Source organism: Eucalyptus grandis, chromosome 8 (genome assembly GCF_016545825.1).
Source record: "Eucalyptus grandis isolate ANBG69807.140 chromosome 8, ASM1654582v1, whole genome shotgun sequence".
Lineage (NCBI taxonomy): Eukaryota > Viridiplantae > Streptophyta > Magnoliopsida > Myrtales > Myrtaceae > Eucalyptus > Eucalyptus grandis.
Genome location: NC_052619.1, coordinates 32046059 through 32107006, shown reverse-complemented (window position 1 = coordinate 32107006; position 60948 = coordinate 32046059). Strand labels below are relative to the sequence as shown.

General features: G+C 41.1%; 4 protein-coding genes across 6 annotated transcripts; 3 read left to right on the top strand and 1 right to left on the bottom strand.

Annotated features, from left to right (window-relative positions):
• Window positions 1-424: 424 nt before the first annotated feature.
• Window positions 425-2897, top strand: LOC104414084 (COMPASS-like H3K4 histone methylase component WDR5A). The gene is made up of 2 exons (XM_010025099.3): window positions 425-1236; window positions 2323-2897. Exons 1-2 carry the CDS (start codon window positions 556-558, stop codon window positions 2614-2616), a joined length of 975 nt encoding a protein of 324 aa, XP_010023401.2. The 5' UTR covers window positions 425-555; the 3' UTR covers window positions 2617-2897.
• A 5379-nt stretch (window positions 2898-8276) lies between these two features.
• Window positions 8277-12456, top strand: LOC104414083 (transcription factor bHLH25-like). Of its 2 annotated transcripts, XM_039299293.1 has the most exons (5): window positions 8277-8374; window positions 8894-9162; window positions 9279-9457; window positions 11317-11697; window positions 12187-12456. In XM_039299293.1, the coding sequence occupies exons 2-5, from the start codon at window positions 8931-8933 to the stop codon at window positions 12286-12288; spliced, it is 894 nt and encodes a 297-aa protein (XP_039155227.1). In that variant the 5' UTR covers window positions 8277-8374; window positions 8894-8930; the 3' UTR covers window positions 12289-12456. The 2 variants fall into 2 exon arrangements, with proteins under 2 accessions (XP_039155227.1, XP_039155228.1); XM_039299294.1 differs by lacking the exon at window positions 8277-8374 and having other exon boundaries at window positions 8513-9162.
• A 12584-nt stretch (window positions 12457-25040) lies between these two features.
• On the bottom strand, window positions 25041-26534 carry LOC120287162. The gene has a single exon (XM_039299870.1). It carries the CDS (start codon window positions 26532-26534, stop codon window positions 25041-25043), a length of 1494 nt encoding a protein of 497 aa, XP_039155804.1.
• Window positions 26535-45116: 18582 nt separating this feature from the next.
• On the top strand, window positions 45117-49758 carry LOC120286790 (transcription factor bHLH25-like). 2 transcript variants are annotated; one of them, XR_005545502.1, is made up of 6 exons: window positions 45117-45289; window positions 45821-46089; window positions 46203-46378; window positions 48212-48592; window positions 49093-49503; window positions 49595-49758. XR_005545502.1 is itself a non-coding variant. In XM_039299292.1 (5 exons), exons 2-5 carry the CDS (start codon window positions 45843-45845, stop codon window positions 49192-49194), a joined length of 906 nt encoding a protein of 301 aa, XP_039155226.1. In that variant the 5' UTR covers window positions 45117-45289; window positions 45821-45842; the 3' UTR covers window positions 49195-49758. The 2 variants fall into 2 exon arrangements, 1 of the variants encoding a protein (XP_039155226.1); XM_039299292.1 differs by having other exon boundaries at window positions 49093-49758.
• The last annotated feature ends 11190 nt before the right edge of the window (window positions 49759-60948 follow it).

The following is a 60948-nucleotide window of genomic DNA, read 5'->3' as shown; positions in this document are numbered from 1 at the left end:
CGAATTTTCAACAAAAAAAAAAAAAGAAAAGAAAAAATAATACTCATCGAAGCCTCTTGCAAAAGTTTTTTTTACCAAACACACATTCAACTCAAAGTCCATTTGTAATTTTTTACCAAACACAAGCTGCATTTTCCCAAAATAGCTTTGGGCTTTAAAGATTTGCATTGGACTCAAAGCCGTTTGCAAATCTTTGAACCAAACGCACTTAGCGCAGTTTAATGGTAAAAATTAACTAAAATTAATGGAGATAAATTTGAAACGAGTGCATTAATTTAGGATTTTTTGTATTAATAATCCAAAATAATAATAGTGTAATTTTTTCCTTTCTACTTTTTTCGTTAGCCTATTTATTTATTTATCTTGGGTTCTATTTCGCAAGCCTTGCACTTTTTCGGAAACCGAAAAAGGAAAATTCGATACGTACGAGTTTTTTATTGTCGGGGGCTTAAAGGAGGCGTTGTCCTCACCTTCGCCGTCTCCCTCGCAGAAGCACTCGAATCCCAGAAACTCCATCGCGCCGCGCCGCCCCCAAATCGGCCGCCGGAGAACCGAATGGCGCTCCCGCCGCACGCCGCCGCGGACACGGCGGAGGCAACCGACCCCGCCGCCCCCTACACGCCCTACGCCCTGGCCAAGACCCTGGCCGGCCACAAGGCCGCCATCTCCGCCGTCAAGTTCTCGCCGGACGGCAACCTCCTGGCCTCCTCCTCCGCCGACAAGACCCTCCGCGCCTACTCCACCGCCTCCCTCGCCCCGCTCCACGACTTCCACGGCCACTCCCAGGGCGTCTCCGACCTGGCCTTCTCCGGCGATACCCGCCTCCTGGCCTCCGCCTCCGACGACAAGACCCTCCGCCTCTGGGACGTCCCCACGGGGACCCTCCTCAAGACCCTCCACGGCCACACCAACTACGCCTTCTGCGTCAACTTCAACCCCCACTCCAACCTCCTCGTCTCCGGCTCCTTCGACGAGACCGTCCGCGTCTGGGACGTCAAGAGCGGCAAGTGCCTCAAGGTCCTCCCCGCCCACTCCGACCCCGTCACCGCCGTCGACTTCAACCACGGCGGCACCATGATCGTCTCCAGCAGCTACGACGGGCTGTGCCGGATTTGGGACGCCTCCACCGGCCACTGTATGAAGACCCTCATCGACGACGAGAACCCTCCCGTCTCCTTCGTCAAGTTCTCGCCCAACGGCAAGTTCATCCTCGTCGGCACCCTCGATAATACTCTGGTAATGCCTCGATCTTTTGCTGTTGTCCCTCTTTGAATTCGATCGAAAAGCCGAAGATTTTGGGGGTGGGGTTTTAGCGTGGAAGATTATGGGGTTTTACTGTTGGTGATGCGATTAGGGATTATTCTGGTGGTCTGTTTTAGTTGATAGGCTGATGCTGGAACTTTTAGATGCTAAAGTTTGTTCCTTTAGGCTGGTGTTGTGTGATTCTGCTGAGGTTCTTCTAGGAGGTGAAATTTGCTAGTCAGGCTTGAGATGGAGTGTTCTATCTGCAAATGTAATGCCATCGGTAGACTTCGTTCCTTTTATCCTCCTTGTATTTGGTGAGGCGACCTTTGTCATTGAAAGGCAAAAGAATACATCGGTTGTGTCTTTGGAATGGAAATACTGATGATGAAAAACAAAGGAACCATCTGTCTGCCAATGACCTCCTTCAAGTATCATTTCGGGATGTTGGGTTGGTTGAAGGAGCATTGGCATTACCTCTGTACTCAAGAGCTGTTCCGAACTTTATGTGCTAAGCTTTAGTCAGATGTAATTGTTTGCCCGATTGTGTCAATTTGGTTCTTCACTATTATGTTGAAAGCAGCTTTGGAAAACTTTATTTCTGATTGGTTACTCTGTTCTAGCTGTGGTCAAAATTGAGCTCTGTGGCGGACTTGCATCTGCTCGGTTATGCATGGTGTTGAGGGAATTATTTCCCCGTTTCCCCTGCTATTTTGTCTTGAAAACATGTGTATTTTCTTTTGGGCTCTGTTTCTTTTTGTTGCAGAAAATTTGCATTCTTCTTTGTTTCTAGACATGCCTTGATGCCTACAATCTACTGAAAGAACCCCACCAACCAGTGTCCAATGATTAATAGAATACTAGAACTTTAGGGAAATAGTTTTCGGAATTGGTGTAAATCCCTTCAAAGATGAGAGCTTCCCCAAAAGCTCTCAGTCTTATGGGTCAGTTCCTTCCGCTTTCACCTAATGTCATGAGCACAAAAGGAAGGATGATGAAAAGCAAAAACTTTGGGTGTTTTATTTCGTCATTTCGGCCCCTTTCTGGTAGCTAACTTGGATCCTTGTGTTGTGCTTGCAGAGGCTATGGAACATATCCACAGGAAAATTTATCAAGACATATACAGGTCATGATAATTCCAAATTTTGTATTTCTGCTTCCTTCTCGGTGACTAATGGGAAGTATGTTGTGAGTGGTTCGGAGGATAAATGTGTATACCTGTGGGAGCTACAGACGAGGAAGATAGTACAGAAATTGGAAGGTCATACTGATGCAGTTATATCAGTAGCATGTCACCCGACGGAGAATATGATCGCATCAGGGGCGCTAGGTGATGACAAGTGTGTGAAGATCTGGACACAGGAAAAAGACTGATCTCTTTAGGATAACCTTTTTTATGGGGACTAATTGCGCGGTATTAATGTAAATCTTGAATCAGGTTAGATTTTTTTTTCTCTCCCCTCCGAGATGCATCCAAGGATTTTGTTCTTTATGTTCTGGTTCAGTCAGAATGGTTTGTTCCAATATCCTTTTTGAGTATGTAACATTTTTAACTGTTTATGCATTCGAGGGCATCATTAAGTTGTTCAGATGTACTCTTATGAAGTTACTCTTATTTAATTATTCTCCAATGGAAGTAACTAGGTTTGCGCTGAGGCTGAACTGAGGTGTTGACAATGATAAAAACCGAAGCCGATAGTATAAGAAATAGCTGCATAGTATAAGAACTGAAAGGTAAACTGGAAGGTGTTGGGCCTGTGGCTTCTGATGAGTAGTGGGTAAGTCTACTTCTCCAATACGATAGTGTAACAATAAGCATTATAAGAGAAATGATTTTAATATGACAGCTATGGATGTAATAAAAGATGATTTTACTATAACAGTTTTGGATGTCTCTAATGAGGAAAAGTTATAATGTTTGGGGAAGATTATCTTTTTGCTTAATGAATTCAGATGCGCGCCATGATTCCATAATGTATGTAGATGGATTGCGTTAGATTTTGCTTGATTTTGCTGAGTTGGCAGTTTATGATCTGAGATTGTGATTACTGTTCTGTTTTAACAAATCCTTGTTGGCAAATTCTTAGTCTTATCTTGTTTTGAGTAAGATAGTCATGTTTCCAAATGCCTGCACGCTATCCTTCTGCTACTGAAACATGACTCACGGTTGGTTGGGCAGTGGCTGACTGTCTTTATGATGGTTTCGTTATATCAAGAGTTAAGAAATATTTTTCCTCCCTGAGTTCTTCTAGGATTTAGTAGCTTTCTTTACAATCACCATCTAGCTTTATCGGCTGTAATATGCATTGGTTCAACAATACTAACTACCTCTCTAATGGTAGTTGTTTGTTCGATTATCTCATTTTGTTCTCTAGGAAGGTACGGTTGTCATGTTGCTATCCTATCAAGTAATGTATGAAACTGTTTTTCTCCATGTCTTTTCTTGGTTTTGTTGTTGCTGCTGCTGCTGCTAAAAGTGAGTTTTCTTGGGCTTTTAAGCATTTGAGTGATGTCCATGGATGGTCGTCGTCGTAATGTGGACATTCCGATTAAGGCAATGGATTTGCTGTCATCTTCAATTTTCGTACGAATATGATGTCTGTAAGGTTTGGCGACGAATGCTTTTTGTGCTGTTCTTCTGGTGATATGGGTCAGCTTCTTCTGGGTTGTTCTAATTTGACATCAGGTTTAAATGTGGATTATATTGGGGGAAGGACTAGTGCATGGTGCTCCAATAGGGATGCACATTCTAACCGAGATTGAGTTATGCAGACTATGATTATGTTGGTAGTCATCATCGATTTCCAACACTCTCCCTTCGAGAGTTGATTCTGTCATCCACTTTCCAATCCAGCTTTCCAGATATTGTAGTCTTTGCTGCTCAAATTGAAACAAAAGAAACGAACCTCAAGGTTGCGGAAGCCGGACGAAGTGTCCTGGAACCTTTAGTTCACAAAATTGGAAGTCATTTGTTCTTGCAACTGCCTGCAAGTTATTTTGAATCGGGACAATTAGCATAGATTAAAAAAAAAAAAAACCTTGAATTTAATTGATTTGTGGGGATCGTAGGGTATTTTATGAGTTTTTGATAATTGGATTGTTTTACTCAGTATTTTTAGGTAAAAATATAATTTCAAAACTAATGTGTGATACTTGTTAAAATTGGCTTTGTGATTTAAAATCAATTCTTTTAAGTGGGTTATCAGAGACAAAAGCAATTTAAATTATATTCGCAAAAAATGAATAATTGTCTAGAAAATCCTCAAACTATTATATGAGCGGCCGATTCAATTCCAATTCAAAACTATTCAATTTGGCCAATTTAGTCATAAAATTTTTAACGGATATTTAATATTACTTTTCAAGTCAATTTTAGTTGGAAATGGTAGATATTATTCAATTTGGCCAATTTAGTCATAAACATTTTAAATATTATTTAATATAACTTTTTAAGTCAACTTTGGTTGGAAATGATTGACATGGTGATAATCTAGTCAATGCTAGTTATCTACGTGGCAACAACCAATGCTAACGTCGACATTTTTTATAATTCTATTTGAATTTCTTCCTTCTTTTTTTTTTTTTTTTGCCGCCGTTCTTCCTCCTTTGGTCACTAGGCCTTAGCATAGTGGGGGCAATTGTTGATCATTGTTGAGACTGTCCATAGGCGAAATGGAAACCAAAAAAAAAAAAAGGCTCAAAAGGAAGAAGGAAAAAATGAATAGAAAAGGAAAAGAAGATTTAATAAATGGATGCAAAAATTGTTTATGTCAACACCAGTTATTTTACATAAGACATCTAGCGCACACATCGGTAATTTTCAATGGAAATTTGACTGGAAGGATTACATTGAAAAATCATCTTATTAGGATTACATTTGACAAATTAGAAAGTTTAGGATTGAATTAACTAAAATATAATAAATTTAGGATGTTTGGATAATTTTCCCCCACAAATGAATTTCAAGCGTATTAAGTGTGATGCACCTCTTATAGAGTAGGTATGATGATAATCAAAATCCGATGGATGATCTAAACATAAGATTATTAAAAAAAGTTCTTCTCCATGACCATCAACTAAGCATATTGCGAAAAAAGTCAATGGATTTTTTTGTTTGTTTGTTAGAAAAGTCAATTAATTGCAAATTATAAATTTCCCTTACTCAATTTCAGTAAGTACCTTAAAGACATTATAAAATAAAAAGCTATAGCTGGTTAATAGAAAATTTCATTTCTCATTCTTTTGGGAGAATTACTAAAAAGTCTTAAACCTATTATAATTGTGCTAATTCAATCATAAACCTTTTTTTTTAGTCAATTTAGTCATAAACCTTTTACAATTATGCCAATTTAATTTATCTGACCAAAATTAGCCAGCCGTTCGGCGAAAGCTAACATGAAATTTTTTAAATTTTTTATTTTTATTTTCTAATTTTTTTAATATTTTTTGAATTTTTGAATTCTTTTTTTTTTTTTCCACCTTCTCATTCCTCTAGCCGACCGAAGGCAAGGGCCGGCGAGGTTAGCCTTCCCGGCTAGTGGTGAGGCTCGGCCCCCGCCCAAAGCAACAATGTGACCGGCCTGGCCTCGCCTTTGGCCGGCGTTGGGTGGCCGGAGGAAGGAGAAGGTGAAAAAAAAAAGAAAAAAAGAAAAAAAAATTAAAATTTTTAAAAAAATATTTATTAAAAAATTGCAATGTCTGCTTTCGCAGGACGGCCGGTGTCCATATTAGCGCCGATTGACCAATTTTGGCTAGATGGACTAAATTGGCACAATTATAAAAGATTTAGAACTAAATTGATCAAAAAAAGTTTAAGATTGAATTAGCACAATTATAATAGGTTTATGACTTTTTTTTTTTGTAATTCTCCCCATTCTTTTTGGATTCTACTTTCATTGTCTCTCTCTTTACATTCTAAATTTCTCCTCCATCCTTTTCTCTTGGCCCTTGATTTTTTTATCTACTTCCCTTTCTTTTTATTTTTTTTCCCCCAATTCCTCCTCACGCACTAAACATATAGAAATCTGCTCGTGCTCCATGTGATGGGGTTTCGTGGCTCTCACTGAAGCTCCATATCTCTTCTGCATTAGAATAATTAAGCTCTCAAGATCTCAACGAAATCTGGCCGTGCTCCTTGTGTGGGGTAACTAGGAATTTTATATTGGGAGCCCCACTTTCAAAGAAGAACTACTAGAATCAGAAACTACTTTTTGTACGAATTGCTTAGAGACACGTTGCGAAATAGTGCCCATAGAAAGAAGTGTCATCCGTCTCTGTCGCCGATTGATGTCTTCCATTCGATGGGAAGTTTCCCAAATATCCGAAGATCGGTTAGTTTAGAATAGAGTGGCTGTCGGGTCAAAAAAGAGGAAATTTCACCAGATAATTTCTTTAAGTCTTTGTATTCTATGACAGCTCAATAAAAAAATTATGACACAGAGTGATTATTAAATAACTCTTTTTACTCGAGATTATAAATGTCATATAATAATATAATTCTCTTGCCTTTGGGTCGCCATTTAATTCAATCATTTTATTTATTTATTTATTTTGATAAGAAATAAGGGCAAAGCCCTAAAGTTATATCATTACTCTCCTAATAAAATTTGATCTTATATGATCTTCTATCATAAAGAAAATAACCTCTCAATGACTTATATGATATTAACATGTCATTTACATCAGACAACTGAAGTATTTAATTTGCTCATCAATCTGCACATTAATTTCATTCTCTAAAAGTATCTACAATTTTAGGTTATAGGAAATACTCTACATATTCACAATCTAAGAAAGGAGGATGTCCCCAGAATTGAGTGAGGAAGTTTATTTTTGAAGAAGGGAAATGACCGCTTGCAAGTCTACCTTAACAATAAGTTTACAAATGCAAGGCAAGATGTCAATTTTGAGATCTAAATATATTTCAATTCAGTCATTTTATTACTAATGAATTGGAGTCTCTCTTCACATCCCACCCCACTTTCTCCCTGGAAAAAAAAAAGGAAGAAGAAGAAAGAATTGGAGTGTTTCTCTCGGAGGAGTAATCAAAGCGGGGGTTTCTCTATACGCCACACAATCAAACCTAATGGAGTTCACAACAACGCACTGCACCAAGGATCAGCTTGCTCAAGAATGTGGTGGCCATCCAATTAAATGATGAGAAATCTCACTCATTGATTGTATTTTGTAAGTTTCTGTGTATTGCAATTTCTTCATATAGGAGAGGAACGAAGAAATGCACATGATTATAACCGATAACGGTCAAGAAATCGGCTCTTCGATAGACCATAGAAGCCCCCCAAATCCACTGACAGTGAATCTTTTTACTAATACCATCATCTAGACGTGCAGCCACTGCGCTCATTCCTGTATCGGTCACATGATTGATTTAGTGTCGATAGCAAATAGTTTAAATTCTTGCGCCCATAGAAGCTCACTCCCACCAAGGACAAATATCGCCATATGAGATAAACGTATTTCTACATTCGTCAAGTGCAGTCGACTACTTGGTGTAATCCTATATTTAGTGACACATAAATGCGGATTTTGAAAAAGTGCTATATCTTCCCACATTCTTGTTTTGAAGAAAACTCAATTTGGGACAAAAATTACTTGAAAAAGCATATATTAAAGTGGAATCAAGAAAATCGATTGGATATTCATGACAAGGCGATCAACAAGTCTACCTCAGCACTCCATGTTCTCTTCGTGTCAAAAGATATTATTTCATAAACCGATTTATTTAAAGGAAAGGAGAATATAAAAGTATTTGTTAAGTCCAATCCACGAACATAACGGAAAGTGTTCACGTGGAACCCTAAGCGGAATCCGTCAAAATGCGCCAACGAGGCTGAAAAAAAGAGTAAATGGAATTACAAGCCAACGAACGCATGGGAATAAGAATAAGTACAGAAATTATTTTTGGTCCTTGAAAGGTTGGCGAGAGCGTTCCCCTCGTGGTGAGTTTTTTATAGCGGAGAGAGAGAGAGAGAGAGAGAGAGAGAGAGAGAGAGAGAGAGAGATGGTGCGTGCCCTTTAAACAAAACCAAGGTACAGAAAGCTCAGCAACTTCATAAGCTTTCCAAGAAAGTACAAAAACCCTCGCCGACCTCCTCCTTCTCCTCCTTCGTCGGTGAGCTTCGCTCCACTTACAAATGATCCCTTTAAAATCTTTTTGACTCGTAGGCTGTTTACTTGCTGACATTACATTGTGTTGCAATGTTCCTGAGATCCTACAAAAGGAAATGTTCTCTCTCTCTCTCTCTTCCCACTTCTCTTTTTCCCATTCTTTTGCTAGTTTGGGTTGGTAATGGTTTGGATCTATCGATTTTATGTTAGCATTCCTGTTTTTCTTTCTCAAGGAAGAGATCCAGGAAAGAGAAAACAATAGAAGTTCCAACCTTGAAGCTTTTTTGTTGGAACGAGACTTCATAATGGAGTCCATCTCCATTGGTTTGGGATCTCTTTCGTTTTCTTTTGGCCACAGAAACGTGTGGTTTGGATGATGCTATTTTTCCAATAATTAAGTATTTTATGATACATTGAGTTTCTTCAATTTTGCTATGTAGTAGTGCACAGTGTTTTTCTTTTAGCAGAATCTTGAAGTTTTAGGCGGATTGAGTGCTCAAAACATCGTTCGAATTTTTCTCAGGGTGACGGAAAATCTGGCCTTCGTGGATCAATATCAAATGAATCCCTTTGGTTACTCTCCCACCGAGTCTGGCTTTAATCAATTTACTTCATTTTCTTCGGCATCGACCTACTCTTCAAATCAAATCCAAAAGGTTGGCCATTCGCGTGATGTCCCTATCGGAACCGAGCACAAAAACCCCCAAATGAAACCATCTCCACCATCAAATTCTCAAATTATATCCTTTCAGAACTCAGATCTATACCCAAACATGTCTCAGCAATATCCTGGTAAGTGAGGCTTGTGGACTGACAAACTGTTGAAGGCTGAAACAGTTATTTGGTGGCGTGATGGAAATGAAAAATTTCTCTCTTCGCTTTCTGTTATTCTTATATTTGTTTTCTAGGAACCTGTGAGTTGCAAGATGGGGAAAATATGAAGATAAAGAGAAGTGGTGGTGGTGGTGGTCCATTTAGTAGAACAACTTTGCATGGACCAGAACACGTTATTGCAGAGAGGAAGCGCCGGGAGAAGCTGAGCCAGCGGTTCATTGCTCTTTCATCCATCATTCCGGGCCTTACAAAGGTACTCCAAATGAATTATTTTTGTGTGAAAGTTCCTGAAGGAATGGTATCTGTTTCTTTTTTTCCACCTTCATCATATATTTCTATTAGGTGTGTTCGCAATCTTGGTTTCATTTGAGAAATTAACCAAATATTAATAAGTCACATTAAGCTAATACTTGTCTTTTTGATAAACGGGAAAAAAAATTAGGACCCTCTTGACAGGATATGTATCTGCAGTATGCTATGCTAACTATTTGGAGGACTAACAATAATATAGACATTTATCTTCCTCCCTACTGAATAAGAAGGACCTCGTCGCTTAATGCTTGACTTTGCATAATGAGTAATGGAAAAGTTAATTACTTTTTATTTATGGTGAGGAAACACACCTTAGGTAGGTAAACCCCAGGTTTATGAAATACTCTAAGGATTTGTTTATCGAGGGAGCAAACCAATCTCAAGAGTCTACCTAACTTTTAGAATCGCGGATTGGAGATCATATGCAACTCGGATAAAAAAGGTAGACTTTTGAGATTGACATTGGCAAATGGGTACTTGGACAGTGGCCTTACATGCTGTTCGCTAAATTGACAATGGAGGACATACGTGATTGTTTTAGTGTGTGTTTATTGAGGGTAGCATACCAGTTTCCAAAGACTATCTAACTTTTAGATACACGGATTGGCGATAATATGCCAATGCACCTTAGATAAAAAGGTAGAAAGCAGTTGCTGACTTCAAATAACGAGAGAGGAATCCATGAGAGGGCAAGACCAAAGACCGAGATCAGAGAATCATATAGATTAATAATTTGAGGAAAAGAGCTTTTCTGTTCTTGTGATTGGGATTTTTTGTTTTGTTTTTGTATTAATGAATTAAATTAGTTTTGACCATCATATTCATGAGAACATGTGTGTGTTCTCTTAAGGAGTAAAGTTAAACTAACACAATTTGCCCATAAACTAAGAAACTGTAAATCAATGATAGACAATTTAAGTGAATCATGATTATCATTTTAGATTAATACCCAACTACATATGGGCAAAGGGTTGCTCATACTATTACACCGGAATTCATGAAAATCATTCAACCACTTAAGCTCGACGATGATTGAGTTGATTTAGATTGTTTGATACATGTTTGCAACATGTTGGTGATTGGATATTCTTTCTTGTAATAAATTATTACTAGATACTATTCACGCATTTAAAATTTGATAAGATTCTATTTATCTATCGTCAAATGATTTAGATCGGTGTAATCTGCATAAGTCAATATCTTTTACATATCTTAAGATACTGTCTTCTGAACTTGTCTAGAGGTGTGTCCATCTCTTTCTAGTTACTTACCACATTTAGATCCTTAGTTTTGTTGTCATGAATTAAAATCAAACTTGAATTTCGTATTGTACTGCTTAATTTACACTGTCATGACTATCAAAGGACAATCAATCAAATAAGTCATATTTCATGCATAACATTTTGTATATGTTAGTTAGTGATTTGAGATCATTAGAGAGTACTTGTAGCACTCTTTTCATACTATTCATAGTCGTCTCATCAATTAGAAAACTAATCCCTACAAACGATTGAGGAAAACAAAACCCTTTTAAGAGGTAAAATGCTAGACAAACCAACTTAAATTTGACCTCTAGGTAAAATAGTCCGATTTATACAGGTACTTGCTTACGGATTGTTTGGAAATTGAGACTCACCTCTTGTTGAAATAGTCACCATAACAAAGGTTCCACCACCTACAAGGGCCTTTATCAATCGCCAGAAACTTAGGGACCAAATACGTAGCACTGTATTCCAATTCATCACATTATATGCCTTCATTGTTCCCGCAAAAAAATTGATAAATGTTCTGGCCGTGTAGCTGGACAAGGCTTCTGTCCTAGGAGATACGATAAAGTACTTGAAACAACTTGAGGAACGTGAGAAGATCCTCGAGGAAGAGGTGGCCATGAGAACCGTGGAATCCGCGATCTTCGCAAAGAAGCCATCGCTCCAACGTGGTGATGGCGTTATATGTTTTCCATCTGACGAGAAGTCGTATGATTCACCCATCGATCAGCAACTACCTGAGGTCAAAGCCCGGGTGTTGGGGAAGAACGTTTTGATCAAAGTCCAATGTGAGAAGCACGAGGGTTGCATCAAGGAAGTGATGAAACAAATGGAGGACATGAACTTGACAACTCTAAATATTGGCGTCCTAACATTTGGGAGTTCCCTCCTGGATATCACAATTGTGGCCCAGGTAATTATTGCCAATTTCTTCATATTGTTTCCATGAAAATTATTCTCTTAAAACTTCAACTAGTTTCTGATTTCCTACTCCTGCGGACAATTTTGCATTCTGATCCTTTGTGGAGAGCATATTGTCTGTTCAGATATTCTTGGAAACGAACTGTTATCCAGATTTCGGTATTGAAAAGTCCGTAATATGGTTCCTCGATAATTATATGAGCTTTGGCGTCACTTCTCGTCATGCCCCAGAAGCTTTTGGATTTCGTTTTTTACGTCCAAAATAACAATAAACGAGAGAAGATTACTAATTCCACCTGCCAAAGGAAACGACTGTTAAAAATTAAATATCATATGTGCACAAATTCTTAGAGCATGTTCAAACCACTTGTTGTTTGAGATGTTGCTGTATAAATTAATCTCTTCTTATTCAGAGCAGAGTTATGGTATTTCATCTTCGGTTATATAGAAATCATACTTGTTTCGTCTACATTACTTGCAGATAGAAAATGAGAACTGCCCGACAATTGAGGAGATTGTTGAAAAACTACGCGATGCTCTGACCATGTTCGTCGGATCATCTTCAAGACGGTCAGCTTGTTAGGCAAAAATCGGTTTATTGCCATGGTCTGTGTCTTAGAGATGTTCTTGATTACGTGTTAGTGCAAGAGTTGTGGGTAATTGTACTATTATGTGCATTGTAACTTCTTACTGATTGTGGTAATTATCTGTTAGTGCAAGATTTAACCACGCGTTAGTGCAAGAATTGTGGGAAATTGTCACTCGCGTTGCCCTCCTGGCTTTATTTCTCTATTGGTCTCGCTTCTGTTGCCCTTGTCACCTGTTTTGAACTGCTTGGAGGTAGTATGGGGCTATCTTCTTTATCCTTGTTATTGCAGTTTTCTTTGTGGTAGATCTCTCATCTTGCTTGACACGTTAAATCTTTGTTTAAGACTCTGATTTGGTCATCTATTATGATTATTTTCCTGTATCTACAGCGAAGCATTTCATGGGGCTCATGGCAGCAATTTTGTGAGGATTATGATGGAAATGGAACCAAGCAAGAGTCCACTGTAATGAACCAATCCTGCAGAAACCAAGTTTTCCTTCCGTGTAGTTCATTTGCACGGGTCCTCTCACGTGGAAAGAAGAGATGACCTTTATCGAGACACGGACCCAAATTGCGATAAATCTCCCTTGTTACTTTCGTATCTCAGTCTAAAATCTGCTGGTTTTGATTCATCTAACCTGATTCTAAATCATTGCCTCTGAAACTTTTCATGTCTTGTTTTCTTTTGGTCATACCTCCAGAAATATTAGCTCGTTCATGATTGTTTTCTTCTTTTCGTTCCGGCAAGTGCCATGCTTCTGGTAGTTGCATTGCAAAGTTTAGTCTTTCTTTAGTGCAGAGAAATTAGGAGAGAAGACCCAGATCTTCAGAAGGCATGGCGATTTAGATGCTTTTGGCTTTTCAGTTTGCAGGTTGTAGATGCAGTTAGTTGTATAAAGGTGTATACTTGTAATCATCATGTGTTTGTCCCATCTATTAATAAAATCCATTGTTTGGATTAGAGATGGACAGACATACAAATGTAACTCAATTCCATAGATCTCCTCCAGTACATTCTTTGCTGATCTTATGGACAATTTTTTTTTTTTTGGTAAAGGTAAGAGATATATTGAGGAAAGGCCAAATGTACGAAAAATCTTGTCACCAAAAACTTACACTCCAAATGCAGGAACAAAAGGAGTGGAAGGGTGACGAGATGAAAAAGTTGCAAAACGCGGCACAAACACTACAACACCTAGCCAAAAAGAAGCACGGCATGGTCAACCGGCTACAAAAGATGCCACAGGTGAGGAAGAGGTCACCGTTGGAATGAACTACCTATGGGTCCCTAGTGAAAATAATCAGGTTTAGGCTCCAACTTCTTTGCAACTTTCTGTTTCTGAAATTATCTTCGACGTTCCTAAAGGTGATAGCCTTGTCTCGGACCACTTTGAAGAGGTGGTTCTTCATGGCTGGGACTGTCAGGGGTTGGTCTCTAAAAATGATGTTATTCTTGTTTTTCCAAATGATATGACAAATATGTAGTGGCCCAACGGAGGTTCTCCCTCCAAGTTCTGTTACGCCAAGGCAAATTGCATCTGGAAGCCCAAAAGAAAACAATGCCAGTCATGACACAACAATAAAAAAAACAAGTGATCAACAGAGTTGGCCATACTCTTACAAAATGCACAGGCAGCACTTCCAATTCTATCATAGGACAGAAGGAGAGCTTGGGTTGGAAGTCTGCACTTGGCAATGAGCCAAAGATTAAGTTGATAGCGAGGCACTATGGTGTTGTCCCACACAAAGGAGTGCCAATGGACCCGCGATCTCTTCTTCCTGATGGAGTTCCATGCCATTGCCACCGTGAACCGACCTAAAGAGCTTTCTCACCAACAGAAATGATCCGGGTCACCCGACAGGACCGGGAGAGGATGACCCCACGATTCAAGTATCGTCCTGAGAGCTTGGCCAGCATTTGAGAAGAGGTTAGCAACACAGGCTTGCCTAGAGAGCCCTAAGCTATAGATAAGTGAATCTGAGAAGAGCAGGTTCAGGGGCCCCCTAGGGTGCCAATTATCAAACCAAAAAGAGGTTGTTCGACCATTGCCAATTTTCCAGTAGAAGGCCATACAAAAATCACTCCTCAGGTTCAACAAGCTCTTCTAGGCCCAGGAGCAACATGTTGGCTTCCTAGCAACCCAAAAGTTTTTGTTCTTTAAGAAAGTGGAATGAACCCACCTACACCACAACTCTTCCTTGTTAGAGAATAAGAGCCAGATATGCTTCAACATGGCAACTTTATTGCAATCTCGGAGCCTCCTGATACCTAGTCTTCCTTCAACCTTTGGAAGGCAAACTTCATCCCAAGCTACCTTAGCACCACCCTTGCCCAAATCCGGACCTTTCCACATGAATTGTCTGAGAATTTTCTCTATCCGGTTCACCACAGCTATACGTAAAACAAATACACTAGCCCAGTAGGCTTGTATAGCATGAAGAATTGACCTGATAAGCTGAAGCCATCCAGCAAGAGAGGAAATGGTGAGTCCAAGACTAAACCTTTGTAGTGATACGTTTGACAAGGGCACAACAGTCTGCTTTGCTGATCCTTGAAGTGATTACCTAGGTACCGAACCGGCAAGCTTCCTTCTCGAAAACCCAACTTCAAGAGAATACCATTCCTTAAGGAGGGTGCACCACCTGCCAAAAAAATTTCACTCTTGCACGGTGTCGCGACCTACCCTCGGGGGGAGGGAGCAGGTTTAGGGGTATTGCCCAAATGACGGGCCTAAGGCCCATGATTAGGCGCGGGCTCTCCCAAGCCCATACCCGCGTGACGTTAGGATATTTTCATGAATTTTTGCACAAAAGGAGTCGCCACTAGCCTATTGGGGTCGGCTAGAAACCAAGTGGGGCACGGGAGAATGCCACACTTCCTACGCAACCAGAGAATCTAGGGTCGGGGACTTGATTACACTAATTGACCAATTAGTGCCCTTTCGGTACCTAATCTTGTTCATTTTAGCAACATGATTCTTGGCAAGTTGATTTCATGCCCTAATCTTGTTCATTTTAGCAAAATGATTCTTGAGTTCGAGTTGATTTCATGCCTATCCACTAACATATGAGGTGATCATGCGAATGCGTAATCATTAAGTAGCAATCATAACTACCGAGATCCTAATTGTAGTAAAATTGAGCATGTCGCGATTAAACATCCACGAACGTGATCAAATATGCGAATTAAACATGCAATAAAATCAAGGTACAAGAAAAGAAAGGCATAATTACGCTAACAAGGCAAGACAAACAATTCCTAACTAAACCCTAAGCTTTTCCAACTTTCGAATTTTTTGATTTTTTTTTTTTGATTTTTTTTTTTTTAAAATAAAATAAAAATAAAAATAATCTTTTAATTTTTTTAAATTTTTTTAATTAAGGAAAAAAAGCGAATTTTTGAATGCTTCCTGAATTTTTGAATTTTCGGAAATATTTTTGATTTTTTATTATTTTCGATTTTTTTATAATTAATTTTTATAATTTTTTTAAATTTTTTTTTTTAAAGTTATCTTATCACTGCTCTGTCATTTCCTTGCTGCACTTCCCCCTTTTTCAGCAACCCCTAATCCCGAAACTATTTTCTGTCTTTTTTCTTTTTCCTTTCACTACCTTTTTATTTCCTTTTTTTGTCTTTCTTCTAAGCCTTTCTTTTAGGTTATTTCTCTGCATGCTTTCTCCTCCGCTCGAAGCTTCCACAAAACACCCGAAACTCCCTTTGCCATTTCATAGTTTTCTTCTATTATTTATTATTTTGCCTTTTTATATTTCTTTTTCTTTCTTTTTCCTTTTCTCTCTCTTTTGTCCTTTTTCCTATTTTGGTTATTCTACTGCGCCTTCTCCTTCCTAAAGCTAACGCCAGTCCTGCAACTTCTTCACCGAAGCTCCATCCCACCGAATCTCATCCTCACACTAACGACACGGCCCTGAACAATCGGTGACCCTTCCATCGCCCGTCCACTGATAGTCGCTACCCCACGGAAAGATAAACAGGCGCATAAGAACAACAAGAAGACGAGGAAATGGAACACGAACACTAATGAACAGCTGAACCCTTAGATATTAGGGAACTACGTCAAACATCAAGAAATGTTCAGATTCAACCATAACAACAACGAAACCTAAACGAAATCATGCTCAATGATCCATACAAGATTCCTTTTACGCAAGATAAGAGCATACTCATTCCAAATGATCCGAAATTCATGACCCAATCCACGTTAACTTATTTCAAGCGTTTTATCAAACACGTGGTAAGCACTGACTCAAGATGAGGTTATTGACTCCTTTCTTGAACCCGTTCGAGTCTAGACCCAGAGAAATCATCAAGAAACATGCAAAATCGACCGCATCAACTTACTTAAACTCATCATGCATACAGGCTAACAAAAGGAACAAAACTTGGCTTCCAATTAGACCAAAACAAGGTGGAGCAGCGAAGGTTCATGCGGATAAGCATCCCATCACGAAGTTCCCTACCCAACTCGAAGACGGCGGGAAGCGGGTTAACTTGCGACAAATCGAGCTATAGCTCTCGCTTTGGTATCTTCGAGCTGGGATCCTCGGGCAAGAGAGGTTTGAACCAAGTAAAGAAACTCACCAGTGACGCCGAGATTCGGGGTGAAAGATCGTATGCTAGAGGGTATTGGCCAAAGGTCGTCGAAAATGGTTCGAGCGTGGCCGATCTGCTTGCAAAAACTCCTCTTCCTCTCAAGTTTCACTTTCTTTTCCTTAGTCGCTCTCTGTCTCCCCCTCCTCTTTCTCTCATCCCTTCTTTTTCTTTTTTGGGTCCGCCCCGTTTTCCTTCCCTTGTTTTTTTTGGTTGCGTTGGTTCCCCTTTTTTTTTTTGTCCGAAATGTCTTTTGCTAGCCCACAAAGCCAGCTCTCTTTCTTTTCCATCTTCAGCTCTAATTTTCCTCGTCGGTCCAACCTCCTTGCCTCTATGTATGTCTCGCGGGCGGTCGAGTTTTTCTCCTTGGGACCGAGTTCAATCTATTTTCAGCTACAACAATTGCAGGTTTTCTTGGACTTCGTCAGCTGCAGGAGTTGCCACGCTGCAGCCAAGTGTTCATTGCTTCCATTTTTCTGAAATCGCAGTTGTTAATCCTCTGCAGATCCTTCTTCGGCTTTCTCCTATTTGTCTTCTACATTCTGTTTCTTTCTTTTTTGCAGGTCTTCGAAGACCGACACGAGAGGGAAGAAGACCCTCGCTCGTGGGCTGAAAGGGAAAAAGGGGTTGGGTTGTTTTTTCTTTTTCTTTTTTTTTTTTTTTTTATTTCTTGATTTTTTTTATTGACTTTTTGATTGATTGATTTTTTTGTAAAAATAGGTGTCAACAGCTGCCCCTCTTTGAATGTAGCCTCGAAGATGTTGCATTCAAAGACATAAGACACCTAATTTATTTCAATGGTAGAGGGACCCTGAGTGCACAGGCATGTATCAGGTCAACCAAAAGGACTCATAATTATGGATGTGTGTCTTGTCGGTAAGAGGAAGACTCCGGGATACAGAAACTCTCCGAGTCATAAGAAGAGATGAAGACTCTGGGATATAAAACTCTCCGAGTTATAGGAGGAAAGACTCCGGGCTACAAAGCTCTCCGGGCTACAAAAGCTCTCCGGGCTACAAAGCTCTCCGTGTCATAAGAAGAAAGACTCCGGGCTACAAAGCTCTCCGGGCTACAAAAGCTCTCCGGGCTACAAAGCTCACCGTGTCATAAGAAGAAGGACTCCGGGCTACAAAGCTCTCCGGGCTACAAAAGCTCTCCGGGCTACAAAGCTCTCCGTGTCATAAGAAGAAGGAGGACTCCGAGTCATAAGAAGAGATGAAGACTCCGGGATATAAAACTCTTTGAGTCATAGGAAGAAAGATTCTACAAAGCTCCGGGCTACAAAGCTCTCCGTGTCATAAGAAGAAGGACTCCGGGCTACAAAGCTCTCCGGGCTACAAAAGCTCTCCGGGCTACAAAGCTCTCCGTGTCATAAGAAGAAGGACTCGGGATACGAAAGCTCTCCGAGTCATAAGAAAGATGAAGACTCCGGGATATAAAACTCTTTGAGTCATAAGGAAGAAGGACTCCGGGCTACAAAGCTCTCCGGGCTACAAAAGCTCTCCGGGCTACAAAGCTCACCGTGTCATAAGAAGAAGGAGAAGGACTGAAATCTCACCGTGTAACAACGGGTTTCGACCAGGTTGAAAATACATGGTTTGAGGAAAACCCATGAACCTTTGAGGATGACTTGGTTTAAGGTTAACCATACCTTTGGGTTTTAGGGATGCGCCAGCTAACTCCTTGTAACTACATGGCTTCACTGAAGAATCCTGTCAAACTCAACTTGAGCACATGTCATTAGGGACGTCATCAAGAGACATATTGGTAATATTGTAGCATTAATTGAACAAGCTAATCAAGCTAAGTTCGACTGTTTTGAAAAGAAAAAAAAAACATTTGATTTCGATCGGCATCATGTGGCGCAAAATTGTCATATTGCTTGTGTATATATCATTAATCATCAAATTCTCTAGGAGTCAGGTTCTTATCAAGACGATCATGACTTGTGAACAAGGCTCATTAAACATGCCAAACTAGAGCTTCTTAGTCAGAAAGGGCTTCTCACGTACTTTCGATAAAATGGCTGCTTGATCCCATCCGTTCATGTGGGAGATAACTGGTTCTGAGGGTATCTCACATAACCTAGATCAAAGGCTTTCGAAACATTCGCGATGAGCACAATCGATCGATCAAAAGGTCTTTTGAAAGGACCGCAATATAGGCTTGGTTAGGGCTTACACAAAGGAATGATTGCTTTGAGGCCAATAAGGGAACACTTGTTGCTATCTTTGTCGAGTTTACAAGTCGAGAACTTGAAAGATAAGACAAGATATGATTACTTCCACTTCTTCAAGCAATAGTTTCTTTGTGGCATCCTCATTTTCACTCGAACCATCCCAATCAGAAGAGACTTTGGAAGAGGGTTGTAATGTTGGCTCGGGAAAGGCTTGAAAGGCTTAACATTTTCAAAGGGTTTTTAAGAGTCGGTGATCATCATGGCACCGTGACCGGGTCACTCGACCTTTCGAAGGCATTTGGCTTTTGAAACGCTGCACATCTCGAAAGTCCCTTGACTAATCATTTCTACATGGGAGCTTTGCTCTTTTCTCTAATTTCCTTTGCCTTTTGCGATGATGATTTTTTTTTTTTTTTTTTTTCAACGGCACTTGGATTTTGATAATTTTTCTTTTACATAAGATACAACCTTTTGGCTCTTTTTCTTGACGGGCATTGGCATTGCTTTTACCAGGCACTTTTTGCTTTTTCATGCCCCCATAATTTGTCAAACTTTTTGCTTTTTGAACTTTTGTAGCTCTTATGACTTTCGAGATGCTTTCCACATTTCCTTGTGATTGTCAATTACATTTGGTCAATTCTTGTGCCTTGCCCCAGTGAAAGGAGATGATCACCGCTCGGGATTCAGAAATGAATAATCAGGCCCAAATTGGTTAAAACAATGGATATCAGTGTTTGGGTAGAGAAGGAAATGCTCTTCTTCACTTTAGGATGAGTCAAGCTCTAATGATAATTCCTTTGAAACTATCACCAGAAGATTAATGCAAGTGAAAGTAATAGAATCTTTCTTAATCTTTCGTTCACAACATGATCATAACCTCCTATTCTACCCCAATGTAGGGTTGTTCTTGACAATGGTACTTTGAAGTATCATTTTTTTGGCCCAAAGTGATAACATGAGATTAGTGCAATGCTTGGGATTGATGAAGGGGAACGCCTTTATCATTTCGGTCTTTGTGCTCAATGCGAATGAATCATTCGTCCTAAGAGAAGGTCGATTTTCACTCAACTCTCAAAAGTGTACGGAGGATGTGTCTGGAAATGGGCTTGCCTTTCTTCATCCTAAGTACTTTTGTTTGGCATGGTTAACCTTTCACTCTTTTGCCCAAATAAGGTCATTTTTACGAGCCATTTTCTTGAGGGCCGTAGACATGAAGCGTGCATAGTGACATCAAAGAATGGGTCATGCGAATCATGTCATGCATTTTTGTTTTTGTCCTTATTCTTTTGTTTGTTGGTTTTGCCCCCTTTTATCGTCTCAACTTACCTCTCAAAAGAGACATTCAACCTGTTGTGCGAAGACTTGATGGATTCTTGAGTTGGTTCTTTCCCTGCCATTTCCTCGTTAGACGGTAGGATGCCCGAAACACAAATAGATATGCGTGTATGCAACATATGCATGATGTCTACAATGCTATGCATGATACTATGTGACTTGAATTGTGCATGAAGTGGCCCTTCGGCCTTGATTTTATTCATGGAAAATACTTCTTGGCGCATCGAGCGTTTGAGGTCTAGGCAATTCCGCCATCCATTTCAACTAAAATCATGGCACCACCAGGAAGAATCTTCTTAATGACATACGGTCCTTCGTAGTTCGGGGTGAATTTGCCACGAGGATCTAGTATGATCGGAAGCACCTTCCTCAACACTAGGTTGTTGACTTCGAAGTGTCTGGGACGCACCTTTCGGTTGAAGGCTTTTGCGACTCGTCTCTGATAGCACTGACCATGACACATAGCTTGCAATCTCTTCTCATCAATCATGTTTAACTGTTCATGCCTCTGTTGCATCCACTCAGTCTCATCAAGCGTAGATTGAGAAAGGACCCTTAAGGAAGGGACTTCAACTTCAACAGGCAAGACTGCCTCCATCCCGTATACGAGTGAGAAAGGAGTTGCCCCTGTGGAGGTGCGGATAGAAGTTCGGTATGCCATTAGCGCATAAGGGAGCCTATCGTGCCAATCACGATAATTTTCAGCGGTCTTTGATAAGATTTTCTTTATATTCTTGTTCGCGCCTCCTTTGCTCCATTCATCGAGGACGGTACGGTGACGAGTTTAAATGCTTAATCGAAACTCATTGAATAAACCATCTACGACTTTGTTATTCAAATTAGTGCCGTTGTCGGTAATGATCGCCTCCGGCACCCCGTAACGAGCGACAATGTCACGACGAATGAACTTTGCCACATTCTTGGCAGTAACATTAGCATATGAGTTGGCCTCGATCCACTTGGTAAAATAGTCTATCGCCACCAAAATAAAACGATGCCCATTTGAAGCCTTGGGATTAATGGGCCCGATCACGTCAATTCCCCACATTGAAAAGGGCCAGGGTTGAGACATTTGGTGAAGTTCATTTGGAGGGGCATTTATCCTATCTCCATAAATCTGGCACCGGTGACATCGTCGTACGTGCTGAATGCAGTCGGACTCCATAGTTAGCCAATAGTAACCAAGCCGCATGATCTTTCTCGCCAAGAAGTGTCCGTTCATATGGGGGCCGCACTCCCTTCATGTATCTCTTTCATCAAACGGTCGGCTTCTTTAGCATCAACACACCTTAGCAACATTGAGTCAAAGGACCTTTTATAAAGGACATCTCCACTAGCGAAGAATCTTGATGCCAGCTTTATCAAATGTTTTCTGTCTGCCACTTCACTTCCTTCATGGAATTCACCCTTCTGCAGATACTTCAAGATGTCATGATACCAAGGTTGTCCGTCCAGTTCCTCTTCAACCGTCATGCAATAAGCCGGGCGCCTGACGATTTCAATTCTCAACGGTTCGATGTCCAAGCCTCCAGCTACTTGCAACATTGAAGACAAGGTAGCTAGGGCATCGGCGAACTGATTTTGAGACCTTGGTAAGTATTCAAATGATATTTCTTGGAATTCTTTCGTCAACTCTCCAAGGAACTCATGATATGGGATCAATTTAGAATCATGGGTTCGCCATTTGCCTTCAGTCTGTAAGATGATAAGGTTTGAATCACCATAAACTTGCAGCTTCCGAATTTTCATATCAATGGCGGCTTGGAGGCCGAGAATGCATGCTTCGTATTCAGCGATGTTATTCGTACAAGGGAACGTCAATTTAGCAGCGACGGGGTAATGTTGTCCATCCGGGAGATAAGAAGCGCCCCGATTACCCGACCCGGCTAAGTTAACCGCACCATCAAAGTACATCGTCCATTTGTCGGTTGATACAAGTAAAATTCGCTCTTCGCATCATTATCCCCATCGATGCTTTGGACCCTCGGAATTTTCTGCCAACATATCTGCTATGGCTCGACCTTTAACGGACTTACGTCCCGGGCTCGAATGTCAAACTCGGAAATTAAGATTTGCCACTTGGCCAACTTGCCAACCAACGCCGGCTTCTCTAGTAGATGCACGATAGGATCATTTTCGGTCACCAACAAGATTCGGTGATGAAGTGTGTCTTGTCTTGACTGTGCAAGGCCCAAATTAAAGCCACACAAGTTCTCTCAACTTCCGTATAGTTCATCTCGGAAACAGTGAATTTCTTGCTCAAGTAGTATATTGCGCATTCTCTCCCGTCGTTTGGTCTTTTCTGGGCTAGCATAGCTCCTAATGACTCGTCATGTATGGTTAAGTACAAAATCAAAGGAATTTTAGGGAGAGGGGGCACTAAGACTGGTGAATGAGTGAGATAATGTTTTATCTTCTCAAAGGCACCCTGGCACTCGGCATTCCACTCAATCTTTGCATTCTTTTTCATGAGTTTGAAGAATGGTTTTGCCGTTTCAGATAACTGACAAATGAACCTCGCCACATAATTAAGTCGTCCCATCAGACTGCGGACTTCTTTGACGGTATTTGGGGGTCGTAAATCACAAATGGCTTTAACCTTCGATGGATCAATCTCTATGCCCCTACTACTAACCATGAATCCTAATAGTTTCCCAGATTTCGCTCCAAAAACGCATTTTGCGGGGTTGAGGCGCAACTTGAACTTCTGAAGACGTTCGAATAACCTTCGCAAGACTTTAACGTGATCTTCACCACGTCTCGATTTCGCAATCATGTCGTCGACGTATACTTCGATCTCCTTGTGCATCATGTCATGGAATAATGTGACCATGGCTCTCTGATATGTTGCCCCAGCATTCTTTAGACCGAAAGGCATCACTTTGTAACAAAAGGTTCCCCAAGGAGTTATGAATGATGTTTTGCTCCTGTCTTCTTCCTTCATACGGATTTGGTTATATCCAGAAAAACCATCCATGAAGAGAATAACTCAAACCCCGCCGTCTTGTCAACCAAGACATCGATATGTGGGAGTGGAAAGTCGTCTTTAGGACTTGCTCGATTCAAGTCACGATAGTCAACACACACCCCGATTCGTCCATCTTTTTCATTACGGGCACGATATTTGCTACCCAATCGGGATAACGAGTTACTTCAATAAAGTCTACCTTCAATAGTTTCATCACTTCTTCCTCAATCTTTTTGGACAACTCTGGTTTAGTTCTCCTAAGTCTTTGCTTCTTGGGCGGCACATTGGGATCCGTCGGTAAAGCATGTTCCACAATTTCAGGATCCAATCCCGGCATGTCGGCATATGTCCAAGCAAACACATCTTGATACTCTTTCAAAAGGTTAGTCATACTTTCCGCTTCTGACTCTGAGAGACATGCCCCGATTTTTACTTCTCTGACATTCTCTGCATCGCCCAAATTTATGGTGATTGTTTGCTCTTCAGTCAACGGCTTCAATTCTTCGTGTCGATTCCATTCGCGCTCGACCCCCTTCCGATCGTTGTCGTCGATGTCATCGGAACCTGAGGACTTTCTTCATGCACATCCAAGTCACATGCATCCTTATCATGATTATGCATAATGTAATGCCCGAGATGCGATAAGATGAGTTAGAATAATGTCAACAACAAAAACAATGCATGTCATTTTCAAAAGCTTTCAAAGTATTTTTGTAAAAATTTCAAGAACTCGTCCTCATATCCTTGGATTTCCTCGTTCTTGTTTAACAGTCAAATAAGGGAACATGTGGAGGCCTAGGCCTCAGTGACCATCATAGGGCTAGTTTGATGTGCTTCCACATGTCCTTAATAAAACATGTGTCTATTTTATTGAATGAGGAAAGATAAGGCCGTATTTTAACACACACCACCCTCGACCAACGGCTCAAGATCGAGGCTGATTATAGTTCACGTTACAAATGACGAAAACAAGAAATAAATAAAGAAAACTACGAGATCCCCGCGGGGAGAAGACATAAACGAAAGACTAGGCTAAATGAGAACCGCCATACTTTGGAGGGATAGCCATGACTTCGAGAGGACTCGGCTTCCTTGCACGCCGGGATGGTGCATATGACGTCTTCCTTAAATAGCTCGGTCACACCATAGATATCCTCCTCCTCCTCGAACAACATTCTTGGGGGTCCTGGAAACGTCTCCTCCAGCAACGGGGAAAGCGGGCTTTGATAGCGCTCGTACTCTTCAGTATGGGCAACGCGTTCACTCTGGCCTCTATACCCGTCTCGGCCTCCTCGGGCACCTCGGCCTCCATTCCTTCCACGACCTCCTTGGTTGTTATGGCCTCCCCACTTCTCGACATATCCCAAGCCTCTTCGTTTGAAGTTTTACGAGCTTCGATGGGTTTCGCACACCTTGACCGTGTGATCCAAGGCCCTCTCCAGGATTATACCCGCTTGCTAGCATAATCTTTCCCCATGCTATGGCCGGCTTAGACAATTCGGGAACCTTTGTGAAAGACCCTGCAGGCACGTGGACCATGGATACCAGCTCGAAGGTTTGAAAGCTAGATTCCTCGGTACATTCAGGCTCCACATATGGGATGGTTGTCTCATGGTAGATCTTGAAGTCAGATTCTCCATGGACCGTGATAACTGTTATCCACCACAAATCGTACCTTCGATGGAGGCTAGAGGCAACGGCGCTGCCGTGTGGATCCATGGCCTCCCTAGCAAAAAATTAAAAGCGCTTGGTATATCTAACACTTGGAACACGATTTGGAAGAGTACGGGGCCAATCAACAACTCAAGCTCAATTTCCCCTATCACTTCCTTCTTCATCCCGTCAAAGGCCCGTACAGTTGATTTGCCAGTACGGATTCTCCCAAGATCAATGCCCAGACGATGGAGGGTAGCCAACGGGCATATATTAAGTGCCGAACCATTATCAATCAACACTCTACAAACAAGAGTGCTCTCATGCTTCACTGAGATGTGTAGTGCTTTGGTATGATTAGGACCATCGGGAGGGAGATCCTCATCCGTAAAGGAAATCTGGTCTTTCAGTAGAATTGCTCCGACAAACTCTTCCAATTGGACTTCATCAATTGTTTCGGGTACGTGTACCTCGTTGAGGACCTTCAGCAAGATGTCCCTGTGCTTCTCGGAGGATTTCAACAACTCTAGGAGGGAGATTTGGGCTGGCAACTTCCGCAGTTGATCTACCACATTGAACTCGCTAGATTTTACTATGGCCAAGAATTGCTTCGCTTCCTCCTCAGTCACGACCTTTTTTTCTATTCCTTTATCGGGTGCATAACAGCGGCCCGATCGTGTGATAGCGTCTACCTCATTTGTTTGATAATCCCAAGGTGCAGCTTTGGGATCGAATTTAGGAGGACTCTCCAACACTATTACTCCATCTTCCTCCCGTGGTGGCAATTCAATTGTGACTGGCGTTACATTCCCTTCCGTGACTTCGATTGCTAACATTTCCTCGACCATAAGGTCAATCACTGTGGGTTCAGCGATTCCCATCTCGATATCGCCGGCAATCTCCTCATCCGATAGTTCAATCACCATCGGAGTTATCATAGCTATCATCCCTTCCTCGTACAAAGCCGGGGTCTTCGAAATTCCAGGCATAATCTTCTTCGCTCGAGATATACGAGCAATGTTGCAAAAAGATGAGTGGAATGATGACGGGACTATCATGGATACGACATTCTCTTCCTCTTCTCCGCATCGAATTACCCCCATGGCTACCATCCTGCGGACGCGGTTCAGTTTCTCTTCCGGGGTGACATCCTGATGACCTCCATAGTATCCTGCCGACACTAAGGACTCATACAACTTGGAAGCATTCGCAACTAGAGGCTGTTGACTTGCCTGTGTCTCCTCAAAGATTGAGTTCACTCCCTCCGCATGGTCCGGTAGGGGGTTCTGTTGCACATTAGGCTGAGCTTCCTTAAACGTCAAAATGTTTTTGTCCAGTAACTGTTGGACTTTGTACCTTAGCACATTGCAACTATCTACATCATGCCCCCTTTCTCCCATGTGGTACTCGCAGGTCTTGGTCACATCAAACCCGGTGAACCTCGTGGGGTTGTCCCACAGGTACTTCCTTCGCAACCATCCTTTTTCGAGAAGCATAGGCAACAGCTTTGACAATGGTCGTGGCGTGGGGAAAATTCCTTTCGAAAGGGTCTCTTGCCCTTGTCATATGCTCGTGATGAGCTCCCTTGAACAGCCATAGGCCGTGCGAAGGTCTTTGTGGGCGACTTAGGGTAAAATGACTCTTGCACGAGCGCTACCTCAACTGCGGCTTCCTTATCTTTTCTCTTTGGAACTTCTTCGTGCCTCCGGTGGATATCTTCCCTTCAATGAGTGCCCACTCAACTCCTTCACCTACATCTACCAGTTTGTGAAAAGGTTTGGCATCCCGAAAATACTAATCCTTGGAAGTATTCGGGGGTAATGTCTTGAGGAAGAGTTGCTTCATCTCCCTCTCATTCAAAGCTGGCTTCACCTGTGAGGCCATGGTTCTCCACCTTTGCGCAAAGGCTTTAAATGACTCATTTCTTTTCTTCTCAACGCGGGTCAATTCTTCTCTTGTAGGGGCGAGCTCAGTATTAAACCGGTATTGCTGCAAGAACTCGTTGGTCAAATCCTCCCAACTAGTGAATTCTTCAATGTCCGCGCAATGAACCACGTCGGGCAATGCCTTCCAAGCTATCTTGAAACGTGTGTATGAGAAATGGCACGTTGTCGGCGTAACGAGCCATTTTCCTCATGTAATATCGAGGTGGGTCTTAGGACATCCCGTTCCGTCATATTTTCTTGTGAACTCGGGCTCTTGGAAGTTCTCGGGAAGTTAGTCTTGGTGTATGGAGACAGCCTATCAGCTCCTTTCAGCTCGTAACCTTGCAAGGCACACAGTCGCTCCTCCATCTTTGCCAAGCGTTTTTCACTCTCTTCGCTTAGACGGGGTGTTGGGTTTTCCTTTGGAGGAGGATCCAGATTGACGATAATTGGCGTGACAGAAGGAGCCTCCCCAGCAGTTTCTTTCCCGGGGGGATCAGCAACGTGTGTGCCTTCTATTGACACTGGAGTGGATGTTCCCGTAACAGCTACAGCAGGGGGCTCCTTGAGCTTTTGGCTTATTTCAAGCATCATTGTGGTGAGTTGGGCCAGCTGGTCCTCCATCTTGGCCATGCGTACGTTGGTGTCCTCGTTCTCCATTCGACTTTCGCGCGCGTGCGGTGGGGATCTCCGCTTGGCCGTGTCGACGAACAGTAAAAGACAATCGATCGGCTAGTACCTGAAAACGGATAGATAAGCATGTATAAGCATGGAGTAATGATCAGGCGGTCGGTCCATGACAAAGATCTAATCGCCCAAATTTGCTCGTTTCATTGAAAGCAAAGTTGCTACATAACGCATGAAAAGACATGAGGGAGAACCCCTAAACAACGAGGTTAATCATGACTCTTATCTCCCGATAACGCGACTCGAGACAAATTCTTTAACATTGTAACATAGGTGAGCATTGACCCATTACATATCGCACTTGACTCGATCTAACTAATGAGGACAGCTCCCGCTCGTGACTGCTCCTCTAACTCGAGTCAACTTCGAGGCACGCTCCTCGGCTTCTTCGAGCTTCCTTTTGAGGCGCTTGATCTCGGCTCGATGGGTGGTCTTTAATGGCACGACGGGAATCTTCGGGCGTAGGCTCTCTAGGATTTTATGCCTAAGGATGTATTCCGTTGAGGCATAATAAGTCTTCTCTTGCCCTTCCAACTCCTCTTCGGGCCATATTAGCTTCCGGGGATGGCACATATCCCACATCGACTTGACTAATGCAACGGAGTCTTCGTGATCTTGGCATCCATCAGGGAAGTCCATCCTGAGTGGGTCTTCTTGAATCATCGGTGGAAGTTGTTGAACCTCTTGGAATTGACGGGCGACTCGGGTTGGGTAATACTCTGTGACTCCGGTAATTCCCAACAAAGGAACAGGTCCAGTAAGCCCACACACGAATCGCGCTTCTCGAATTCGGAGCCATTTGGCGTGCCATTGGAAATCTTCGGGTCCAGGGTTGGTCATGAAAGCTAACCACTCAGAATAGTGATAGTCGGGGGCAAACGTCTTCCTATCTTTAAATTTCAGGATAGGGTGGCTAGAGTCAGAGATGTCTTTCACGGTCATTAGGCTACCAAATCCTTTAACGTGAGAGAAGAACCAAATTTGCAAGAGTTCAGGAGGAGCGTGGAAAGTTTTGTTTTTGTTTTCTTTGAAACGGGTAAGGGAAAGAAAAGTTTCAGTCAGGATGGCGTTAACAAAACCCTTTCCCATACATGTCTCACGAACTACCCATGCCACGGAAGGGTTAATAGCGTTCCTACAATGTGGGAATAACACAAACCCGAAGAAGGCTAGCGGGAAGATCCTATTCTTTTGAAAAGATGGGGCATTTTGAAAAAGCTCATTTAGGAATGAAAATGGGCAAGTCTTGCGATTAGCTTTCAAAACTTTCCTCACGTCATCCTCCTTAACTCTAAGGAAATCGGATAAGGTTGATGCATGCTCGGTCCCTACGGGTGGGCCAATTAACTCCGACACCAAAGGCTTTCCCATGACAACACTGTATTCTTCCAGGGTTGGAGTGAGCTCGTGGTCACCGAATATGAACGTGCAAGTTTCGGGGCACCACACATGGGCTAACGCTTGTACTACACCAGAATGAGTTTCTATCTCTAATAGGGGAAGTAAACGTCCAACATATGATCGCACCCAATCGCAGCCAGTTGGATCCAAATTATTCCACCACGCGCGAAGCTCGGCTTTCGGGACGGAGATGATGCGAAGATCAGGTACCCCCATTGTGTGATCAACCTAATTTGTCATGGACCGACCAAAATGAAAGCAAATAAGTAAATTGCGAAGAAAAGAATTCAAGAAAAACTTACCCTACTCATTGAGCATCGATGTTAAGGTCATGGACATGCACATGGACAGTGGTTCGAATTCTACTCTAGATGGCCCAAAAATGAAGCCATGGGATCACGGGACTGAACCAACAAGCTCGTGGCTAGGTCGTGTTACCCATGACTCCGGCTTTGTCAAAGGATCGACCCGTGTCGCATGCTCGCGAGACCGGGGTGGGGACCTCGACATCAAGAAAGAAATTTCGGGGTTAAGGTGGGCGACTCGTACTACGTGCTTGTAGTCGGAGTGGTATCCACCTCAACACCATCCTAAATGATCCTATGCAGCCCAGTCCCGGCGGGTAGTGTGTGCTATGGTGTAGTGCAATGCAAGAGACTCATGCATGACAATTTAAAAAAACAATCAGCACTTCAAACATGAATAAACCATTCACTCTTATACCCCCTGCAAAACAAATGTTAGAAATCACCGCCTCTTATAACTCCCATAAACAATCCACATTCGACATGTTATGGATGCACATACTATCTTTGCTGCCAAACAAAAATATTTTGAACAAGATTAATTTTGGCCTAAGTCCTCTAAAGTTTAAAACCAATTCCCAGGCGGAGTCGCCAAGTCAAGTCGCGACCTACCCTCGGGGGGAGGGAACAGGTTTAGGGGTATTGCCCAAAGGACGGACCTAAGGCCCTTGATTGGGCGCAAGCTCTCCCAAGCCCATACCCCGCGTGACGTTGGGATATTTTTCATGAATTTTTGCACAAAAGGAGTCGCCACTAGCCTATTGGGGTCGGCTAGAAACCAAGTGGGGCACGGGAGAATGCCACACTTCCTACGCAACCAGAGAATCTAGGGTCGGGGACTTGATTACACTAATTGACCAATTAGTGCCCTTTCGTACCTAATCTTGTTCATTTTAATTCTTGTTCATTTTAGCCCAAAATCTTGATTCATTTTAGCAAAATGATTCGAGTTGATTTCATGCCTATCCACTAACATATGAGGTGATCATGCGAGTGCGTAATCATTGAGTAGCAATCATAACTACCAAGATCCTAATTGTAGTAAAATTGAGCATGTCGCGATTAAACATCCACGAACGTGATCAAATATGCGAATTAAACATGCAATAAAATCAAGGTACAAGAAAAGAAAGGCATAATTACGCTAACAAGGCAAGACAAAACAATTCCTAACTAAACCCTAAGCTTTTCCAACTTTCGAATTTTTTATTTTTTTTTTTTTTTTTTGATTTTTTTTTTTAAAATAAAATAAAAATAAAAATAATCTTTTAATTTTTTAATTTTTTTAATTTTTTTAATTAAGGAAAAAAAAAAGCGAATTTTTTGAATGCTTCCTGAATTTTTGAATTTTCGGAAATATTTTTGATTTTTATTATTTTCGATTTTTTTATAATTAATTTTTTTATTTTTTAATTTTTTTTTTTTTTTTAAAGTTATCTTATCACTGCTCTGTCATTTCCTTACTGCACTTCCCCCTTTTTCAGCAACCCCTAATCCCGAAACTATCTTCTGTCTTTTTTTCTTTTTCCTTTCACTACCTTTTTTATTTCCTTTTTTTTTTGTCTTTCTCCTAAGCTTTTCTTTTAGGTTATTTCTCTGCATGCTTTCTCCTCCGCTCGAAGCTTCCACAAAACACCCGAAACTCCCTTTGCCATTTCATAGTTTTCTTCTATTATTTATTATTTTGCCTTTTTATATTTCTTTTTCTTTCTTTTTCCTTTTCTCTCTCTTTTTGTCATTTTTCCTATTTTGGTTATTCTACTGCGCCTTCTCCTTCCTAAAGCTAACGCCAGTCCTGCAACTTCTTCACCGAAGCTCCATCCCACCGAATCTCATCCTCACACTAACGACACGGCCCTGAACAATCGGTGACCCTTCCATCGCCCGTCCACTGATAGTCGCTACCCCACGGAAAGATAAACAGGCGCATAAGAACAACAAGAAGACGAGGAAATGGAACACGAACACTAATGAACAGCTGAACTCCTTAGATATTAGGGAACTACGTCAAACATCAAGAAATGTTCAGATTCAACCATAACAACAACGAAACCTAAACGAAATCATGCTCAATGATCCATACAAGATTCCTTTTACGCAAGATAAGAGCATACTCATTCCAAATGATCCGAAATTCATGACCCAATCCACGTTAACTTATTTCAAGCGTTTTATCAAACACGTGGTAAGCACTGACTCAAGATGAGGTTATTGACTCCTTTCTTGAACCCGTTCGAGTCTAGACCCAGAGAAATCATCAAGAAACATGCAAAATCAACCGCATCAACTTACTTAATCTCATCATGCATACAGGCTAACAAAAGGAACAAAACTTGGCTTCCAATTAGACCAAAACAAGGTGGAGCAGCGAAGGTTCATGCGAATAAGCATCCCATCATGAAGTTCCCTACCCAACTCGAAGACGGCAGGAAGCGGGTTAACTTGCGACAAATCGAGCTATAGCTCGCCGCTTTGGTATCTTCGAGCTGGGATCCTCGGGCAAGAGAGGTTTGAACCAAGTAAAGAAACTAACCAGTGACGCCGATATTCGGGGGTGAAAGATCGTATGCTAGAGGGTACTGGCCAAAGGTCGTCGAAAATGGTTCGAGCGTGGCCAATCTGCTAGCAAAAACTCCTCTTTCCTCTCAAGTTTCACTTTCTTTTTCTCTTAGTCGCTCTCTGTCTCCCCCCCCCCTCGGTCTCTTTCTGCTCATCCCTTCTTTTTCTTTTCTTGGGTCCGCCCCCCTTTTATCTGTTCATCCCTTTTTCTTTTTTTGGTTCCCCTTTTTTTGTCCGAAATGTCTTTTGCTAGCCCACAAAGCCAGCTCTCTTTCTTTTCCATCTTCAGCTCTAATTTTCCTCGGTCAGTCCAACCTCCTTGCCTCTATGTATGTCTGCGGTCAGTTTTCTCCTTGGGACCGAGTTCAATCTATTTTCAGCTACAACAATTGCAGGTTTTCTTGGACTTCGTCAACTGCAGGAGCTGCCACGCTGCAGCCAAGTGTTCATTGCTTCCATTTTTCTGAAATCGCAGTTGTTGATCCTCTGCAGATCCTTCTTCGACTTCCTCCTATTCTGTCTTCTGTTCTGTTTCTTTCTTTTTTTTGCAGGTCTTCGAAGACGACACAGAGGGAAGAAGACCCTCGCTCGTGGGCTGAAAGGGAAAAAGAGGGGTTGGGTTGCTGTTTTTTCTTTTTCTTTTTTTGTTCTTTTTTTTAATTTCTTGATTTTTTTATTGACTTTTTGATTGATTGATTTTTTTGTAAAAATAGGTGTCAACACACGGGTTAGGACAAAGGCCACTCCAAGAGGAAAATATATGAAGACCTTCCTTGAGGAGAGCCACCGTAGGAAGGTGAGCTTCACAAAAAAGGAAGACATCATCTGCAAAAACGAAATGTGAAAGACCCGTTGCCTTACACCTCCAGAAGAACTTGAAATTAGGTCTCAAAGAGTACCTAAGAATGATCCCTGAAAGCACCTCCATAACCATAGTGAAAAGGTAGGGAGAGATGGGATCACCTTGGCGGAGACCTTGGCCACTCGCAAATAACCTGTGGAACTCTCCATTCAAAGTAATTGAAAATTTGGGTGTGCGCACACAAGTCATAATAAGTCGCGTGACAGACTGAGGGAAGCCAAATGCCAACAACACATCTTCGAGAAAGTCCCAATCCACAGTATCATAAGTTTTCTTGAAGTCCACCTTTATCGCACATTTAGGGAGATAAGGCTCGAGGTGGAAGCTAGAGAGTAGCTCCTGAGCCAGCAAGATGTTATCCTTGATCCGCTTGCCTTTTACAAAAGTAATTTGATAAGGGCCTATCAAGCTCTTCAAAGCTAGGGCCACCCTATTATCTAGCACCTTTGTAATACACTTGTAAATAGTGTTGCAGCAGGCGATAAACCTATACTCCTCCACGGAAGTGGCGTTGATTACTTTAGGAACCATCACCAAGATGGTATTGTTAATCTCCCTTAAAAGTTTTCCGGAGGTGAAGAAATCCATTACTGCAGTCGTGACTAAGAAACCTACTGTCACAGTTTTCTTTGAAGAACTCCGCTGTGAAACTATCTGGTCTAGGTGCCTTTCCCCTAGGCAAGGAGAAGATAGTGTCCCGGATCTCCAACTTTGTAACCGGCCGAGCAAGGAGTGCAGCTTGATCATCTGAGAGTGGATGCTGGATAACCTCTCTCAGGTCCTCTATCAAGGGTCTAACCATCTCTCCTTGTGGTGCCAAGAGGTCCTCAAAGAACTCTACAAATCAATGCTGCACCAGCCGTGGCTCGGTCACTGGTTCCCCAAAGAGTCGAGAACGGAAAGGACTCTATTTCTCAAATGTCTTTTGTTGACATACTGGTGGAAGAACTTGGTATTGCGATCTCCCTCCTTGAGCCATCTGACCCTAGACTTCTACCTGAAGAAGGTCTCCTCAAAGGCACGCAACTCTACAAAGATACGCCTCTGGTTTTTTTCCACCTTAGTGAGGTCAATAGAAAGGGGTTTTGTTGCAAGCCTGCCTGAATGGTCTCCAACGTCTTCCTCGCATCAAGAGTTCTGGCAGAGATATTAGAGAAAGAATCTCTATTGAGCTGCTTGAGCCGACATTTAAGAGCCTTGACCTTACAAACAAACTTATACATAGAGACTCCAACACCCGAGGCATCCCAAACTTGCGAGACAATCTCGTTGAACTCGGGTGCTTAATCTAGAAGTTGAAAAACTTGAAGGGCTTCCTCCGAGGAGTTGGATTAAGCACATTCACCACCATAGGCGAGTGATCCGAGATTCCTGGCGCCAAGAAGGAGGCTTCCGAGTAAGAGAGATCCATACTCCACTTGGTGTTCACCAGAATCTTGTCGATCTTTCTTGCTTTCCTAGAAGGCCCGAGGACGTAGTCCAAGTGTATCTAAAACCAACAAACCTCAGGTCTTCCAGCTCAGCCTACTCCAAACATTGTCCAAAACAATTTTTTTGACTCCCTTTATTTGTTTTTTTCAAGAATGAAGCTTCATCACATCCTGTCTCTCTCCATTTTTTTCTCTATAAGCATTATTACAGAAATAATTTTAGTATGACAGCTATGGATGTAATAAAATATGATTTTACTATAATAGTTTTGGATGTATCTAATGAGGAAAAGTTATAATATTTGGGGAGGATTATCTTTTTGCTTAATGAATTCAGATGCATGCCATGATTCCGTAACGTATGTAGATGTATTGTGTTAGATTTTGCTTAATTTTGCTGAGTTAGCAGTTTATGATCCGAGATTGTGATTACTATTCTTTTTTAACAAGGCCTAGTCGGCAAATTCTTAGTGTTACCTCGTTCTGAGTAAGGTAATCAAATTTTCAAATAGCGGCACACTATCCTTCTGCTCCTGCAACATGACTTATGGTCTGTTAGGGAGTGGCTGGCTGTCTTTACGATGGTTTCGTTATATCAAGAATAATAAAGTTAAGGACTATTTTTCCTCCGTGAGTTCTTCTAGGATTTAGTAGCTTTCTTTACGATCACCGTCTAGCTTTATTGGCTGTACCGTGCATTGGTTCAACAATAACCAACTACCTCTCTAATGGTAGTTGTTTGTTCGATTATCTCATCTTGTTCTTTAGGAAGGTACGGTTGTCATTTTGCTATCCTATCATGAGATGTATGGAATTGTTTTTCTCCATGTCTTTCCTTGGTTTTTACGAGGTAAAAGAACGCTTCAAGTGTCAAAGTTGGCACAAAATGACATTTAAGTGCCAAAATTTACGAAAGTGGCACTTAAGCTTTGCCGAAAATCCTACATGTCATTTTTTTTTTATTAATTTTTTCGCTTACATGGCTCGCCAAAATGCCGAATTAGCAAAACACACATAAAAACCACAACGTTTTGGCATAATTTGAATTTTAATATAATATATAAATTAATTAAATTACATTTAATAATAATAATAATAATAATAATAATAATAATAATAATAATAAATATTATTATTATTATTATTATTATTATTATTATTAAAAAAAAACATAAGAGGAGAGGAGGAGGAAGGCAATTGACGAGTTGAGGGTGAGCCCTTGCCGCCGCCATCTCCTCGCCGTCGCCGGAAGGTGGGGAAGGTTGGTCGGGGTTGCCGGCCCTCGGCCGAGGGTTGGCGGCCCCACCGACCAACGGCGAGGGCTTGCGTGCCCTTGCCCCGGATGGCGGTGGCCCTTGGGTCGGCCGGGCGAAGGTCGGCAACCCTCGCCGGATTTGGGTGAGGGCCATGACCCTCACCCGGATGCGGGGCAGGGCACACGAGGCTCTCGCAAAAAATTAATTAATTAATTTTTACATTTTAATTAAATTAATTATTATATTAAAATTTGAATTATATCAAAACGATGTCATTTTGATATTGCTTAGCCACATCAGCATACAAAACGACATCGTTTTGCATGTAGCTTGCCGGAAAATTGACACGTTAGCATTTCGGCCGGATTTTCTCGCCGATGACACTTAAGTGATCTATTTTGCTATGAATTTAGTACTTAAATGTCCATTTCGTAACTTTTGGTACTTAAATGTCTATTTATGCCAACTTTTGGCATTTCAGGGTCCGGGTGTTGTTTTTTCGCTAATAGTGAGTTGTCTTGGGCTTTTTAAGCATTTGAGTGATATCCATGGTTATCATGGTAATTTGGACATCCCGATTAAGGCAATGGATTCGCTGTTGTCTTCAATTTTCGTACGTAAATGATTTCCGTTAGGTTTCGTGACGAATGCTTTTCATGCTGTTCTTCCGGCGATTCGGATCAGCTTCTTCTGAGTTGTGCTCATTTGACATCAGGTTTATTAAATGTGGATTACATTGGGCGGACGACTAATGCATGGTGCTACAATAGGGATGTCGGATTCTAACCGAGATTGAGTTATGCAGACTATGAATATCTTGGTAGTCATCATCGATTTCCAATACTCTCCCTTCGGGAGTTGATTCGGTCATTCACCCTCCTATCCAGCTTTCCAGATACTGTAGCCTTTGCTGCTCAAATTTATATAAAAGAAACGAACCTCAAGGTTGCGGAAGCTCGACGAAGCGTCCTGGAACCTTTAGTTCACAAAATTTGAAGTAATTTGTTCTTGCGAACCGTGTGCAAGTTATTTTGAATCAGGACTATTAGCTTAAATAAATAATAAAAATAAAACCATGAAATTAATTGATTTGTCGGGCTTGTAGAGTATTTTGCGAGTTTCTAGATTATTGGATTGTTGTACCAGTATTTTTAGGTAAAAATATAATTTCGAAACTGATGCGAGATACTCGGTAAAACTGACATTGTGATTTAAAATCAATTTTTTTAGGTGGGTTATCAGAGACAAAAACAATTTAAGTTGTATTTATAAAAAATGAATAATTGTCCAAAAAATTCTTAAACCATTGCATGAGCAGCCAATTCAATTCAAAACTATTTAATTTGGCCAATTTAGTTATAAACTTTTAAAGTTTTTTTAATATAGCTTTTCAAGTAAATTTTTACTAGAAACGACTGACATTGTTGTAATCTAGTTAGTGCTAGTTATCTACGCAGCAACAACGTGGACAGTTTTTATAATCTTTTTTAAATTTCTTTTTTTTTTCCCTACCTCCTCCTCTGGTCACTACGCCTTAGCATAGCGGGGGAAATTCTCACTTGTGGCCGGTTGTCTATGATTGTTGAGACTATCCATAGGCAAAATGGAAAAGAAAAGGCTAAGAAGAAGAAGGAAAAAATATATCAAAAAGGAAAAAGAATTGATAAATAGTTGGAAAAATTGTTTACGTCAATACCAATTATGTTACATAAGACATCTAGCGTGCATGTCAGCAATTTTTAGTGAAATTTGACTGTAAAAATATATTGAAAAATCACCTTATTAGGATTAAATTGGGCAAATTAAAAAGTTTATGATTGAATTAACTGACGTATAATTAATTTAGGACTTTTGGACAATTTCCCCCCACAATTGAATTTCAAGCTTATTAAATATCGTCTGCCTCTTATAGAGTAGGTAAGATGCAAATCAAAATTTGGATGGATGACCTAAATATGAGATTATCAAAAAGTTCTTCTCTAAGACCATCAACTAAATATATCGCAAAAAAAGACGGTTGAGTTTTTTGTTAGAAAAGTCAATTAACTGCAAATTATAAATTTCCTTTACGCAATTTCAATAAGTACCTTAAAGACATTATAAAATAGAAAAGATATAGCTGCTTAACAGAAAATTTCATTTCTCATTCTTTTTGGATCTACCGTCAATGTCTCTCCTTCACATTCTACAATTCTCTTCCATCCTTTGTCTCTTTGCCATTGATTTTTTTATCTACTTTCCGTTCTTTTTTATTTTTGCTCAATTCCTCCTCACGCACTTTCGAAGAAAACATATAGAAATCTGCTCGTGCTCCATGTGATGGGGTTTCGTGGCTCTCATTGAAGCTTCATATCTCTTCTGCATTAGAATAATTAAGCTCTCACGATCTAGACGGAATCTGCTCGAGCTCTTTGCGTAGGGTAACTAGGAATTTTATATTGGGAACCCTCCTTTCAAAGAAAAACTACTAGAAACTACTTTTGTACGAATTGATTAGAGACACGTTGTGAAATAGTGCTCATAGAAAGAAAAGTCATCCATCTCTATCACCGACTGATGTCTTCCATTCGATAGGAGGTTTCCCAAATATCCGAAGACCGGTTGTTTTAGAATGGAACGGTTGTCGGATCAAGAGAGCCTTTGTATTCCATGACACTTCAATATAAAAATTATGACACTTTATAGTTGAGGGATCATTGAATATCTCTTTTTACTCAAGATTAAAATGGTGATATAATAATATAATTATCTTGTGGTGGGGTCGCTATTTAATTCAATCATTTTATTTATTTATTTTGGTAAGAAATAAGGGCAAAGCCCTAGAGTTACATCTTTACTCTCCTAATAAAATTTGATCTCGATCAATAAAGGAAGTAATCTATTAGTGACCTATCTAATGTTAGGGTGTAATTTACATTAGATGACTGAAGTAATTAATTTGCTTATCAACCTGCACATGAATTTCCTTCTCTAAAAGTATGTATGATTTTGGCTTATAGGAAATACTCCGATATCTTCACAATCTAAGAAAGGAGGATGTCCCCAGAGAGGGAATTGGATTTTGAAGAAGGGAAATAGTTGCTTGCAAGTCCACATCAACAGTAAATTTTCAAATGCTAGGCAAGATGTCAATTTTGAGATCTAAATATATGCCTTTTAGTCATTTTATTAATAATGAACTGAAGTCTCTCTTTACACCCCCCAACCCCCTCCCAAAAAAAAAAAACAAAAAAACAAAAAAGGAAGAAGAAGAAAGAATTGGAGTATTTCTCTCAGAGAAGCAACCACGGGGGTTTCTCTATACACCACGCAATCGAACCTAATGGAGTTCATGACAACGTGCTACACCAAGGATCGACTACTAAAGAATGTGGTGGCCAGCCAATTAAATGATGAGAAATCTCACTCGTCAATTTTATTCTTTTTAAGTTTTTGTGTATCACAATTTCTTTATAAAGGAAAGTTACGAAGAAATGCACATGATTATAACCGATAACAGTCAAGAGATCAGCTCTTTCATAGACCACAGAATCCAAATCCACTGACATCGAATCTTTTTACTAATGCCATCATTTGGATGTGCAACCATTGCAATCATTCATGTATCGGTCACATGATTGATGTAGTGTCAATAGCAAATAGTTTAACTTCATGCGCACAAAGAAGCTCACTCCCACCAAGGACAAATACTGCCACATGAGATAAACGTATTTCTACATTCGACATGTGCAGTCAATTACTTGGTGTAATCATATATTTGGTGACGCATGAATGCGGATTTTGAAAAAAGCGCTCTATCTTCCCATATTCTTGTTTGAAGAAAACTTAATTTGGGACAAAAATTACTTGAAAAAGTGTATAGTAAGGTGGAATCAAAAGCGTGGAATGGATATTCATGACGAGATGGTCGACAAGTTTTTTCAGCACTCCATGTTCTCTCCGTGTCGAAAGAAGAGATTATTTCTTAGACCGATTATTTAAAGGAAAAGAGAATATGAAAGTATGTGTTAAGTCCAATCCATGAACATAACAGAAAGTGTTCACGTGGAACCCTAAGCGGAATCCAGTCAAAATGCGCCAACGAGGCTGAAAAAAAGAGTAAATGGAATTACATGTTGAGAAGCAAGTGGATGTACAAGTAAAACAATTGCTTTATTTTATATAAACAATATTACAAACTCACCACCAACCATGGCAGCCTGGATGGTAAAGCCTCTGTGATCCTTTCGCCCAGAGGGGAAGGGTTCGAAGCCCTTGCGAAGCAAGGGGGCTGAAGGGCTGTTAAGTGACTTACCCGATGGCATGGAGTGGTGGTTTCACCTGTGCTGCCCGGGCTGTTAGGTGACTTACCCGGTGGCATGGGGTGGTGGTTTCACCTGTGCTGCCCCTAGGTTCTACTCGCTGGCTGTCGGCTTACGGGGTTTCCTGGGACACCCAAAAAAAAAAAAAAAACAATATTACAAACTCTCTACACACACTACTCTCATACACCTCTCACACCTCACACGAACACAATTCTTGCACACACCCTCTCACTCTCTATCACTCTACATTCATGTCACCTACTCCACCCACTCACACACTCATGTACACACTCCACTCACATCACACACTCCTCTCACTTTTCACACACACACACACAAGGGGCAAGAACCCCTATTTATAGGGTGTAAAGTCGGTGAGAAAAATCTGAAGAGAGGGGGAGAGAAAAGTCTGGAGAGGGGGAGAAAATTCTGGTGCAACAGAGAAAGGGAGAGAAATTTGGAAAAATTCAGAGAGAGAGAGAGAGAGAGAGAGAGAGGCGGTGCTCCTTTTTTTTTTTTTTTTTTTCTCCCGACACTCCCCCTCACTGACTACTCTCTCTTAGCATGGACATTGTGATCATACCAAGTTGCCTTCGAAACTCTTCGAATTTTACAGCTCCAAGACCTTTGGTGAAGATATATGCAACTTGATCATCTGTTTTGGCATACTCCATCTTTATCTCGTCTTGTAATACCTTTTCCCGTAGGAAATGATAGTGCACTTCTACATGCTTGGTCCTCGCATGGAAAACGGGATTCTCCGCTAAGCTTATGGCCGACAGATTATCACAATATATTCGTGTAGGTTGATTTATTGGTTGATGGAGATCCTCCATTAGCTGTACCAGCCATGTACTCTCTTGTGCTGCCATTGCTGCTGCTCTATACTCAGCTTCTGTTGTAGCTAGTGACACAGTTGCCTGTCTTTTGCTACACCATGACACTACTGCTGATCCAAGGCTAAACATATATCCAGTAGTTGATCGTCACATGTCACGATCTCTAGCAAAGTCAGCATCGCAATGGCCTACAACTTCACATGATGCTTCTTTCTTATACAGAAGCCCAAAATCAAATGTACCCTTTACATACCTTAGTATGCGCCTGACTGCATCTAAGTGGGGCCTTCGCAGCTTCTCCATGAATCGGCTTGCTACTCCCACTGCAAAGGCAATATCAGGCCGTGTTATGGTTAGGTAAATAAGGGTACCCACCAATTGCCTGTACATAGTTGAGTCTTCCAATTCTCGTCCTTCAATTGCACATAACTTTACATTTCCATCAATTGGAGTAGAAATAGGTTTGCAATCAAGCATCCTGAACTTGTCTAGGAGGTCTCGTGCATACTTTTGCTGACATAGGAATAATCCTTCATTGGTCTTCTCAATCTCGAGTCCCAAGAATTGTTTTAATTCTCCAAGCTCTTTCATCTGAAACCGCACTGAGAGGTTGGTTCTGATTTGGCATATCTCATCTTCATTATCTCCAGCGATGATTAGATCATCCACGTAGATTAATACTATTGCAAGCTTGCCATCTTCTGCCTTTACAAACAAGCTCGAGTTTGCTGGGGCTACAAAGTAGCCACTTTGCACCGGAAATTCAGCAATCTTCCCATACCATGCTCTTGGGGCTTGTTTTAAGCCATAGAGGGCTTTCTTTAACTTACAAACATAATCTGGATGAAACTTACTTTTGAAACCATCTGGTTGCTCCATGTATATATCTCGATCTAGTTCTCCATGTAAAAAGACATTCTTCACATCCATTTGCCATAATTTCCACGACTTGCTTGCTGTAAGTGCTAGTAAGACTCGAACTGTAGTAATCTTTGCCACTAGACTAAAGGTCTCATCATAATCTAAGCCATACTTTTGAGAGAATCCTCGAGTGACTAGTCGTGCCTTATATCTTTCTATCGACCCATCTGGTCGAGTTTTAAGTTTATAGACCCATTTGCAAGATATAGGACGTACCTCTTTAGGTCTCGGTACTAGGTCCCATGTTTCGTTCTTTCTTAGTGCTTGTATCTCTTCCTCCATGGCTTTCCTCCATTCCATGTCTTGCGAAGCTTCCTCATATGTGGACGGCTCGACTACTCCGACATCTTCGGTCAGTGCCACATTTGCATATTTGGGATTTGGTCTTCTTTGTCTTGTTGATCTCCTTAGTTGAGATTCCTCCTCTTCAGGTTCTTCCATCTGACTTGGTCAGAACTCTTCTGTAGTTCTTGGATGTACACTAGTTCACCATGGGCTCTTTGATTTTTCTGGTGATTGTGCTCTGACTTCTTTTCTTCCAATTACATTATCATTTCCTTCTTCAATTGGCTGGCCCTTATTAGTCTTGTCATTTTCTTCCATCCCTTCACGAATCTCTTCAACTTGTTTTGAATTAGGTTGTGATGTCCACCAAGATGATAGTTCGTCGAACACCACATTTCTGGAAGTGTAACACCTCCCTGTTGTAGGGTCACAACACTTCCATGCTTTTCTTTGATCATCGTAGCCCACAAATATGCAGCGAACTGCCTTCTTATTGAACTTGTTACGAAGATGGTCTGGCATAAATGCATAACATACACACCCAAATATTCTAAAGTGACTTACTGTGGGCTTGCGATTCCACAACTTCTCATAAGGTGACATAAAGCCAAGCCTTGCTTGAGGTAGTCTGTTGATCACGTGCGCTGCCATCTTCATACACTCAACCCAAAACTTGGGTGGAACACTCTTCACGTGCAACATACTCCTGCATGTCTTCGCCAAATGCCGATTCTTTCTTTCGACAAATCCATTTTGTTGTGGCATATTTGGGCAAGTAAATTGTCGATGTATCTTCCATTCTTGAAGAAATTTTGTAAAGTCATCTGATTTGTATTCTCCCCATTATCCATGTGAAGGCATAATATTTTCTTGCCTACTTCATATTCTACTTTTGCTTTAAACTCCTTAAATTTGTTTAATGCTTCGGATTTTTCTTTCATGAAGTCGACCCAGACGTACCTGGAGAAATCGTCGATGAATGTTATCATGTACTTTGATCCTCTAACTGACGGTTGCTTCACTGGTCCAAATACATCTAAGTGGACAAGCTCGAGAGGTATCTTAGCTCTAAATTTGGACTCTTCATATGGAAGCTGATGTGCCTTCCCATATTGGCATCCAGCACAAATGACATCTTCTTGGACTTCCAAGTGGGGGAGACCTTTTAGCATACCTTTCTTCATCATCACCTTTAATTTATGGTAGCTCACGTGCCCAAGCCGTGCATGCCACAAATCAGGCGTTTCACTCTTTCGAGTTTTGTCCACATACGCCATCTAAGATGACATCACGTAGACAGACTCTAATCGACGCCCCTCCATGATTGGTGTACCAGTTGGTTTCAAATTGCGGTACACCCTAACGTCTCTAGGACCAAACACCACATAATTGCCTGAGTCTGTAAGTTGTGCCATAGACAATAGATTCTTCTTCATTCTTGGCACATGGTACACATTTTTCAGTTCGACTTGATGCGAACTGAATCGGGGTGTCATCATCGTTTGGCCCACATGGGTAATCGGCAACCTTGAGTTGTCTGCGGTGACAACTACTCGTCCACCTTTGTACTCGCACATGTTTGATAGCTTGCCTTGATCTCCGGTCATGTGATTTGAGCACCCCAAGTCGACTATCCAATCTTCTTCATAATCAATCAATTTATCACTTACCGTGATGAGGGCCATCACATCTTCTATGATGGAGGAGCTTGCAAGCTCTTCTTGTTCCTCCACTACAAAGGATGCTTGGAAATCCCACTCTTCTTCGCTATCATTTTCCTTGGATGCTGCGACATTTTCTTCAACTCTTTTGAATCGACAATCCCTAGCAAAGTGACCTACTTTGCCACACGTGTAACACCGTCCATTACGCCTTCTATTCTTCTTTTCTTCATTGTCGTCCTTATTGCGGTCTCGACGAGCTCCCCCTAGCCGAGGTCGAGTTCCTTCTATTCGCTTTTGCCATTCTCCATGATTTTTCCACGGTTTGCCATCTCTTGCACTTGCTCTATTTCTATTTTGGCCCTTGAACCCTCTTTTATTACTAAAGAGGGCACTTTCATCCTCCTTAATTGAGACCTTAGAAATTTGTTTATCTAAGGCTTCTTGGTTGACCAATATATTCTCAAACTCTATTAGAGTTGGCTCATTTGCCCATCCACGAGTGGCCGTAACAATACCATTATATTCCGGCATTAACCCGTGAATTATTATTCTTCTCATTCTTGTATCAAAGATGGCATTCTGAGGATCTAATTTTGAAATTCCTTCGCAAATAGACTTTAGAAAAGTATTGACTCACCGTCATATTTTGTTGCGAGATTGAGAGGAGCTCGTTCTCCAGGCATTGTAACTTGGCATCGTTTGTCCTTGCAAACAGCGTCGCCAAGTTATCCCAGGCCTCCTTCGGAGTCGTCGCACTCTTTATGTGTTGCAGTAATTCATCTTTAACAGTCACGGCAAGCACATAAAGAGCCTTACCCGATTTTATATTCCATTTTCTTAATTCGCTATCATTCGTGGGTGGGGTGGTGTTGCTCCCGCCAACAATATCCCACAAATCTTGTCCTAGCAAGTAATATTGTATGCGGGCACTCCAATTATTATAATTTGAGTTGTTGAATTTGAGTTGTTGAGCTTCTCGGTGCCACTTACCGAAATCGAGAAATCCGTCATCATGACTTGAGTATAATGCCCCGCACTATACCAAGTAAGCCTGGTCTCGGACCAACAAACTCCACAATCCCAAATTGTGCACTGGTAGAACTCCGACGTCCTTCGCTTCTTCGCTCCTTGGCTCGATGATCCCTGACCGCCTACTCACTCACAATGGTCCCCAACCATTGTCTTTGCACGGTCTCTGACAACCTGCTCTGATACCACTTGTTGAGAAGCAAGTGGATGTACAAGTAAAACAATTGCTTTATTTTATATAAACAATATTACACACTCTCTACACACACTACTCTCATACACCTCTCACACCTCACACGAACACAATTCTTGCACACACCCACTCACTCTCTATCACTCTACACTCATGTCACCTACTCCACCCACTCACACACTCACGTACACACTCCACTCACATCACACACTCCTCTCACTTTTCACACACACACACAAGGGGCAAGAACCCCTATTTATAGGATGTAAAGTCGGTGAGGAAAACCCGGAGAGAGGGGGAGAGAAAAGTCTGGAGAGGGGGAGAAAATTCTGGTGCAGCAGAGAAAGGGAGAGAAATCTGGAAAAATCCAGAGAGAGGGAGAGAGAGGCGGTGCTCTTTTTTTTTTTTTTTCTGACATTACATGCCAATGAATGCGTGGGGAGAAGTACAGAAATTAATTTTGGTCATCGAGAGAGAGAGTTGGTGCGTGCCCTTTAAACAAAACCAAGATACAGAAAGCTCAGCAACTTCATAAGCTTTTCAAGAAAGTACAGAAACCCTCGCCGACCTCCTCCTTCTCCTCCTTCGTTGGTGAGCTTCGCTTCACTTACAAATGACCCCTTTAAAATCTTTTTACTCGAGGGCTGTTTACTTGCTGACATTACGTTGTGTTGCATTGTTCTTGAGGTCCTACAAAAGGAAATGTTCTCTCTCTCTCTCTCTCTCTCTCTCTCTCTCTTCCCACTTCTCTTTTTCTTATTCTTTCGCTAGTTTGGGTTGGTAATGGTTTTGGATCTATCGATTTTATGTTAGCATTTCTGTTGTTCTTTCTCAAGGAAGAGATCCAGGGAACAGAGAACAATAGAAGTTCCAATCGTGAAGCTTTTTTGTTGGAACGAGACTTCATAATGGAGTCCATCTCCATTGGTTTGGGACCTCTTTCGTTTTCTTTTGGCCACAGAAATGTGTGGTTTGGATTATGCTATTTTTCCGATAATTAAGTATTTTATGATAGATTTTCTTCAATTTTGCTATGTAGTAGTGCACAGTGTTTTTCTTTTAGCAGAATCTTGAAGTTTTAGGCAGATCGAGTGCTCAAAACATTGTTTGAATTTTTGTCAGGGTGACGGAAAATCCGGCCTTCATGGATCAATATCAAATGAATCCCTTTGGTTACTCTCCCACTGAGTCTGGCTTTAATCAATTTACTTCATTTTCTTCAGCATCAACCTACATGTCAAATCAAATCCAAAACGTTGGCCACTCGCGTGATGTCCCTATTGCAACCGAGCACAAAAACCCTCAAATGAAACCATCTCCATCATCAAATTCTCAAATTATATCCTTTCAAAACTCAGATCTGTACCCAAACACGTCTCCGCAATATCCTAGTAAGTGAGGCTTGTGGACTGACAAATTTTTGAAGGCTGAAACATTTTTGGTGGAGTATGGAAATGAAATATTTCTCTCTTCTTTTTCTGTTATTCTTATAATTGTTTTCTAGGAACCTATGAGTTGCAAGATGGGGAAAATATGAAGATGAAGAGAAGTGGTGATGGTGGTACATTTAGTAGAACAACTTTGCATGGACCAGAACACGTTATTGCAGAGAGGAAGCGCCGGGAGAAACTGAGCCAGCGGTTCATTGCTCTTTCATCCATCATTCCGGGCCTTACAAAGGTACTCCAAATGAATTATTTTTGTGTGAAAGTTCCTGAAGGATTGATAACTGTTCCTTTTTTTCCACCTTTATCATATATCTCTATTGGGTGTGTTCGCAATCTTGGTTTCATTTGAGAAATTATGGTTGGGTTCAAAACTTAAACCAAATATTAATAAGTCACATTAAGCTAATATTTGTCTTTTTGATATACGGAAAAAAAAAATTAGGGCCCTCTTGATAGGATATGTATTTGCAGAAATGAAAGGGTTATAACACTTATGCTATACTAACTAGTTGGAGGACCCACATTTATCTTCCTCCCTACTGAACAAGAAGGACCTCGTTGCTTAATCCTTGACTTTGCATAATGAGTAATGGAAAAGTTAATTACTTTTTATTTATGGTAAGGAAACTCACCTTAGGTAGACGTCAGGTTTATGAAATACTCTAAAAAATTGTTTATCGAGGGTAGCATACCAATCTCAAGAGTCTACCTAACTTTTAGAATCATGGATTGGAGATTATATGCAACTTAGATAAAAAGGTAGACTTTTGAGATTGACATTTGCAAATGGGTACTTGGATTGTGGCCTTACATGCTGTTCTTTTAAATTGACATTGGAGGACATACATGATTTTTTTAGTGTATGTTTATTGAGGGTAGCATACCAGTTTCAAAAGTCTAGCTTTTAGATACACAGATTAGAGATTATATGCCAATACACCGTAGATAAAAAGGTAGAAAGCAATTGCTGACTTCAAATAACGAGAGAGGAATCCATGAGAGGGCGAGACCAAAGACTGAGATCAGAGAATTAGAGAGATTAATAATTTGAGGAAAAGAGCTTTTCTGTTCTTGCGACTGGGTTTTTTGTTTTGTTTTTGTAGTTAATGAATTAAACTAGTTTTGACCATCATATTCATGAGAACATGTGTCTGTTCTCTTAAGGAGTAAAGTTAAACTTACACAATTTGCCCATAAACTAAGAAACTGTAAATCGGTGATAGACAATTTAAGTGAATCATGATTATCATTTTAGATTAATACCCAACTACATATGGGCAAAGCGTTGCTAATGTCAAGTATTATTACGATGGAATTCATGAAAATCGTTCAACCACTCAAGCTCAACGATTATTGAGTTGATTTAGATGGTTTGATACATATTTGCACCATGTTAGTGATTGGATATTCCTTCTTCTAATAAAATATTACTATATACTATTCACACATTTAAAATCCGATAAGATTCTATCCACCTATCGTTAAACAATTCTGAACTTGTCTAGAGGTGTGTCGATCTCTTTCTAGTTGCTTACCACATCTAGATCCTTAGTTTTGTCTTCATGAGTTAAAATCAAACTTGAATTTTGTTTTCTATTGCTTAATTTTCACTATCATGACTATCAAAGGACAATCAATCAAATAAGTCATATTTCATGCATACCAATTTGTATATGCTAGTTAGTGATTTGAGATCATTAGAGAGTACCTATAGCATTCTTTTCATACTATTCACAGTCGTCTCATTAATCAGAAAACTAATCCCTACAAACGATGGAGGAAAGCAAAACCCTTTTAAGAGGTAAGATGCTTGGCAAAACAACTTAAATTTGGCCTCTAGGTAAAATAGTCTGATTTATACAGGTACTTGCTTAAGGATTGTTTGGAAATTGAGACTCACCTCTTATTGAAATAGTCAACATAACAAAGGTTCCACCACCTACAACGACCTTTATCAATCGCTAGAAAACATAGGGACCAAAAACGTGGCACTGTATTCCAATTCTTCACATTATAAGCCTTCATTGTTCCTGCTAAAAAATTGATAAATGTTATGGTTGCATAGCTGGATAAGGCTTCTGTCCTAGGAGATACGATAAAGTACTTGAAACAGCTCGAGGAACGTGTGAAGATCCTCGAGGAAGAGGTGGCCACGAGAACCGTGGAATCCGTGATCTTTGCAAAGAAGCCATCGCTCCAACGTGGTGATGGCGTCATATGTTTTTCATCCGACGGGAAGTCATATGACCCACTCATCGAGCAGCAACTACCCGAGGTCGAAGCACAGGTATCGGGGAAGAACGTTTTGATTAAAGTCCAGTGCGAGAAGCACAAGGGTTGCATCAAGGAATTGATGAAACAAATGGAGGACATGAACTTGACAACTCTAAATATCAGCGTCCTAGCATTTGGGAGTTCCCTCTTGGATATCATAATTATGGCCCAGGTAATTATTGCCAATTTCTTCAAATTGTTTCAATGAAAAGTAGTCTTTTAAAACTTCAACTGGTTTTCCTGATCCTTTGTTGAGAGCATATTGTCGGTTCAGATATTCTTGGAAACAAACTGTTATCCAGATTTTTTCCTTTCTTCTTATTCTGATTTTGGTATGGAAATGTCCGTAATATGTTTCCTTGTTAATTATACGAGCTTTGGCGTCACTTCTCGTGATCCCCAGAAGCTTTTGCATTTCGTTTTTAAAATCTAAAATAACAATAAATGAGGGAAGATTACTAATTCCACATGCCAAAGGAAACTACTGTTAAAAATTAAATATCATATGTGCACGAATTCCTAGAGCATGTTCAATCCACTTTTTGTTGCATTTTTGTTAGATTTACTCACAGGTTGCTGTATAAATTAATCTCTTCTTATTCAGAGCAGAGTTATGGTATTTCATCTTCAGTTATAAAGAAATCATACTTGTTTCGTATACATTACTTGCAGATAGAAAATGAGAACTGCTTGACACTTGAGGAGATTGTCGAAAAACTACGCGATGCTCTGACCATGTTCCTCGGATCATCTTCAAAACGGTCAGCTTGTTAGGCAAAAAATTGGTATTCTGCCATGGTCTATGTCCTAGAGATGTTCTTTATTACGGGTTAGTGCAAGACTCGTGGTTAATTGTACTACTATGTGAATTGTAATTTCTAACTAATTGTGGTAATTATCTGTTAGTGCAAGATTTAACCACGTGTTACTGCAAGAATTGTGGGCAATTGTCACTCCTCTTGCCCTCATGGCTTTTTTTTTCTCTATTGGTCTCGCTTCTATCGCCCTTGTCACCTGTTTTGAACTGCTTGCAGGGAGTACGAGGCTATCTTCTTTATCCTTCTTACTATAGTTTTCTTTGTGGTAGATCTCTCATCTTGCTTGACCCATTGTTAAATCTTGCTTTACGACTCTGATTTGGTCATCTATTATGATTATTTTCCTGTATCTACAGTTAAGCATTTCACAGGGCTCATGGCTTATGAGGATTATGATGGAATTGGAACAAAGCAAGAGTCCACTCTCATGAACCAATCCAGCAGGAACCAAGTTTTCCTTCTGTGTAGTTCATTGGCACGGGTCCTCTCACTTGGAAAGAAGAGATAACCTTTGTCGAGATTGTTGACACCTCAATTTTAATTAGTTTTATTAATTAAGTTTTAATTTTGTCTTTTCGGATAAATAGATAATAAAAAGACAAAACAACAACAAAACCAAATAAAAACACCAAAAAAAGCAAAAGCCCAGCCCATCTTTTTTTTCTCTCCTTTTCTTCTCCCTCCGCGTGGCCCATATGGCCCATTTTCCTTCAACCTTGGCCGGCTCCTTTTCTCTCTTCTTCTTCCTCGTCGCTTGCATCCACGCGCGGTGGCCGGCGACGCGCGAAGGACGGCCTACGGCCGAGGAGTGTAGGGCGACGTCGGCCGGAGGGATAAGATCGCAAAGTGCCATTAATGCGAGCGAAGCCATTTGAAAGCTCGATGGGACCGGTTCAGCCAAGCGGAACCGGTGGGCAAGCCGAGGCCGGCGACCGAGCCCTCCGTCGACCGGAGTTCCTTCGCCTATAAATAGGTGACCGCAAGCATTGTCGGAGGGTGTGGCGAGCTCGGAAATCCTTCGAGAGACATCGGGAAGGATCGGGCGAGGGCGCAAGAGAGAGCTCGAGTCGCGAGCTCGGCCCACCCTCCACCGAGAGACTTCGGGAAGGCGGGCGGCGAGTGACTTTCGAGAAGGTCGATCCGTAGGTGGAGGCTCGGATCTGGCCCGAGTGAGGAGAAATCAAGGCCGAGGAGGGTCCGGTCGAGTTTTTTTTGCCGTTGTTTGCCGCCGGACGCCGTGCGCAGCCGTTCGCCTCGCCCCGACGCCCCGTTGCTTCGACGGCTTGTTGTCGTGCCCCAGCCTGCGCGAAGCCGTGATCGGTCCGTCGACGCCGCACCAGATCGGAAACCGAGTTGTTGACCACCACCATCCGGACGCCATCGCCACGAGCGGGTAGTGCTACCGCCACCGCCGCCGCAGGCCGCCGCCATAGTTTCCCCCTCCGTAGTTCAACTCTCGTCACTACCGCCGCCGCCGCTGCCGCCGTCGCCGTTGCGCCCGCCGTCGCCGCCGTTGTCGCCCCCCGTCGTGCCTCGGCGCCGCGATTCGGAACCGGGTAGGGATTCCACAGTGCGGGCGCGGCGGAAGACCGGGTCGCGATTCGGATCCGGGCCGGGTAGGGTTCGCAAGGATGAGCCGGGTCGCGGAACGGGTCGTGGACCGGGTCGTCGGGCCGGGCGGGCGTCCCAAACGCCCGGCCACGGGCGTCGTTTTTTTAACGAAATAAAAAAAAAAAAAAAAAAATGAAAAATCCAGTCGGGGCCGCACGGGCCCGTCCGCATTTGGGTGCCGACCCGGGTCGGACCCAACCCGCGGATCCGACCCGGGTCGGACCCAACCCGCGGATCCGACCCGGGTCGGACCCAACCCGCGGATCCGAGGCCGGGTCGGTTTTATTTTATTTTCAAAAAAAAAAAAATCAAATCAAAATCAAAAGGGTTTTATTTTCGAAAAAATATTAAAAAATGTTTTAATTTCCAAAAAATCGAAAAATATTAAAAAAATGTCGAAAAAATGTTTTATTTTCTAAAAAATCGAGAAAAATCAAAAAATAATTTATTTTCCAAAAATATTTTGAAAAATATTAAAACAATATTTATTTTCCGAAAATAAAAAAATCAAAGATATTCCATATTTTCCAAAAATGCCAAAATCCAAAAAAAAAAAAAAAGCCAAAAATTCATGAAAAAGCCAAAAATTTCAGAAAAAGCCAAAAAGACTTGTATATTTCCAAAAAAAAAAAAAAAAATCCAAAATCCTTTTATGTCCAAAAATGAGAAAAGACTCAAAAATGTCTTTCCTCCAAAATGTATGGAAAAATCCCTCAAAAATCCAAAAAGCCTTAGGGTTTAAACAAGATTAGTACCGAAAGGGCATTAGTGATTAACTAGTGTAATCAAGTCCCCGATCCTAATTTCTCCGGGTTGCGCAGAGCGAGTATTTCTCCCGATACTTCGCTTAGGGTTTCTAATCGACCCACCCCAAACCGATTAGTGGCGACTCCGTTTTAAAATTAATTTACTGGTTAAAAACTCAAACTATTAAGTCGTGAATTGGCGGACTTGGGAGAGTCCGGGCTTAATAAATTCAGCCGAGCCATTAGCCTCCTTAGGCGTTCGTACCCGATTGCGGGCGCCGAAAAAAAAGAGGTCGCGACAGAGACATGGACCCAAATTGGGATAAATCTCCCATGTTACCTGCGTATCTCAGTCTAAAATCTGCTGGTTTTGATTCATCTAGCCCTGATTCTAAATCATTGCCTCTGAAGCTTTTCAAGTCTTGTTTTCTTTTGGATCTTCAGAAATATTAGCTCGTTCATCTTTCTTTTCTTCTTTTCGTTCTGGCAAGTGCCATGCTTCTGGTAGTTGCATTGCAAAGTTTAGTCTTTCTTTAGTGCAGAGAAATTAGGAGAGAAGACCCAGATATTCAGGAGGCATGGCGAGTTATATGCTTTTGGCTCTTCAGTTTGCAGGTTGTAGATGCAGTTAGTTGTACATAGTTCGTGTGTACTTGTAATCATCATGTGTTTGACCCATCTATTGATAAAATCCATTGTGTGGATTAGAGATGGACAGACGTACAAATGTAACTCAGTTCCATGGATCTCCTCTAGTACATTCTTTGCTCTCCTCTAGTACATTCTTTGCTGATCTTACGGACAAATTGTTTTTGTTGAGAATTAAGCTTCATCACATCCTGTCTCTCTCCTCTCTTTTTTTTTTTTTTGGCTAGGCTTCATAACGTCAGTACCAATCAAAAGGAATAAGAACAAAACTCTGGTTCAATTCATCTGTTGTCTGTGTTATGCAGGTTTTGAATTTTCTGCATATGAATACTGAGTTTTTAGTATTAACATATGTATGTCTTTATGAAGTTTGAGCTTCATATGGTATCGAGTTCGAGGGTAATGCAAGTTTTCTGTGTAATATCCTGACCTTTGGGAGCATCACGTCCAAAATCAATGATGTTGAAAACATGTTTTGAGTTTGACACTTGATTACACTTAAATTTTCTCTATCCTATTTAGTCATTTATCTCATACGAAAATTAGGAGTCACCAACCCTGAGCAAAATATTATTAGCATTGTTCACATTTGCATTGCTTTTAGGCTTTTTGGACAATTTTTAATGGTGTGATGCAGTTGTGTGCAACGGGATTACAAGTATGGTAGAAGAAGGATAGATTATGATCACCACCAATGTCTAAAATACCGGTCACTGGCCAAGGATGAAGGCACAAAACACCCCTCAAGAATAAAGGACCTTGGGATAGGAAACGCTCCCCACCAAGGCTTGAAGAAAAACAATGGCTAAGGGTAAAGGATTTCTTAGCTCACCAACAAGGAAGAATCCACTTGCCAAGTATAAATTAACCAGAGATAGATAGTTGTTTACACATAGGCAAATCTCATATATTCTCTATTAACATGAGCTGTCAATTAGGACCTCAATAGGAGAGTTTTTCTATTTAAGGTCTTTATATATACATATGTATCTTCTGATTTGTAGGAGATCTCTAGATTTGTAGGAGATTCTAGGATGGTTACGTCGGTGTATATATGTGTGGGTATATTCTTGTAAAAAGTATGGAACACAGTAAAGAAAAATTGTTTTACTATTCAACATGGTATCAGAGCAAATGATCTAGGGACTCTGTGTTCTGATCACGATCTGAATTCCTCATTGTGGCGTAGTCGCACAGTGGTTTCGTGCTGATTGCCACAGACTACACCCTTTATCGGGATTCATGGCGGATGACAAGCCACCCATCGAGATAGTTCCTCCGGCTCCAGCGGAAGGCACTGTAGTCCCGCATAAGGTTTCGGGAGGTACTTCCACTATTGATGCACTCCTTGAATCCTTGACGTCCAAGTTGACACAAATCTTGACTCACCATCAAGCCTCACCTTCTCATGCTGAAAGCTCCGCCCCACCAATTGCAGTCAAGTTAGATGGCTGTAATTATGGCCTTTGGTCCCAAGTTGTCAAGATGTATATCTCTAAGAAGGACAAATTGGGATATATCAATGGGGATTTTCCACCCCCACTTCTGACCGACCCTAATTTTCGGAAGTGGAAGACCTGATTTAATTACAATTAAAGGATGGCTCATCAATTCCATGGACCCGGTGTTGATTGGGAATTTTATCCGTTTCCCACAGAAAAGGCAGTATGGGATTCAGTGGCTACTACGTTCTTTGATGGCATTGATGTCTCCCAAGTGTATGATCTAAAGCGACGTTTGTCTCGATTGAAGTAGGCAGGCGGCCCGATTGAAAAGTATTATAATGATCTTTAGGGTTTATGGCGGGAAGTTGATTTTCAACGGCCTAATCCCATGACTTGTCCTCGTGATATCGAGCACTACAACGCTCATGCAAGAAGACCATGTATATCTTTTCGTTGACGGGCTCAATGACCCTTGACAAAGTCAGGGCTGATGTTCTACAGATGCATCCCTTCCCGACGATGGAGCAAGCGTACGCCGGAGTGAGGCAAGAGGATGTATGCCAAGCTGTTATGTTATCTTCAATTGAACCATCTAGCACCGCGGCAACCCTGGTGTCGCGTGGTGAAAATGTTATCTCACACTTTCTCGAGGCCAACAATGAGTCCAAAGCTCTCCAGATGGTCCCTCCTACTACTGCGTTCAGTGGAGGGAGGACTAACAAAGGTTCGAGAAGGCTAAACCACAACATCCAGGAGGTTGTACTAATTGTGGTAATACTAAACATACAAAAGATACCTGTTTTAAATTGCACGGTTATCCGGATTTGTGGAAGGAGTTGCAGAACAAGAAAAAGATAGAAAATGCTATAGGATGGGGGCAGGCATCATTGGCTACCGGGACCTCACCCTTTTCCTTGGTACCACAGGTAGACGGTACCAATACTTCTGATGCGGCTCTTGAAGGTAACATTGGGTGCGCACTTGTTAGTAATTCTCAGTGTGGTGGGTAGGGGTGGATTGTTGATTCTGGGGCAACAGATCACATGACACCCAATCGTAACGATATTATATGTTACACCACTCCGAGGAGACAGAGTATCTATAATGCGAATAGCACTAGTTATCCTGTCACTGGGGCTAGCAATGTTGATCTTACACATTCTTTATCATTGTCTCACACTTTATTAATGCCCTCTCTGTCTAACCGGTTACTCTCTGTTGGCCAACTCACTGATGCTTTGAAGTGTTGTGTTCTTATGTATCCATCTATTTGCTTATTTCAAGATATCCTCATGAAGGAGATTATTGGTCGTGGTACTAAAAAGGGGGGCTGTACTATGTTGATGACTTTCAAGCAGGCCGAACACATCACACAAGTAGTGGGTCTACTAATAAAGAGAAAGCGATTTGGTTAGGGCATCGTCGTTTAAGACACCCATCTTTTGGGTATTTAAGACATTTATTTCCAGAATTGTTTCATAATTTGTCAGATATTGAATTCCAATGTGAGACATGTATTTTGGCAAAAAGTCACCGTGCCTCTTTTCCTTTGAGTTTTAATAAAAGCATCAAGTTGTTTTCTTTGGTTCATTTAGACGTGTGGGGCGCTTCACTGCTTACTACTCTATCTGGGATTCGTTGGTTTGTAACATTTTTGGAGGATTGTACTCGGATGTCTTGGGTTTATTTAATGAAGCATAAAGATGAAGTGGCAACAACATTCCGAATGTTTCATCGGATGATTGCAACACAGTTTGGGACTCAAATTCAAGTCCTTCGTAGCGATAATGGTGGGGAATATATTAACCAGCATCTTGCAATTTACTTTCAGGACCACGGGCTTATACATGAAACGTCTTGCACTAGGACACCCCAACATAATGGTATCGCTGAAAGGAAGAACCGTCATATCCTCGAGACGGCACGGGTACTCCTCATAGGTGGTCAGGTTCCATCTCGTTTTTGGGATGTCGTCGTGGTTACAGCGGTACATTTGATGAATAGAATGCCCTCTCGTGTGTTGAATTTTCGGACCCCCCTTCAAGAACTTGCATCCTATGTTCCTCTTCCTAATATCATGACACTACCTCCCAAAGTGTTTGGGTGTGTGGCATACGTCCATCTCCATAAGAACCAACGAACAAAACTTGATTCGTGTGCGGTGAAGTGTGTTTTCATTGGTTATGGCACTCATCAGAAAGGATACCGTTGTTACAATCCGGCTACCAAGAAAACCCACATCACAATGGATGTCACCTTCGTTGAGTCCAAATTATTTTTTCCCACACCCAATTGTACCTTTCAGGGGGAGACTTCTAGTGAAAGGACAATTTGGTGGGAAGGTGGTGTGATGGCAGGGGTTGCGGCTGATTTTGCTTTAAAAAAAAATGACCCCGCAATGCCAACACCTGGTGACACAAGGACTGGTAACACACAAGTTAAGGTGCAAGTTGACAAGCAGGTTCACATGCTGCAGCAGGCAGCGTTGGCCAACAATGGTGTGGTCACGGATCATGGTGGGACAATGGAAAATGAGCAGCTGTACACTAAGGAATCTAATCATCAGGTTGATTTGGTGCAAGAGACACACAAACAATCTCAAGAACAGCTCCCTCCACTTCAAAATACCCCCTTTTTAGTACTTGACAATTCTCCTGAGGATACTCCTGAGGTAAGTTCTCCTACCACACATAATTTGTCTGTTGATATTGATGTAACTGTTTGTTATAAATTGCCCGTTAGACATAATCGTGGCAAGGCTCCTAATAGGTACTCACCAGATGTGGAAGAACGAAGGTCGAAGTATCCGATTACTAATTATGTTTCGACAAAGCAGTTGTCGGGACCTTTAAAGGCATTTGTCTCGAATGTCTTTGCAAGTAGAGTTCCTAGTGGAGTATAGGAGGCATTGAGAGATCCCAAGTGGGTTCAAGCAATGCAAGAATAGATGGAGGCTTTACATAAAAATAAGACTTGGAGACTTGTCGAGTTACCAAAGGGAAAGAAGGCAGTAGAATGTAAATGGGTATTCACCATCAAATATAAAGCATATGGTTTTGTTGAGAGGTACAAGGCACGTTTGGTAGCAAAGGGATATACCCAGACCTATGGCATGGACTACCAGGAAACATTCTCTCCAGTTGCAAAATTGAACACTGTGCGGGAATTGTTATCACTTGCAGCAAATTTGGACTGGCCCTTACATCAATTTGATGTAAAGAATGCGTTCTTACATGGAGATTTGGAAGAAGAGATCTACATGGAAATCCCACCAGGATATGCGTGTGCTGATAAATCGGAAGTGGTATGTACACTCGAGCGGTCATTGTACGGATTAAAGCAATCACCATAGGCTTGGTTTGGTCGCTTTAGCTCTGCAATGAAAAGGTATGGGTACACTCAAAGTAATTCAGACCATACATTATTCCTGAAACGGCATCATAACAAAGTGACATTATTGATTATATACATAGATGACATGATCATCACAGGGGATGACCTTGAGGAGATCATAGAACTTCAAAGGAAACTGGAAAATGAGTTCGAGATGAAGAACTTGGGGGGCCTGAAATATTTTTTGGGTATTGAAGTGGCTAGATCAAAGGAGGATATATTCTTGTATCAACGAAAGTATGTGTTGGACTTGTTGGCTGAGGTGGGGATGTTGGATTGCAAACTTGCCGATACCCCTATAGTACAGAATCATAAACTTGGAGTTTTCCCTAATTAGGTATCGACCAATAAGGATCGATATCAAAGGTCGGTAGGGAGATTAATTTATCTATCGCACACTCGACCTGATATTGCATATGCTGTAGGAGTTGTAAGTCAATTTATGCACGCTCCTAGTGAAGATCATATGAATGTTGTAGTTTGAATTTTACGCTACTTGAAGTTAGCACCAGGAAAAGGACTTTTCTTTGCGAAGAATAATCACCATGAGGTGGAAGGATTTACGGATGCTGATTGGGCTGGCAATACCTTGGATAGGAGATCGACGTCAGGCTACTTCACATTTGTGGGAGGAAACTTGGTTACATGGAGGAGCAAGAAACAAAAAGTAGTAGCTTTGTCAAGTGCTGAAGCTGAGTTTCGGGGGATGGCTAAAGGACTATCTGAGCTTTTGTGGCTAAAGAAGTTGTTGACATAACTTGATTTTCCACCTAAGTCAGGAATGCAATTATTTTGTGATAATAAGGCCACGATTCATATTTCCCACAACCCAGTTCAACATGACCGCACTAAACATGTTGAAGTTGATAAGCATTTTATCAAGCAAAATCTGGATGATAGGGTGGTGAGTTTTTCATTTATCAAATTTGAAGACCAATTAGCAGACATACTTATAAAGGCTATATCGAGTCGAGCTTTCCACAGCTCACTTGTCAAGCTGGGTATCAAAGATTCTCAAAATTCAAATATTGTCTTACAATTGAGATATTGCTAAATAAAAAAAAAGGACTTTTTGAATTCCTAAAAACTGAACAGACTTTGGGGATTTCATTGATGATGATTTTTGAAAGTAGTGCCACAATAAAGACTCGTAAAAGCTATAAACTAATAGACTCAATAGGTATGACTAAATGCATTTAATAATCATTAGATGTATTGAAACTTGATAAGACTTCCTAAATTCGTGCACTAGCCTTAAATGCTCAACAAACACCCCTGAAGATCAATAAACGGTTGTGGCAATTGACCATAATAGCATTCATTTGATAACTAGTTGATCGGTAGTCTTAGAGTTGACAATGAACTTGTAAATTGACAACTAGGTAGTCGATGGACAACCATAGAATCCAATAATTGATCCATTAAATCGATGACTCATGTAGAATTGACATCTTGAACTTGAACCCATTGAGTCAAAGTGCAGTTGAAATCAGTCTTTGCTTGTAGGAATAAGGATCAATTGAAGAGTTCAAGGTTGAGCCTGAGAATTGATTGATAGAGCCCAATGCTTTCGCATCAAACTCCTAGGGTGTTGAAGATTTGTCCTCAAATCTTTTATGGCTTCATATCCAAGATTGAAACTAGTCAATTAGCCACAATTTTCCTTATTGTAGGAACTTTAATTTGACAAATTTCCAGGACGGCCTCTCCAATCAACTAGATAATACATCATCTTCATGTAAATAAATATCATCAAGGCATGCTCAAAAGCTAAAAATATGTCAAATATAATTTGCTAAATGATTAATACTTTGAAAGAGAATGCTTTGGGGCATACAAAATGAAAGTGGCAAGTAATATCTCTAGCTGTTATAATCATCCCCTCTCCATCTATAACCTCAACATTTGCCTCAATAGATTTATTTGGAGATTCACCATCTATGATATCATAGTTGCATGATGGCATATGGATGACCAACATCTCTTCTTCATTTGTTCTATGATCTAGTCTTGCTCCTTGGATTTAGACTCTATATGGTATATGTCTTGCCGGGTCTCTTGAAGTTCCAAGTCAATCTTCTCAATTTCTTAAATGGTGATAACCTTTTGGTTTGGACACTTCACTTGTAGATGCCCATTGTCGTGGAGCTTGATGCACTTGCTATTTTCACCATTTGATTATTTTTGGAGCTCTTTAATGAGGTGAGCTTCCATTTGGAAGTATTCTCAACCTAATTTGAATAAATGCCCTCAAAGAAGGATGCACCTTTAATGGAAGGCTTAGTTGAAAATCTCTTGCCACCCTTCAGTAATTTCTTTAGGAGGGTGAGCACTCTTTCCATATGATCACGTGTTCCATTGTGTGCTTGCTCCAAAGTCAATTCTCTAAGAACTTGATAAGACATTTCCTTTTTCTTTTTTTTCTTTTTTTTGAATGGAAGTATGAGGTGGGATGAGAGATGGGTAATAAAAGGAATCACTCAAGATGAGTTCAATCTTGAGCTCTGATGCCTAATTGATGCAGTTGCGGGATGAATGTATTTTGAATGATTAATGGATGATGTATGGTAGAAGAAGGTAGGATCACCGTCAGGGCTTAAAGGACATACCATTGGCCAAGGCTAAAGATCGAAATTGACAAAGTTCATCGCCAAGTATAAAGGATTTTGTGATAGGAGAAACTTACCATCAAGGTTTAAAGGAAATCACCAATCGAGAATAAAAGGCTTCTTGGTTCAACAGAAATGAAGAACCCACCTAAAAGGATAAAGAAGCTAAGGATATATTTACTCATACAAGGAAAATCTCATATATTCTCAATATTCAAATCATGTCTTACAATTTAGATAACACCTCTATTGATATTGCTAAACAAAAGAGAAGAATATTTAAACTCCCGAAAATTGAACAGGCTCTTTGGGAATTCACCTAATTATGACACTTGAAGCATCACCACAATAAAAGCTCATAAAAGCTATGAAATAATAGACTCAATAACTAGGACTAAATGCATTTAACTAACCATTAGATGTCTTGAAACTTGATAAGACTCTCTACATTGGTGCACCAACCTTGGAAGTCCAATGAACACCCTTGAAGATCAACAAACAGCTATGAAAGTCGAACGGAATAGCCTTCGATTGATAGGTAGTTGATGGACAACCATAAAGTCAACAATTGGTTCATTGAATTGACAACCCTCTTGCAAAATTGACGTCTTCAACTTGAACCTATCAACTTAATGTGTAGCCGAAATCAGTCTTTGCTTGTTGTAACTAGGATCAATCGACGAGTTCAAAATTAAGCTTGGGAATTGATCGGTAGAGCCCGATATTCCTGCATCGCAGTGTTTCCACACCAAGTAAATTCTATTTAATTTGGTCTAGTCATGATTAGGAAAGTGATTTAGAGATAAAATTTGGAGGGCAATATTACGCAGAGATCTCGAGAATTCAGCCACAAAAGGAATGAGGAAGGAATATTTAGGGGACATATACTCGGCGAAGAGCAGAATATGATGAAGCCAATATATTCACATGCTTGAATAAAAAAGAGAGAGAAAGAAAAGAAGAGCTATGTCAGTGGAGGATCTGTCATGCATGTATATGTCGGTGGAGGAAAGGAAATAAATGGACGAAAGGAAAGAAAACAGAGAAGGGAGGAAAACTAGTCTGCCAGCTCTACCTTTCCTTGCTGTGAGGCTCGTGATCTCGGCTTGAAAGGAGAGAGGGAATCCGACCAAATGAGGTACTAAGGGTGTGTTTGGTAACATTTGTTCTTAGAAATGATTTCTATTCAGAAATAATTTTTTATATTTTTATTCTCTAGAAGAGTTTTTGAACAGAAAAATGCATTTTGTATTATCCT

Bases quoted from the DNA above. Each gene is read 5' to 3' on its own strand.
- LOC104414083 (XM_039299293.1), top strand. From the start codon at position 8,931: ATGAATCCCTTTGGTTACTCTCCCACCGAGTCTGGCTTTAATCAATTT. The intron at 9,163-9,278 runs GTAAGTGAGGCT...TTTGTTTTCTAG, and splicing joins CATGTCTCAGCAATATCCTG to GAACCTGTGAGTTGCAAGAT. The intron at 9,458-11,316 runs GTACTCCAAATG...CTGGCCGTGTAG, and splicing joins TCATTCCGGGCCTTACAAAG to CTGGACAAGGCTTCTGTCCT.
- LOC104414084 (XM_010025099.3), top strand. From the start codon at position 556: ATGGCGCTCCCGCCGCACGCCGCCGCGGACACGGCGGAGGCAACCGAC. The intron at 1,237-2,322 runs GTAATGCCTCGA...TTGTGCTTGCAG, and splicing joins GCACCCTCGATAATACTCTG to AGGCTATGGAACATATCCAC.
- LOC120287162 (XM_039299870.1), bottom strand. From the start codon at position 26,534: ATGCTTCTCGAAAAAGGATGGTTGCGAAGGAAGTACCTGTGGGACAAC.
- LOC120286790 (XM_039299292.1), top strand. From the start codon at position 45,843: ATGGATCAATATCAAATGAATCCCTTTGGTTACTCTCCCACTGAGTCT. The intron at 46,090-46,202 runs GTAAGTGAGGCT...ATTGTTTTCTAG, and splicing joins CACGTCTCCGCAATATCCTA to GAACCTATGAGTTGCAAGAT. The intron at 48,593-49,092 runs GTAATTATTGCC...CATTACTTGCAG, and splicing joins ATATCATAATTATGGCCCAG to ATAGAAAATGAGAACTGCTT.